Here is a 60948-nt window from a genome sequence, read left to right on the forward strand (position 1 = left end):
GGCTACACAGCATTGTGAATGTACTTAATGCTCAGGAAGCGTACAATTTAAAATGAAAAACATTAAACTGTTAAAAGATGAAAGTGAAATTTATTTTAAATAATCAAGATATAAACAATAAAAAAAAATCAATGAAAGAAACCAAGAAATAGAGAAACACAATTAGGAGGATGGGGAAGGAAATTTGTGGTAAGGGAGTAGGTGGAACAGGTGGGACTGGAGGTGCTAATGAGGGAGGTTCCCGAGCCAGCTCTCCCAGGCCGCAGAGATTGGCCTCAGCTGCCTCCCTGTCTCCTGCAGGCGCCTGTGCAAGGGATGGCTCTCCCTGCACAGAGGCAGGGGCCTCAGCTGCCTCCTGTTCTCCTGCTGGAGGCTGTGCAGGGGATGGCTCTCCCTGCACAGAGGCTGGGCCCTCAGCTGCCTCCTGTTCTCCTGCTGGAGGCTGTGCAGGGGATGGCTCTCCCTGCACAGAGGCTGGGCCCTCAGCTGCCTCCTGTTCTCCTGCTGGAGGCTGTGCAGTGGATGGCTCTCCCTGCACAGAGGCTGGGGCCTCAGCTGCCTCCCTGTCTCCTGCAGGAGACTGTGCAGGGGATGGCTCTCCCTGCACAGAGGCTGGGGCCTCAGCTGCCTCCTTGTCTCCTGCCAGAGACAGTGCAGGGGATGGCTCTCCCTGCACGGAGGTTGGGGCCTCAGCTGCCTCCTGTTCTCCTGCAGGAGACTGTGCAAGGGATGGCTCTCCCTGCACGGAGGTTGGGGCCTCAGCTGCCTCCTGTTCTCCTACAGGAGCCTGTGCAGGGGATGGCTCTCCCTGCACAGAGGCTGGGGCCTCAGCTGCCTCCTGTTCTCCTGCAGGAGCCTGTGCAGGGGATGGCTCTCCCTGCACAGAGGCTGGGGCCTCAGCTGCCTCCTGGTCTCCTGCCGGAGACAGTGCAGGGGATGGCTCTCCCTGCACAGAGGCTGGGCCCTCAGCTGCCTCCTGTTCTCCTGCCAGAGAGAGTGCAGGGGATGGCTCTCCCTGCAAGGAGGCTGGGCCCTCAGCTGCCTCCTGTTCTCCTGCAGGAGCCTGTGCAGGGGCTGGCTCTCCCTGCACAGAGGCTGGGCCCTCAGCTGCCTCCTGTTCTCCTGCCAGAGAGAGTGCAGGGGATGGCTCTCCCTGCACAGAGGCTGGGCCCTCAGCTGCCTCCTGTTCTCCTGCAGGAGCCTGTGCAGGGGATGGCTCTCCCTGCACAGAGGCTGGGCCCTCAGCTGCCTCCTGTTCTCCTGCAGGAGCCTGTGCAGGGGATGGCTCTCCCTGCACAGAGGCTGGGGCCTCAGCTGCCTCCTGTTCTCCTGCTGGAGGCTGTGCAGGGGATGGCTCTCCCTGCACAGAGGCTGGGGCCTCAGCTGCCTCCTGGTCTCCTGCCGGAGACAGTGCAGGGGATGGCTCTCCCTGCACAGAGGCTGGGCCCTCAGCTGCCTCCTGTTCTCCTGCAGGAGCCTGTGCAGGGGATGGCTCTCCCTGCACAGAGGCTGGGGCCTCAGCTTCCTCCTGTTCTCCTGCAAGAGACTGTGCAGGGGATGGCTCTCCCTGCACGGAGGCTGGGGCCTCAGCTGCCTCCTGTTCTCCTGCAGGAGCCTGTGCAGGGGATGGCTCTCCCTGCACGGAGGCTGAGGCCTCAGCTGCCTCTTGGAGTCCTGCAGGAGTCTGTGCAGGAGATGTCTGTCCCTGCACGGAGGCAGGGATCTCAGCTGCCTCCTCGTCTCCTGCAGGAGGCTGTGCAGGGGATGGCCCTCCCTGCACAGAGGTTTGGGCCTCTTCTGCCTCCTGGTCTCCTACAGGAGACTGTGCAGGGGATGGCGCTCCCTGCACGGAGGCTGGGGCCTCAGCTGCCTCCTGCGCTGCTGCAGGACATGGTGGGTATGATGGTTCTCCCGGGATTGAAGCTGGGTCTTCGGGTGGCTCTGAGGGTTTTATCACTGTCACTGCAGTCCCTCTCCCGGTAGCTGCTGGTCCAGGCCTGTGGGACACCAGCGCCTCCATCGGGGAGATGGATGGAATATCCCCTTCCGCCAGCTCCACACTGATCTTCTTCGTGGAGCTCTGCAAAGACAGTGACTGGCTCCGTCCCAGAGGCCTGCCCAGCTGTCCTTGCTGCTGCTTCTTCAGAGCCCTGCCCAGCTGTCCTTGCTGCTGCTTCTGCCCTCTGGTCCTAATTCTCCCAGATCAGGCACACACCTGTCTCTGCACATTATTCCACCCCTGAGGAAAGACCTACACCTCAGGGGCTTGGGATAAACCTCAGGCAGAAGGGCACCACCCCGCACTCCACATCTCACCCAGCCGGCCTTGACCTGGGCTTTGAACCTGACCGACCCCCCAAGGCTTCTAACACCTCACCGACTGCTCCTGCTCACGGTGGTCTACCCACATGAACCCGCCCTTCCAGGCACACATGAGGAGGGGATGTAGGGCTGCCCAGATGGGACCACAGTGGTAGCCTGGTTTGGAATGGCCTTCCCTGGGCCTCCCGGTGTTACCTTTCCGTCCCTCCGGGTAAACGACCAGAGCCGTCGGCCGTGAGAGGGGCACCAGCATCTGCATCGGTCTTTGGGGGCTTTCCTGGGTCTCCGGCCCCTGGTCATTGGGAAGCAGCAACTAAACATGTTGCTCCTTCTAGACAAGTGCTAGAGAAGTGAGCTCGCTTGGGGGCTGTGTTTAGGATGTGGGTGCCTAGTTACCAGGGTTCCAAGTTCTATTGGGCTCTGTGAGGTCACTTCCTGGGATCTCCTTACCTAAGCTTCCTCCTCACACAAGACCTTCCTAAGGGCCCCCCGGGCTGCTGACTGCTCACTCTCCATCTCCATACCCTGTCCAGACACAGTCACACCGACACAGTCCACCCCACAGCCTCTGGGGAGGTCTGGATGCAACCAGGGCCCCAGCTTTGAGGACACAGAGTTGAATTCAGTCCCGCTCCTGCTTCTCGCCAGTGATGTCACCCTGGACAACCCTGTGCCTCTCAGGGCCTCCCCTCTCAGGGTCTCTCCTGTGTTCATGTCCCTCTCTGTGTAGTGGGGGTCATTCTAGCATCTACTTCCTAGGGATGTCATCAAGTGTATAGACCTAGAGATCCCTTCAGAGGCTGTGAATCCCGTGGGCTGCTCCCACACGTAGCTCCTGCACAGACTTGGCAGTGCAAGGATTACAGAAAGGGCTGGCTGTGGCAGAGAATACAACGCAAAGAGGCTTGGGTCTGCTGGGCGTCTGGGAGAGGCACTTCCCCTCTTGCCTGTGTCCCAGTGTTCCTATGGAGGGTTGAAATGAAATGACGTTCAGACATCATCTCCTTCTGGCTCGCAACCCTCCAGGGCCTCCTGTTATGTTTAGACTCAGGTCCAAGTGCCTGAGTGGTGGTCATCTCAGCCTATGTGGTGGGCAGCCCCCACAACGGCTCCCAGCGTTCCCACTTCCTAGGCACACATCCTATGTAATCCCCGCTCCTCTATGAGAATGGACTTTGCGGCTGGCTTCTAACCAATAGAATAGGGCCGAGTGATGGGATGTCACTTCCACGGTCAGCTTAATGAAAAGTCTGTGACTTCTGTGTGGTTCTGTCTCTCCTGTGTTCATTCTATCTCTCTGTCTCTCTCTCTCTCTCTTTGTCTCTCTCTGTCTCTGTGTCTCTGGCTGTCTGTATCTCTCTTGGTCTCTCCCTGTCTCTCTGTCTCTCTGTCTCCCTGTCTCTCTCTGTGTCTACTCTCTTTGTCTCTCCTCCCCATCTTTCTATCTCTGTGTGTCACTGTCTCTCTTTCTCTCCCTCTTTCTGTCTCTCTGATCCACTATTCAGGAGAAGCCATATCAGATATTATGAGCTTCCTTCCCTATGACACCCCCTAATGCAAAGAACTGGCAGAGGGTCCCTGCCCACAGACAGAAAAGGCCTGAAACCCCCCATCCAAACTGAATCCTACCACTGCCCCGATACTTGTGAATGATCTCCAAGATGGCTCCTGCCTCTATCGAGCTTCAGTTGAGAACACAGCCCCAGCCTCCTGCTAGACCTTGACGGGGAGCCTCCTAGCTGACCTGAGCCTGGACCCTGGTAGAGACACTGTCAGATGCTCAATGATAGGTCTCGTAAGTGCTAAGTGAGGCTAATGCTGTCACCCAGCATAGACAGCTAGTACCTCCTTCCAGGCCTGGGTCTGGCCCTGCCATCCTCTCTCCCTCACTTCTCTCCTCCCCAGCTCACTCTAGCCACACTGGCTCTTTTCTCACCTCCTCTCTCGTCAAATCCTCTTCTGCCTCCAAGTCTCTGTGCCTTTGAGCTTCCCCCCAGCACGCTGTTTGCAGACAGATGCAGGGCTGGCTCCTCTTGTCCTTCTGCTCAGGGCACAAATGTCCCCAGGGAGGCCCTTTACACCCACCTAGGGGCTCCAGGCCCTCCCTCCTCCAGCACCCTGCTTCATTGCTCTGTAGCACCTTCTCTTCTTTTTCACATGGATTTGTTCATGATTTTGTCCTTTCCACCTCCAGGCTGTGAGCTCCTGGAGGACAGAGACCATGTGGGTGCTTTCTGCACTGCCCTCAGGACTAACATGGGCCCTGCTCAGGGTGAGTGCTGGGGCCACAGTAGCTGAAAGAATCATGAAAGGATCTCAGGGTCCCCTCCCGCCTCTGAGCAGCTCCCATTGTGGACGTGGATACCAGTAATCAAAGGTGCCTGTTGCTTTGGACAGGGGAACACCCAGAACGAGCCCTGGGCATCCCTTCCCTGCTCCACTTGCTGCATTGAGCATGAGTGGACACAGGACACCCCTGGTGGTCAGCCCCAGCCTTGCAGCCCCAGGCAGGAAAGCAGAAAGCAAAACACACACCTTTCTTTGTTTGGGGTCTTCAAGGCAGTGGTTCCACCAGGGCCGAGGACGCAAAGGCGCAGGACTTGTGGGCTCCAGGAGGGACGTGAGGGACCTCAGAAGCCTCTCTTGCTCCCCGCTTTCCCTCCACTGGCCCTGGCGTGTCCCGTTGACTCACAAGGCCTCCTCGCCCCAGCCAGGGCAATGACTCCACCTCACTTCCAAAGGAGGCCCCCGAGGCTCCGACAAGGATGACCTTGTCCCTGGTCCCCAGACAAGTTGACCAGTGCTCTGCCATGTTCTGCACTGCCCGGGGCCCCAGTCCCCAAGCTCTCAGGCTGCCTTCTGCTCAGCAAGACCTCGAGGGAATGGAATGCATTTTACAAGGACTCAGAGAACAGTGGGTCATGGATGGAGAACGAAGGTCAATAGACTCTTCTACAAGCCTGTGGGACCCTTAGAGTCACCCCATCTATGCACCCCAATTTACAGAGGCGTAAGGTCTGGCCTTCTCTGCTGTATCCCCTCCCCCCTAGGGGGTCACATCCTAGTTCCCGGTGCCCAGAGTGGTGGCCACAGGACGCCAGACCTGGTTCTCTACAGGCTGCTCTAGGGATGGCCCCAACCCCTGCATCCCCCTGTGTACCTTGGGGACCCCCTGCCCACCAGTCTGGCATCTCTCCCCTTCATGCTATGGGCCTGGGCATGTTGTTAGGGGACTGGATGGCCATGCCCCATGGCAGAGCTGCCTCCAACCTCTTTCTTCCTCCTGTCACCTCCCCAGTGAGCACTTCCCTTCTGAGACCGGGCTGGGCATTCAGAGTGTGTGTGTATGCTTGTGTGTGTGAGTGTGTCCACGTGGGGATGCGTATAGCAAAGGGCCCTACATGGGAGGGCGTTGGCAGGGGTCCCCCAGGGTATTAGGGGCTCTCATTCCCAAAGCAAACCCCTTGGAAGTGCTGAGGCTGGCCTAAGAGCTTGGAATGCTCTCTTCCCCTCTGGACTCTGCCCACCTTGTGGCCCCAAGGCCTGTCCCTGCTTCTCCTGGCCTCAGTTTCCCAACTGTCCTGTGAGGGTTGGACACGGAGCAACATCAGCCCCGATGAGCATGGACATGGCCCGGGATCTCTGCCCACATGAGTGTGGCGGGGATACCCTCACGGTCTCACAGGCCTCTCTCCTGTGCGGCAACCAGGCCTCCTGTCCATGGTCAGGCACACAGAGGGGCCCTGCAGGCAGCACTTCTGGGTGACACAGCTCGCAGCACACACGTGTACCACAACGGTCCCTTGACATGGCTGCTTTCGTCTGTCCCCTCCCCAGCCAACTGCTCGGTGACCCTCACATCCCCTACGTCACAGGAACACGCCACAGAAGCCAGGTGGGCCACACGGTGCACAGTTGGGTAGGTTGGACATCTGGGGACGTGAGGGTCACTGAATATACACCAACCTCACTGTCCTGGTCCACAGACTCCATCCCAGGGTCCAGCTCCATGCATGGCTGGTCCTGCAGACATGAAGACAGTGGTGGACACAGACCCTGGGCAGGGAGAAGGCCAGGCTGCCCTTTTCCCTCCTCCTCTACACCCCCTCCCTTCCACATGAGGTCCAACCAGTCCCTGCCTGCAGCCCTGGCAGGTGTAGGAGGAGCTGAAGGGAGCCCAGCTGGGCAACTATTGGAGGGAGTTACTGTTATTAGGGAGCTCACTGGGTGCTGAGTGATTGCACCCCATTTTACAGATGACCAGTGGTCCCAGCATTCAAGGTCACTCTGCTCTAAGTGACCAAGTCCAGACGTGAACAGGGGACTAGAAATCCTTGATTTTCACCAGCATTGAGTCCAGCATTGACCATCGAGGCCTTGTCCTGCATTGGGGCTCCCCCAGCCAGGCAACCTCCTGAGTCCAAGCACTTTGTGCAGCTTCGTCTCCCTGCTTGAATCCCAACACACCCTCCTGAGGTCAGAGTCACTGACCCCATTTTTCATGGAGGAAACTGAGGCTCCGAGAAGACACCACATGACCTTGCCTGTCACAGGGCTGTGAGGTGACCCAGCTGTGGGTTTGACCCCAGGTCAATCTGACCCTAAAGGCTCTGCTAGCACAGGAGCCTGATGAGGTGGCCTGTGAGCCCAGCACAGAGGTGAGTCCATCCTGGATGGGGGCTCCGGGGAGGGGCACTGCAGGCTAGGAGCTCTGAAGGGGGCAGGGGCTTGGCAGGGTTCTTGGGGAGGAAGGCTTTAGGGAGGGTGGGGTGCGGTGAGGGGTGCACTCTGGGGACGGTGTCTGGACCAGATCACACAGGGCCGTGACTCAGGCAAGGAGTCGGGCTTCACTACAGGTTGGTTGGACTTGAACGAGCAGTCTCATCAGAGCCTCAGGCGGTTAGATCCTAGATTTGGAGGGAGCTCGGTGGGCACCTTATCCACCTCCACTCAAGCCCAGATCCCCAAGAACCAACAGGATGAGAAGGCTGCCTCCATTTCCTCCCATGTACAGTGGGCACTGTGGCGGTCGCCTACCTCCTGCTTGGGCTGGGCATGCTGCCTGGAGGGCCCAGAGAGGGCTTCTTGTCAAAGTAGCCATTCAGGACAGGTCTGTGCTCAGAGAGCTCTGAGTGATGGGACCAAGGGCACGTCCCACCAGTGGGCTAAACAAGACGCTCCTGTCCACGTTGCTGTTGTTTACTCCAGGTGGACAGGGATGATGCAGCATCGCCCACCGTGTGGATGGAGAGGGCCAGCGAGGAGCTATGGTTGAAGAGCCTGAGACATGACGCTTGTGTGTGACCAAAGCTGCCATGGGTGTGGTGGAGGCTGAGGAGGAAGAAGTGCTGCTGGAGGCCAAGATGAAACCAGAGACCATCGGGGACCAGGGGGCGGTTGATTTCCATAACTGTGGGGGGGTGGCATGATCAGCAGAGTCTCTGGACCCGGCAGGACACCCCAGGCCGGCATCCAGCTCCTGGGGTTCTTGGCCCCTTTGTAGGTGTCGCTGGGGAACACTGGTCCCGGGCAAGAAGGGACTGGGAGTGGGCTGTCAGGGAGAATGGGTAGGGCAGCCACCTTCTTTTCCTTGCCATCAGGGGACTCTGGGTCAAAACTCATGTTGCTCTCCTCCACCTTGGAGCTGGAGGAACCAGCCAAGTGCTCGCTGAGCATTGGACAATGTCCCTGCCACTGAGGTCCTGGCCCCACCTGAGGTGTCCCAGCACTTGGAGTGGGAGCTGTGCCTGGTCCTGAAGCCTGTGTTGGGGCCTGTTGGCTTGGAGGCTGGATGGAAGGGCTGCATTTGCAGAGGTCACGCCCCCTGGGTGAGTGGGGACTCTGGGACACCTGAAGTCACAGATGCAAGTGACCCGCACTTGGGAAGGTGTGAGGGAGGTGCACAGAGGGCAGTGCCTCAGTGGCAGGCAGGGCTTCATGCCCATGGGCAGCACTCCTTGGCAAAGGTCAGCTAGTCCTTTGGACCCTAGAGGGCAGAAGGCACCTAAGGCTGCCAGTGGTCCACGGGAGGCCAGGACAGCCTGCTGTCTGGCAGGCATCAGGCCTGCAGCACGAGAGGTTCAGGGTGAAACTGCTCCTGGGTAGCCTGGGCCAGCTGGTTGGACAGAAAAGATGGCCACCTGGTTTTTGTCACTCTAGTCTGTACGTGCTCATCTCCCCAGCTAGCCAGACCCTGGGGAGGGTGGCCCTGTGGCTAAACAGCACTAGGGACTGAGGAGAAGGTGCCCGTGGCAATATGGAGTCCCTCTTCTTCATGTGAAGCAGGGTTGAGCTGGCTCCATGCCTGACCTCACCCCCTTGGTGACGGTGGGCTTCCTCAGGTCAAAGTCATACTAGGCATCGGGTTCATGGCACTGAACACATTGGCATCCTCAGGGGTCTTCAGCATGGGGGGGAGGGGCCAAAGGAGGGTTGGCTGTGCTCAGGACAGCCACACCAGGGCCAGGGAAATGCACAGAGACAGGAAGCAGATCAGTGCTTGTCAGGGGGTGGGGGAGTGGATATGGGGGCATGGCTGCTTCATGGGTACAGGGGTTCTGGTGGGGTGAAGCAATGATCTGGAACTAGATAACGGTGACGGTACACAGCATAGAGGATGTAGTTAATGGCCGGCCCTGAATTGTACAACTTTAAGTGATGAAAACATTAAACTTTATTGAATCTAAATTGAAACACATAAAACATAAGAAATCATAAAACATAGAAAAGGGAAAGACATCTCTGGGTGGGGGCTGGAGCCGGCCGGGCCTTAGTTGCTGGCGATGTGGGTGGTGCTGCAGCTGCCCTAGTGCCGGAGCCACTGCTGTGGCTGATGCTGGAGATCCCACCAGCTCTGGCTGTGCAACTGGCTCAGGAGCTGGACCTGAGCTGGGGCTAGAGCTGGGTCTGTCTCAGGCGGTGGTGCCTGACCTGCTTCTAGAATTGGCTCCGGTCCTGAGACTGACTCTAGCTCTGCCTTATTGACAGATGTGGTGCGGGAGCTAGTGATGGGAATGGCTGCGGCTCTGGAGCTGGTCGAGTGTGGGAGCTGGAGGAGCTCTAGTTCTGGAGCTGGCTGCAACTGAGCTCTGGAGCTGCTGCCAGAGCTCTCACTAGTCCACAGCTGGAGCAGGATCTGCTTCTATGTGGCTCTAACTTTGTAGGTTGAGGTAACTCTGGCTCTGCTGCTGGTGACCGAGCCTTCTCTAGCTCCACAGCTGGTAAACAACGTGTCCTGACCTTTAGATGGTGTCAGCGACATCACCAACCCATCATGAGCTGTCCATCAGATGGTGGGAGCACTCCAGCAAATAGCATCTATTACATTAGTGTTATTTCATCTCAGTTCCAGTTACATATTTATTTATTTATTTTATTTATTTTTTTTTTTGTGAGGAGATCAGCCCTGTGCTAACATCCGCCAATCCTCCTCTTTTTTTTGCCGAGGAAGACGGCCCTGGGCTAACATCTGTGCCCATCCTCCTCCACTTTATATGGGACGCCGCCACAGCATGGCTTGCCAAAGCAGTGCGTCGGTGCATGCCCGGGATCCAAACCAGCGAACCCCGGGCCGCCGCAGCGGAGCGCATGCACCCAACCGCTTGCGCCACCGGGCGGGCCCCCAGTTACATATTTATTTTAAATATACTTAGAAGGAGAATAGGATAACAGAAACCATTTACTCTTTGCTGAGATTTAACAGAGCACACCTTATTGATGTCGTTTTTTAAGAACTATTACACAGTGGAAGACACCATTCTCCTTCCTCTCTCTTTCCTCCCCAAAGGTAACTACTGTCTTGAAGTTAATATATGTATTCTATACACATTTTCTCTTGCAGAAAACAGTTGTCCCCAATTTGCTGAGATTTTTTTATGTGTCTATCAAAGATATGCTTCTGAGCAGATGCTGTTAAAAACTCTGTCCTTTCAAAGTAAAGATGACAAGTCAACCATTAGTTGAGAAACTACCTGCTTTTTAGACATCATTTTTAAAAGAGAGGTTTGAAAATATCTCCATCTTGTTACCATTGATCCTCCCTATTTGGAAGAGTTACATTCTATTAATTTTTAGCAAACACTGCATGAGCCAGACTGAACCAGTGCTCCTAGGGGAAGGACAAGGTTAGGTTTCTGCAGTCTTTGGTCGTGACATGTTTGGGAACCTGTCAACGCATAGCCTTGTTTTATGTTTGTCTCTTTTGAAAAGACCTTATTTAGTATAGACTGTAGACACATTATTTGAACTCCCAGCCAATATCACTATCCATAACCCATGCCTGGAGGAAGCTCATCTAACACAAGTGTTTTCTACATATGGCCCCTCACAGGCTTCCTGTGCTTAGGAACACTACACAGCACTTCAGCACTATGTTTGCGGATCATTACAAAGAGGAAAAACAGCAGCAAGAAGCAAAAAAGGTGAAAAACGTACCATTTAATAGACCAGGAAAAGGACACTTGTTGGCCTGAGAGCTGAAACAAGAGTGTCACCTTGTTCTACCTCAGCTGGGAACGTGCGCCTCAGGCAACTCCCACTTTCTGCCACTCTGCACCCGTCCAGGAATTCCCAGGGAAAACACAGTGTGTGTTGGGTTTGGATTCACCTGTAAATGTTAGTGACTAGGTGAATTCACGAATATCAAATTACTGAATAAGGAGGATTGACTCTGTTCTGTTGCCAAAAACAATGAGTGTGTGAAACTCATACTTCAGAACTTCAACATGGAAGGCTTTCTCATCTGCTTTAAAATCTACATGAAGAGTGTCATGGTTTTGAGCCATTTGTTAAAAATGTCAAAAACATCTTCTGATTGGTTTAAAAGAACAACTGATTGACCTCAGGAATGGCTGTGTGTACTCACCATCTCTGATTTCTCTCATTCTCTCTTGAACCCATTCCAATGAACCCCCACCACCCCACTACAACTCTTTTTTCCACGGTCACAAGTGATCACCACATTGCTAAATCCTACAGTCATTTGTCAGTCTGTGATTTACTTGATCTACCAGCACTTGACATAACTAATCACTATGTATGTTAATAAAGTCTGGTAATAGCCAATACATTATTTTGGGACAATCAGATATTCATTTGACAAAATATTAATAAATATTCTATTTGGTCTCACACCACTCCTTAAAAATCAACTCCAAATCTGAATATAATAAACAATAAAAGTTGAATGAATATTAAAAGTATTAGATTGTTTTAAAAAGATTATAGAACATCTTTATATCTTGGATAATAGACAGTCTTACTAAACGAGACTCAGAAAGCAGAACTCTAGTCGACAAGATTCATAAAACTAACTACAGCAAAATACAACTTTGTAAGACCAAAGGCACCGTAAATTAAGTAAAAAAACAGAAGAAAACACTCCAACATGTAATCAAGGGTTTCTCTGCAGACTATATGAAGAACTCCTGTAAACTAATGAGAGACAAACCATCCAGTGGAAGTGTGGCAAAGGACACGAACAGCCAAACAATTCTCAGAGGAGGAAATATGAAATGCCAGTAACCAAGAAGTGTTCAACCTTCCCAGAGATGACAGAAATACAAAATAAATCAACAAAGAGACATGCCTTAGATATCAGATTGACAAACATTTACAAAGTTTGTTTCAGGTGTTGGTTACATGGAAAAATGAATCCACTCATACAGTACTGAAGCACAACTTTTGGAGAACAAATTGAAAATACCTGTTGAATTTCTCAAATGAGCATTTTCTATGACTCAGCAGTTCTGTTTATTAGTATCTGCCCAGGAGAGACCTTCACACAGATGCAAAAAGAAACATGTATAAGAATATTCTTCATAATATTGTAATAGCAAAAAATGGGGACAACCCAAACGTGCACCAAAAGAAGAATGGTTCAACAAGACGTAGTTTATTCGTAGTAACATGTCAGAGTGACAAAGAATGGAGTAGATCCAAGCAAATTGTTACAGAAGTATCTCCCATATAGTTTTGGGTGAAAAGAGGAGGCTGCAGAATGAGGTGCATATTATACCATTTTCTTTAAACACACAAAACAAAAAGAAAAGAATATTTTTTCTACAGCGACAGATATATGTGGGGCTGTGGTTAAAGGAGCCTTTAGCTTGATCCATATATAACTTTTAATTAATTAATGTTTTACAAAGGTACTGCTTCATATATTATTTGTATAATGAAAAATTAAAATACATAAGACTAATTAAGTTCATTCTTTCCTACTAGAGAATTTCAGCTACCCCAAAGTAACTAAGAAATCAGAATGTCCACAGGAAAATGTCAGCATAGGTGGGGGACAATTGAGCTTGGCTAACATGAGCAGACATTTTTCATACATTAGGGGAGCTGATATTTTGCTGTAGGACCATCTTTGCCATGCAAACCTTGGCACAAAATTGCAAGTATTTGCCAGGATACAGCCAAGATATAAAACCAACCAGGTCTTGAAAATAAAACGGAAAAGCCCAGTTGTCACTCTAAATATACCTCTTCATTGGCCAAAACCAGCTTTGAAGCTGTTTTAGCCTGTTTCTCCACGAACAAGAGCCACAAAATTGACGGGCCAGCATCACCACCTCATGGCTCTGCTTCTCATCACAGGGTCCATCACCATACCCTTTGGCCCCCAAATCTCAAACCAAGAGTTCTGTCTTTTGGATATCCCTTCAAAGTTAAATGTTTTAGAAATACAAGAGACCCAAGTAGGGTTATGGATTTTTTAATTTTGACAAGTCAAGATTTTTTAAGAGACTACTATCTATCATCATTGCCAGTTTGTAAAAGAACAGCTATTTAAAACCAAGAAATCAGAAAGGCCATAAACTCATATCAGAAGACAGTCCTGCTTATCAAAGAACAGTTGAAAGTGGTATACACATTTCATAAATACGTAAATATCCCATAACTATATTAATAATTGTGATCATTAGTTAGACTGTTAAATAGGTCAACTTGACCAGGTCATGAGGTGCCCAGATCGCTGGCTAAACGTTATTTCTGAGGGTGTCTGTAAAAGTGTTTCTGGAAGAGATGAGCAGTTGAACTAGTGGGCTGAGTAAAGCAGATTGCCCTCCCTGTTGTGTGTGGGCCTCATCCAACCCAGTGAGGGCCTGAATAGAACAAAAATGCCGAGGAAAGTTGAATTCTCTGTCTCTCTCTCTCTCTCTCTCTGCCTGAAGGTTTGAGCTGGGACATCAGTCTTCTCCCGCCCTTGAACTGGAACTTATACCATTGTTGTTCCTGATTCTCAGGCCTGTGGACTCAGACTGGAACTACACCGCCAGCCTTCCTGAGTCTCCAGCTTGCAGACGGAAGATCATGGCACTCCTATGTCTCCTAATGGTTCTGTTTCTCTGGAGAACGCTGATTAACACAATCATATTTACATACTTCTCCTTTATCCATCTGTGTCTCAGCTTTATCAGTAAAGGCAGAGCTGGAGACAAGGTCTTGTACATAGATACTTAATTTGGGAGGTACCAGGAGTGAGAGAGCAGGGAGAGGTCATGAGTAATACTGTCCTTCTCATGGAGAGGCAGCCTTCCTTTGATCCTCATTGATCAGACTGGCCAGACGGCTCTGTCAGGTTCCAGGCACCCCCAGGAAACCACTGCTTGTCTGTCCTCACTCCTCCTTGTACATGGCCTGAAAATTGGCTCAGAGAACTTATGCAATTCACCAGAGATATATTCAAGTTGGCCTGGCAGAAGAGGCATTGAAAAACAGGCTGACACATGTTCTGGTTCCTTTCACATCAGATTTTATTCTTCCCTTTACTCACTTATTCTTTCAATAAAAAATGTATCAATATCTACCATGCCTTAATAATGATAGCAACATTTATTGAGCGCTTCCTATATGCCTGGTACTGTTACTGCTTTATAGGTATTATTTCATTTAATCCTCACAACAGTGTTATGAGGTAAGTGCTTTTAGTATCCCCCATTTTACAGATGAAGAACAAAACACAGAGAAGTTAAATAATGTGCTTGAGGCCACACAGTCAAGAAATGGTGGCGCTCAAATATGACTCGGGAGTTTGGGCTCCTTCCTAACCGCCAGATGTCAACTGTGTTTCAGCTGCTCTGCTTCCAGGTTTCAGGCTCGTGATGGGGCATAGAGAGAAAGAGAATGCACACCGGGAGACAGGTGGGTGCCATCCCAACCCAACACAGTAAGTCAGATGGAAGTGGGCACCCAGGTGCCATCAGAGCATGGAGGGGTACTCTCACCCCAGAAGTTGGGGCCACTGAGCTGACTCTTGAATGACAGAAAGTGGAGGTGGGGCGATGTAAGTTGGGGAGGAGTCCAGGCAGCAGAAATAACAGAAGAATACCACTGGGAACACCACAGAAGTGTAACGGTTTCAAATTTCAGTGCACACGCTCAGGTGGCAAACCATGCCATTGCCTTTTTTCTTTGGGACCTTAAAGTCCATTAGGATCCCCCATTCTCTAGGTGTCAGAAATAATCTCCTTCAATTCAGAGGCTGAGTCCACCCTGGCCCTGGGACCGTGTCCTCAACTGGGGGCTTCTGTGGAGCCATGGTATGTATCTGCATGGAGGACAAAGGTGGAGAAACCATCGTTACTCATCATCAGTCCACATGTTTCTGCTGACACTGCCCACAAGGGGTCCTTGACACAGAATACCGACTTGCTTAGTAAGCCTGTCTTATCTCCTGCTTCCTTGACCTTCTGGCTTCCTTCAGTGATGGCTCTCTCTCTGCTCTCCTTCACTGACAAGCTTCTCCAAAGACTCTCATCACCATGTCTACACTTCTTCCCCTCCCAGTCTTCATTCACTATTCAACACACAGTGATGTGTATTCTGTTCCTACAACACACCCAAAATCTTCTGCTAAGATCGCCACTGGGCTCCACGTTGCTAAATCCAATAGATGCTCTTCTCTTCATCTTAGCTGATTTCCTGGCTATATTCAACTTTCATGACCCGACACTTTCCTACTTTTCTTTCTACAACGTTGACCACCTCCAAAAGTCATCCCTGATTTTTCTCTCATCTCCTTGATTTTACCTCTCCCCAAACATTTAATCTATCAACAAGTTCTATCAATTGTATTGTCAAAAATTACACATCAAGTCTATCCACTTCTCTGCAGTTCCGCTGCTAACACAGTGGCATATGCTACAATTCTCTCTCCCCTGGATGAGTGAAACAGCCTCTTCACTCATCTCTCTGCTTCCACACTTGCCTCCAACAATCCAGTCTCTGCACAGTAGACGTGGCATCCTCAGTTCTGTGCAACATCTCATCATGTCTGGCTCCAGGAAAATTCAGTTCTGTTTTTCTTATGAAAATCTTTGGTTTTGTAAGATATCCTTGATGTTTTCTGGCATATAGTTTTATTTATCTTCATTTTTACTGTCAAAAGACACATATAATCACACACACACAGAAACTCTCATTAAGGGCCTATTACTTGTAAATCATTAGCTTGAGACAGTGAGACATAAAAAGTAACCTCATTCTTTTAAAAAGTAACTTGATAACAGGGACTCTGGCTTAAGGAGCTCATGAATTGGTTGGAGAAAAAAATAAAACAATGAAAATGTAAGCAAAGAGAAAAAGGTGTAAACAACAGCCACCATAAAATATCATCACAAGATGGCACAAGATTACTTGCCAAATTAGATATGAACAAATTATTTGCTACAGAAATTCACAGGAAGGAAAATACTGGAAGCTGGACTGGAAAGAAAAAACTTCAGGGAAGACAGAAAATAAATTTGAATTGGCCCCTGAAGAATGAGTAGGATTTATAAAAGCACAAAGAATTAAAAAGTCATAAAAGCTCAAGTAAACTAGTTTTGCTAAAGAAGAAAGTATGGTTTACTGAGTCATCAGAAAGAAGGCTCACAACAGAATGAGGTCAGCTCAGCGAGGACCACGAATGCCAGGGTGAGAAGTCTGACTGATTTTATAGGCAATGAGAGCCACTTAAGCATTCGATGTAGGGCTTCCCATGATCAATGTGGTACTTTAGGAAGATTATTCTGGCATGGTGTGAGACTGAAGGATGAGAGGAAGCTGTCACTCATCCACTCAGCCTCTCTATAGGGAGCTCTCATTTTTTTTTACATAAGCTTTGTGAACAGTTATCCTCCAACAACAGTTTCTGGATGAGCATCTCCAGGATGGTCATGGCTGCACATATCTTGTTTAATTGGAAGAGACCACAGATAACTAAATCACAGGCTGACACATTTATGATGAGACTGAAGAAGACAAGTCTTTACTCAGCCTGTGTCCACTGGGAAAGCAGGAGGTGCCCTCCACTCTGCTCGCTCCTCCCTTACATCCAGACAAAACACCAGCATCTCCAGGCCACCTCCCTTTGTTCCAGTCAGGTTCATCTGATGCTGTTCCTTACCTTCTCCTTATATCTGACGTCACCGCTCATGCTATTAGGTCCTAAGACTCTGGGACTTCAGCTCCTTTGGCCTTGCCTTTCTTTGGTTATGACAGCAATGGTCATCTCTTTACAGCTGAGACAAAGACCAATTATTTGCATCTTGGTCTCTCCTCTTTACCTTTTAGGGCTTCATCCTCTGGGGCAGATGCTACAGAAAGAAGAATGCCCAAATGCTTTTGCTGTGTGATGACAATAAGTTATTTCTACTCTTCAAAGCCCTGTAGATCTATGGGCAGGTCTGTGCATTCCGTAGAACAATATCTTGAGAATGAAGCTCAAAATGCACTCACTCCCATTCTGTGCCAGGCATAAAATATACCCGCCAGCAGAAAACTAGGGGATTGCAACTCCAACACTTCAGTCTCAGACTTACCTTTAGTTTATTAAACACTTTAAAGGATAGAACAGTTAATGATGTATCTTCCTGCTCAAATATTATCAATATCTCCTAATATTTCCAAATAAAATCCTTTGGGAGGAAAGAAACTAATACTTTGGGGGATGTCTTAAGTACCAGGCCCTCTTCTAAGCAGTTTTCATACATTATTTATTTCATCTTCTAAACAACACTTTTAGGTGGGTACTATCCCCGTTTTACTGAGGAGGAAACTAATGTTGAAGAAGGTTAAGTAATTTGGCCAAGGTAACACAGAATGTAAGGAGTGGATTCAACCTAGCCCCATCTTCACTGTACCACCCGGCCCACTCTGCCTTCACATGGCATTCAGGCTCCGAAGAGTGTGGCCCCAAACTGCCTCTCCAATCTAGTACACATTTTCCCATCTTTTATTTTGTTATATATAAATCACAGTTGTTTGTCCAATCTAATTTCATGATTTCAAAAACATAACGTCATAGAAAACCAACCAGCAGCAGTTGCTAAGCTGAAATACACATACTTTACAACCTAGCAATTCTACTCCTAGGTAAATACCAAGAGAAACATGCACATATGTTCATCAAAGACAGGTACAGTACTCAGAGCAGCACTACTCACACTAGTCAAAAACAAAAACAGGGGCATAACCCAAATATCTATCTACAACAGAAGGGACAGATATTTCTACAAGGAAAATACAAATAGCAATGAGAACAAACCGTAGCCATACACACGTATGAATCTCACAAACATAATGCTGTGTGAAAGAAGCCGGGCACGAAAAAGTATATGCTCTATGATTCCATTTATATTAAGTTCAGAAACAGGCAAAACTTATCTGTCCCACTGGAAGCTGGGACAGAGGTCATCTGCCCCCAGGTGGAGGGGAGCAGATATGACTGAAGAGAGATGACGCCTCAGCACAAATCAAGGTGGTTGCACCAAACTATATTAGCGTCATCATAGTCTTCACAGGCATGACCTCACGCTGGAAGAAAAAAAAAAAAAAGCCAGTTTTACTAAAGAACATTCTTTTTTTGTTGTGAGGAAGATCAGCCCCGGGCTAACATCCGTGCCCATCTTCCTCTGCTTTATATGGGATGCTGCCACAGCATGGCTCGACAAGCAGTGCGTCGGTGCGTGCCAGGATCCAAACTGGCGAACCCCGGGCCGCCGCAGCGGAGCGCGCTCACTTAACCGCTTGCGCCTGGGGCCGGCCCCTAAAGAATGTTCTTGATGGAGCAGTAATATTATTTTTTTTTAAATTTTATTTATTTTTCCCCCAAAGCCCCAGGAGATAGTTGTATGTCGTAGTTGCACATCCTTCTAGTTGCTGTATGTGGGACGCGGCCTCAGCATGGCCGGAGAAGCGGTGCCTCAGTGCGCGCCCGGGATCTGAACCCGGGCCGCCAGCAGCGGAGCGCGCGCACTTAACCGCTATGCTACGGGGCCGGCCTGTATGTTATTAACTTTATTAAATCTTGACCTTGAATATACCTCTTTTTAATATTTTGATATAATACGTAGTATGTGATGAAATGGGAAGTAGGCGGGAAGCACTTCTGTTACGCACTGAAGGACAATGGCTGTCTTGAGGAGAAGCACTTGTGTGACAATCTGAGCTGACCTAGCCACTCTTGATAGAACGTCATTTTTACTTAAAAGAACGACTGACAAACTGAGGTTATTCAGTTTTGGGTATTTGGCACACATTTTCTCAAAAATTACCTCCAAGAGCCTATCACTTCAAGGAAAACAACTGACAGTATTTGTTGACAATGACAAAATTCAAGCTCTCAGCCAAAATTATGGAAAACTTACACTTGATACAAAGAGCTTGACAGCTTTCCACTATGTAAGACTTTTCTGATAGGTCGGGGGTAGTGTTAAGCACTGTATGGTATTTTGTTTTGTTTTGTTTTCGTATAATGAAATGTGTCAACACTTGGAAGATCTGCAGAACTCAATGAGCAGAGGTCTAGAATAGTAAATCCTTAGAGACGGAACAGTGGTTGCTTGGGGCTGGGTCAAGTGATGGAGCAGGAATGGGGAGAGATGCTAATGTGCTTGGGGTTTCATTTTGCGGTGTTGAAAATGTTCTAAAATTAGACTGTAGTGATGGTTATAAACTGTAAATATACTGAAAACTACTGCACTGTGTACTTTAAGTGGGTGAATCGTATGGTATGTGACATATATCTCAAAAAAGTTATAAAATAAAAACTCTACCACCGTAATAACATTGTAACATCTGGAGTTTATTTTAAAAAAAACAGGTTGTCAACCCAAAGGCCATGGTTTGCTGACCCCTGTTTTATTGTACAATGTACCATCATCTTTGAGTTTATCATTCTAGAACATCTCTGGTGTCCAGTATTTCAAAGTCTATCTTTAATCTACTATTTTTTTATTCTCCCAACATGCCCTCCTTTTATCTGTGCATCAAAAAAATGTTCTTTAAAGTGAGAATTGCCTCTATTAGTAAAACAAGCTTACTTCTAACCAACACTCCACAATCAACACACACAACAACAACAATAAAAGATATCAGCTGAGGCTACAGTCATCTGAAGACTTGATTGAGGCTGAAGGATCTGCTTCTAAAATCACTCGTGTGGCTGTTGGCACGAGGCTTCGGTTCTTCACCTCAAGGATTTCTCCATCTGTTGCCTGAATTTCCTCATGACATGTCAGCTGACTTCCTCCTGAGCAAGAAATCCAAGAGAGAGCAAGGAAGACACCTCAGTGCCTTTTCTGACCCAGTTTCTGAAATGTACAACATCACTTGTACTTTCTTCTATTTGTTAGGAGTGAGTAGTCAAGTTTTGCCCACACTCAAGGAGAGGGGAATTAGGCTCCACCTTTTGAAGGGAAGAATATCAAAGAATTTGTGGACATATCTTCAAACCACCATAGCCACCTTGGCAGTATACAAACAGGCTCTCATCTCCTCTGGGGGAAGGCAGAGAAACTGGGGACCAGGCCCAAGACTCAATGGTCAGAACAGCCAAACTCCAAAGAAGGATAAATTCCCAACAAAGGTAGGTCTGCTGTACCAAGGTCAGGGCCAGGTTGGGAAAAAGATGGATGGAGTTATCTAGATTGATGTCCCTGAAGATCCTGAATCCCCAGATTCCCCTGAAGCCTCTGAGCCTCCAAAGGTAGCCCACTCATTTCCATTATGCACTAACCTCCTGTCTCCCACTTGCTTGGAGATGATGCAGAGGCTGCTTCTCCACAAGACAATGTTCACCCACCCACCTCCATCTCAGTGGGGTGTGGATATTCAGGATCTGCCCTTCCTGGCCACCAGGACTTTAATCCCTACAACTGTGATTTAATCTCAAAATTAGGATTAAGTCACAACATAACCAAGCTGCTGACACATTGAGGCTGACAAGGGAGCAAAGGGACTATGCACCAGGGAGCTACAAAACCTACCCAGCATGGACCAGCATAAGTCAGGAGAGCATGTGTGAGACTGGAGTCTAGGGTGCTTGATCAAGAGGACTGGAACATAAGTTGAATAAGGGAGAGTTGATCCATTTGCAAGCTCTTTCCTAGGATCCAAGATTCAACACTTACTCATCAAGAAAATGAATAGGCAAGCTACAGATTGGGGAAAATATTCTCAACACATGTATCTGACAAAAGACTTGTGTCATGAATATATAAAGAACTTCTACAACTCAATCATAAACAGACAATCCAACTTTTTTAAAAGGACAAAAAACTTGAGTAGACAGTGAACAAAGAAGAAATGACCAGTGAACACATGAAAAAGTTCTCAACATCATAAGTCATCAGTAAAATGCAAATTAACCCCATGAGATACTTCCACACACCCATTAGGATGGTTAAAATGAAAAAGACCGACAACACCAAGTGTTGGTGAAGATGAGAAACAACTGGAACTCTCATATTTTGGTGTGTAAAATGGTACAATCACTTTAAAAAACTGTTAGGCAGTTTCTTAACTGAAACCCAGCAATTCCACTCCTAAGTATACATCCAAGAGCAACAAAAATTTAGGTCCACAAAAAGCCTTGTACAAGAATGCTTGTAGGAGTTTCATTCACAATAGCGCCAAAATTGAAAACAGCTCAGGCGTCCATCAATAGAAGAGATAAACTGTGGTATGGTCATATAACAGAAAACTACTTTGCAATAAAATGGATTGAATTACTAATAATCATAATTTGCCTTTTTATTCATATATCACATAGTGATTAAATCTCAACCTCTTTGAATCCATTCCCTCATCCATAAAATGCATCACCTTCCTTGCTCACTCTACAGGACTGTCATGAGGACCAAATTGGTTAAAGTTGGTGAAAGCTCTTGAACTATGTACTTCACCTTGGAAATATGGTACAGTGGTATAGTCCTAGTTCTAGAATGCTTTAGACTTGCAGTCAAGGAGTTGTTATTTGTGCACTTATCTTACAGTCACATGTCATCATGCTTTGAGGGCAGTAACTTTTACAATTGGCTTTCTTTCACTGGTATTTTGCCTTATTTAAAAAAATATGTTCCCAACAATTTATCACAAATGGTCAAGCAGATTGCACACTAAACACCCAAATACCCACCACCCACATTCTACAATTGCTAACATTTTGCTATATTGCTTTCATCACTTATTTATGCAGATATCCTTCCATCAATCACTGCATAATGGGTCAGTTTATTTTTTATGGTATTTCCTTCTCTTCTCCCTTCTTGACCACATCCTTGATTCTTACCTCTTTGAAGCGTTTATTTGGCAACCCTGCCTGAAAGTAAGATTTCCAATCTCTGGGAAATATAGTCATTTTACACTGATTATGTCTGCCATGTATGGTTACTATTTCATGTACTTACATCTTATTTCTCCACATCAGTGGTTCTGAACCAGGGGTGATTTGTACCCGCCAGGGGACATTTGGTAATATCTGGTGATATTTTGGTTTGTCATGATGGCAGGGTGAGGTTCTGGCATCTGGATACCAGGTTTGCTGCTAATCATTTTATAATAGACAAGGCAGTCCCCACAACAAAGAATGAACCAGCCCCAAATATCAATATTGCCAAAGTCAAGAAACCATGCACTAGATAAGTTATAAGTCCTCCAGCTTAGCAACTGAAGGACAAGTGCCCATTGAAATACAAACCTGGAAAATACCCAAAAAGAATGTTAAATATGTGGTTAGACTGAGAGTGACCAGTCGCAATCTTTCCACCCATGATTTCATTATTCTAGGACACAAGTTACTTTATTCAATAACACTCTGTGGAAACTTCATGACTCCTGGCCTGTGTAGGTTCTGAAAGGGTCTTATTTTCATTGTGGTCCATGAATTTTTTTTGCAGAGACAACCCATTTTGAAACACATTCATCCAAGCAGATGCCTTGTGAGGAAGAGTGACCGGTGTGGGCTTACCCATAAACTGTGTCTCTACCCTCCGTTTCCGCTCTGTGGTTTCTTTCTGAGCTGCACCGTATGCTGCTGATTGAACACCCTGAAGACGCAGAGTTAGCACCACAGCCGTTTCTTCTTTGTCTCCAGCAGTTCCATAGGCAGTAACGTTTGCGAGGAGATCAAAAGAATTAGCTATCCCCTGCCATAAAATATAGAAAATGTCACTAAGGAAAATGGAAAGAGATGCCTGAAACTGAATATTCTGTGCCCAAGACCTTTCTCTAGAGATTTGGAACTAAAGAAACACCTTCCTTGGGGATGCTTGTCTTCCTACATATGGAGATGATGGGTGCATTGCAACAGAATGCTTGGAAAATCAACGCAATTGTTCAAACCTAGTAGGAAGTAACTGTTCTCCTGTTATCGGGTCGCTTCTCGAAAAACTATGGATGAATACAGCTCTGCCTTCCTGTCCCACATTCTGTCCTTTCGGTCATTATTTTTCATGTATGTGTTGCTTTTCTTGTTCACGGTCTCCCTGTTCTGCTGTCTGCTATTCTCTTACCGTAAATATTCATTGTTAACCAATTGAGTAAAACAACAACTATATTAAAAACTAGTAAAATGAATAGAGTTAATCAATATGGTAAAAGAATCTGGTGAACTATCAGAGACTTCATGTATTGGGCCAGAAAAGAACATCTGTTTTCACCTGTTTACCTACTGAATTAAGCCAAATACATATACGTCTGTGGGCTTCTAGACTGAGGAACTTTTAGGGGGTGGGTGGAAGGAGAGAGAAGCATAGTATCCTCAGTGCAGACTCACAGGCCCTCTTTTGGAAATAGTTTTAACTATTAAAATCTCTCCGAACCTCCCGTTCTCCTAGTGATTTGGATACTTATTCTGTATGTGCTCCCTTTTCCTTCGAAAATGAACTAGGATTCCAGTGATCTGGCCTGCCAGCCAGATGATTGAGAGGAAACCCTGGGAGCCATTTGTGATGGTTCTCAACCACCCTTGTATATTAGAATCATTTGACAAGTTAAACTATATAGACAATAGGGCTCTAACCTCAGAGATTCTGATTCATCAGAGACCCAGGTATAAGTACATTTTGTACAGCCTTCCACGTGTTTCTAATGTATGGTCAAGTTTGAGAATCACCAAGCATGAAAGGATATTAAAATATTAGAAAGGATTTCAAACCTTTAAAGAGAGTGTTGCATTCCCATTTCCACACCTATTTGAGAGCCTCACTAAGTCAGAGCAAATCCATTTATTGTTATTCTGATAATTTGTGAAAGTCAGCTAGTAAAACACACACTAGAATGGCAATTTGGACATTTTCTTTATACCACAGAGATCTGGGCTTCATAGAAATATGTGTATTTAACTTGGGCAGCCAAGACTTTGAGTGGCTGATAGTTCATGTGACCATGATGTTGACTTAAAGCTAATTATGCATTTATAGATGGTTAGTACAATTTGCCAGTAGTTTTCTCAGAACAAGTCAATATGTAAAAATCAAAATCAGTTATAAGAGATTTAGTATCTGAATTGACCACTTGAGGGATATTTTCTGGCATTCAACACATTTAGTATTAAAGAAAGGCATGCTCAACTGAGATTCAGAAAAAAAGGAAAATTTTTAATGCCATGACCTATGAGTTATTAAAAGATATAAAGCTGCATTAATTAAAAATGTTGTTCCTGTTAGGGAAATAAGAAAATAGGTGAAACGAAGAGAGCAGAGAGTGTAAGAACTAAATTCATGTGTGTGGGATGCCCAGCTCCAGGGCTGCAATAGGGCTAATGGTCACTTCCCCACCCAATTCACAAAAAAATTGCAAAACAGTACACAGAATTTCTATACACACCGCACCATGTTTTAGTTATCACATTGCATTTTGAAAAGTAGCATTTTAAATTAGCGGGTATCTAACGAATAAATAGAGCTGGTACATTTAGATTCGTATTTGGAAAAATATCTACCACACAACATATTGAAAAATGTTGCAAGAGTCTTAAGTATATTCTATGTCTGCCCCTTCTCATGCCCAGTTCACAAGATGATGACGGTATGAAACTCACCGGGACTTCACAGTCTCTGGAAAATTTATTTTTGCCAAGTTGAGAAGAATTAGGGTTGATTTCTAAGAATGAAAAATAGAAGAGAAGCTGGAGAGAGTTACTTCCTCAATGTCAGGAACTATTTGACCTTACAAGATGAAAAAACGTCTCCCCATTTTTCTTCTCACATTCCTGTAGCATCAAGTATCTAAACGTGAGACAGGATCAAGTTTTCTAAAAAAAAAAAAAAAATGTTTTGGAGACCCAGGGAAACAGAGTAACATTAATGAAGAATGTTTACCTTTAAATGTTCCTGAATATTTCTCTCAAACTCCTTATACCATCTCTATAGACTATTCCCTATACTAGCCACGGTCCCTGTTTTATTATATAAAACAGTGTAACCTATCACCAGCATTGGTGGGCAAGAATTCTTGACATGATTTTTATGGCGTGTCCCCTGCCACCTTTTTTGACTACTGTTGTAGGTTGGGCTAAGGCAGTGGTTCTCAAACTCTGGTGTGCATCAGCACTGCCTGGAGGGCTTGTTCAAACACGCTGCTGGGTCCCATCCCCACAGATTTCAATTCGGTAGGTCTGGGCTGGGGCCTGAAAATTTGCATTCCTGACAAATTCCCAAACATTCCACTCTCCTGGCTGACACGGATGCTTCTGCTTCTGAAGCAAAGACAACTCTTACCCAACTTCATTAGTCTCTTCTCCTACCTGAAAGTGAAAACATCCAGTTATCAACTTGCACTCATTTCCTGACAGGACCATTTACAGAAGAAACCCTTGCTTCCTTAGCTTTCCTCAAAGCCACGTGGCATAAGGCCAGACACTTCAATAAGCCCCTTCTAGCATCTTCTTACTGAGACACCGAAGCTTCCCAATGGGAGGTGCACTTTGCTGCAGCACATTAATAAACCTAACACTTTGTACATCATATGCATTCCTGGTGGTCTGCAGGCACTGGGATTTATCAATACTTACCCGTGCGTTCTTCCTCTTCATGTGTGAAGTTTGACTTTCTCTTACTTGGAGCCAAACCAGGTTGAGGGGTACGAAGGTAGCTTCCAATTGGATAGGTCCAATAATTTTGGGGTGGTCAGTCAGTGGCATTCATCCTCATCTGTGGAATGGAGCAAACAGTTCATAATCAAACCAGCTGAATGTATACGCTCCACCTATCCATTGGCAGTGCTGCCCAAGACGTTTCTGTGGACTGACAGCATCAGAAATATTTAGAGATAATTGTTGAAAATATAAATCCCAAAGTAAATCTCAGACCCAGTAAAACGAATTTCAGAGAAGTTGGGACTCAGAATCTGATGTTTTCAGAAAAACGCTGGGTGATTTCATTCAGCATACAGGTTTGGGAGCCACTGATAAGGACAGCTGGACTGAAGAGATAAGAGATTTTCCTAAGATATTAAGAGCTTAAAAATTATCTGAGTGTATGTTCTTTGGGAGAATTCTTAGCAGTAACAGCCTGCTGTGCACAGAGGCAATAATTCTCCAGTATCATAGAGAGAATCAAAATGGGAATAGAAGACTAACCTGTTCATACAATGTCCACATCTAGGACAGGGACTGGATAAATGGGAAAAGTCAACTGTTATGCTGTTACGATTCCCATTTGTTTCCTGGGTTTTAATTTGATAATGTGCACAGCCTTCTCTATCTGCTTAGTAACGTTTCCAACTACGGATGGCCTTGGGCTTTGATTGAAAACCCTGGTCTATTAGGCTGTTATTGCAGAATGAGTTAAGACTCTAAGGTGTGGACTACTTTCAACATTCACTCTTATTTTTTTAAAGCAACCAATAAAAGAGAAAAATCAATTGTAGTCCTGGTGTCACATTTCGGTTCTATGACCTGATTTCTTCCTGGCATCTTTGCTCACTTCAGTAGGTTTTCTCTAGAATTTCACGTCATATTCTAAGGAACTGGTTCAATTTTGCTGCAACTAACTCTGTTCTGATTTTTGAAGGCTGTTACTCTATTTGGACTTACCGTTGCAATCTTCTGTGCCATTTGTAAAATTCTCCCTTCCAGGACATGATATAAATCCTGTGTCAGTGGTAGATTCATAACCCTTTGTGATGTTATTGCACGTTGCATTTGGGGGACAAGTAGTGGAGACATTTTCACAGTCACAACAACCGTTAGAGTGGAGGAGAGGATAGGAACTCTGTTTAGACCCTGGGCTGCCTCAAGTCAACTTGAGTCTTGGTTACTTGAATCCTTTTATGTGCTGAGTGTGACACTCGGCAAGTGGTACTCACTTTGTAAACATTTGTTCAATGGATGATCAATGAACATGATTGGTGTTGCCAGCTTATGTTATTAGAAAAAAAAATTTTTCTTTCAGCAGGGACTCAAACTCTTTTGGAAAACATTGGAGCAATCCTCTTGAACTATCCTACTCAAGGTGTGGTCTCTGGACCAGCAGCATCAGCATCACCCGGGAGCTTGTTAAAAATGCAAATTTCCTGGCTCCACCCAAGCCCTACTGAATCTAAGTCTGGGTCCTGGGCTAGGAATCTGTTTGAACAAGTTCCCCAGGGGATGACGATGATGCTCAGGCTTGAGAACCTCTGCATCTCAGCTGCTTCTAGAATAAAAGAGTTCTCTCATGAAAACCCTAAGATTTTTTAATAAGACTTGATTTAGAATTTCTTGACCTTTATTTCATTCTTTTACATCAACTCAGTGAGGTGTCATGAGTCACCCTGTCACTATTTAAAGCCATGGTTTTCCATCAGCCAAAATTCCCAGGTTCATATTGGACTTCTTAAACCTCAGATTGTTTTCAATGCCAGTTCTATTTCTAGTTCTTCCTTCTTTATCACCTCACCAAACCTATGACTCATTTTCTCTCTCCTCATGAAGCTTTCTCTCTAATCCCCTCCATCTCCTCTCCTTTTCCCAAGATCCAAGTCCCTTTCATATCTTCTTATCCATTGTCCTATCTCACACCCTTTCTCCATCATCTCTGGAAGCAGATGGCTATGATTCAGGGGGTAGATTTATTTGTATAAGATTTAATTTTTAAATTACTTTTAATTTCATTAGTTGTGATATTGAAACTTTTGTATTTAATCCAAATGAGATAAAATTATAAAGAAAGAGATTCATCCTCTAACATATGATAAATAAAAATTTTTAAAAATGTGTGCCAAAACATGCATCTAAATTGTTCACCTGGGAGATTATGTATTCATTTAAATAAAATCACTCCATCTAATATCTTTTAATTCTTTTCTCTTCCTTTTATTTTCCTTTTTATTTTTCTGGTCTTCTTCCTTTTTTCCTCCCTCTTCACACCTATACAATTTGTCCTTGGACTTTATTACTGAGAAAGACAAGAAAATTCACCTCATTTTCACTTTTTCTTCCAAATAGTATTTTTGAAAAGACATAAAAGACATACCATCTTCAACTGAAGAAGAAACAACACTTTGAATACCATTTTGTATGATTTCTGACATTTCACTTTGACCAACCACCTGGGGAAAGGATGAAATGATCTGAATCCATTGAGCCCCTATGTAAGCCCTGAGTCCTGAACTCACTAATGCATTGCTTCTGCAGGCCTCTGAAGAAGTGTTCTTCATTGCTGGTGTGCAATAGAGAAGTCATCTTATTTCCAACATTATGATCAGTGTTTGAGTCGGAGGAAATAGAAACAACACTTATTGTGCACTTATTCTGGCGAGTACTGAAATAGGCAGTTTACTGGAGTTATCTTACTTAATCATTGAAGCAGGCCTCTTCATACAGTAACTCTTAAAGCCATTTTAGTGACCAGGAAAATGAGGTTCAAAGAAGTGAAGTCACTTGCCCCTGGTCTCCCAGCTGGTAGATTGCAGGACGGATAGAGTCTGGCATACTAGGGAAAAACCTTCATGGAGGCTATTACAGCACCATGTTTCAATGTGCACGCGCATGATTGTGGACACACAACAGCAGTTGTAATGGGGTCTCATTTTAGGTTTTCCCAGGAGAAACTACTGATGGATAATTCTGGTCTTTAGATTCCATGTAATTTTCAAATTATGTACAAATATTTTGCACCCTCATATCTTCCTTAACAGCTATAAATCCATATCCTTTCTGAATCTAAATCAGCTTCCATTTTAGCGAGTAATGGAATACTCAAATGCAAATACCGTAGATTTACTTTCCAATGAAAACCTATACATGCTCATTTGATTAAGGTGTTATTTTTAGGGAAAAAAAGAAGTATATTCAAGTAGACAAAAGAGCCATATATATTCTGCAAAATATTGCAAAAATTTTACCTATTGTAGCTGCCCCTCTATGGCCGCAGGAAGTGAGGAAACAGTGAGATTCCTCTCTTCTGGTTATAAAGAGTGAGTATCAGAAGCATTTGAAGGGTCATGATTTTTACATAATGGAAACAATGGACAAAATGCCATTTTGCATTATTTTGTAATAAAGTTATTTATTAATAAAGGAGTGAAGCAATGTGCCTTCTCTCATTTTGCCATTAAGAATTTAGTTAAATGAAGCTTTGATTAAAATAACGCCTATCACTACTAAGCATTTATCACACATAAGGCATCCCACAAAATGACATTCAGATGTTCTATTTATTTTATTGCATTTCCTCAAAATAGCCATAGCATGTAAATATTATCATTCCCATATCAAGTTGAGGAAGAAGCAACCTAGAGAGGTTCTATATTCTCCCCAGGTCATCTCTTGGTATCTATGGGAGCAGAGGTTCAAACTCACGATTGTCTACCTGTAGATCAAATAGCGTTGGCCTCCATTCTCTGTGTGATATTCCCTTCATTACTTAAGAAGCTCACTTACCATCTCTATGCCACACTTTCTCCATCGGAAACAGGTTGAGGACAATGTTTGTCTTTCTTACCTCCAAATGGTTGTAGGATAATATAAAATCACACACAGGGACTGTGTTGAAAACCCAGTGCTGTAGAACTGCAAGAGGTACTAACCACTTCCTTCACCATCAACAAACCTTGGGTTGAACACTTTTGAATCTCAATGAAAGCAAGAAAGCAGTAGAGTCCTGAGAGAGAACAAAGATAATTTAGGTTAATAGCTGGCATCCACAAATGCCTTCTGGGTCTTCGAGTCGGCCTGCACATTGCAGAGTTCAGTACTGTCTCTTAGTTTCGGCCAAACCAGGTGCAGAAGTTCAATTAGGGAAATACAGTGTGCCACTGGCATAACTCCAAGATTTCCACTCTAGCCAACGGCCTTTCACATTTTTGATCGTGGAGAGACCATTATAAGAGTGGATAATTGGCCCTTGGGAATCAGATTCGATGTTTATTAAGGGACTGTTTCCTAGGAGTTTCATTCTTTAGAAAATAAAGTATTGCCAAAAAAAAAGCAAAACACGAAAGTTGGACAGAAACTCAAGAGTGAAACAGAGTCAACAATTAGAGGTGTATTCTTATTTAGTTGGGATTGTCACCAATGTCACATTTTAATGACACAGGATTTTAAGGTGCATGTCAGATTAAGTCTGGTGGCTAGTACTTGTGAAGGCTCAATTTTATGATGCCATCTTTGCCATTATTATTTCCTTGACCTTTTCCCTCCCCTCACCTTTACCTCGACACAAACAAATACACACACACACAACCACCACCACCATCAACAACAGGGGCGCATGGATGACACAGGATGGATAAGGCGATGCTGCAGCTTAGCAGACTAAAAGAAGATGAGATGATAACAGTGATCTGAAGACAACTGTCTTTTAGGTTCAGCAGTTTATCTGCAGGCTTGAACTGCACGTTAGATCATTTTCTCCTTGGAGAGGGAATAAGCTGTTTAAGCCCTTACTCCAGAAAAGCAGCACTCCTCTTGTTGCCAGAGATTTGAGCGCTGTTTCCTGACAAAAGTCAGAGACACACCTGATCCCTTATTTCTCCCACCTGTTTCATAGAATCTTCAGCGATGATGGTCTAGTCATGTAAAACAATACACAATTTTCCTTATTACCAAAATTGCATGATCATTTTAACAGAAAATCAGGTAAGCAAAGAGAAAAAAAAATGAAAACTGAGTCAACTGTAAGTTCATCTTTCAAAGATATTCCCTATTAATATTTTGGTGCTTTGTCTTCCAGCCAATTTTCCTCTTATGTAGATAAACATAAAAATTTCATTTCACAACGTTGGTATCCTATAATAGCTAAACTTAGTTTTTGCTCAAAAAATAGACTCCGATTTGATTTTTAATGTCTAGAGTACTTAATTTGAATTTATTATAATAGCTTTAACCAGCATCCTATCAACAGACACTTAAGAGTTGGGAAAATTTTCAATATTATAAATCAGCTTACATGGAAGGTCTTCTTTGGTTCATCATGAATTGGACAAGGTCCCATTTTTCTCAGACATCAGTGGGGAAGGGCAAGTCGGACCTGATTCCAATAACCTTGTGACGGCCTTTTCCCCAGTTAAGGACTCTTGAATCACAAATATCTCCAAAATTTCCAGCATAATAGTTAGAGCTCCGCATACCACTATCTCTGTCTCCTCAAACAGCCCAACATCTTCACCAGCTCCTGTGGCCCCAGAAAAACCACAGTGACACCAGGGACCTCTGCTACAGCAACCAGTTTTTCTGGAAACCACTCCAACCTGGAAGGAAGAGAATAAATTCCCCTTTTTCTGCCTCTGTTTTATGTTTCCTGTGTCACATGAGCTCTGCCATTTATACTTGTATGACTTTCCAGGGCTGCTGTAACAAAATAGCACAAAGTGGGTGACTTAAAACAAAAGACATTCAATCTCTCCCAGTTCTGAGGCCTAGAAATCTGATATCAAAGTAGCAGCAGGCCCTTCCTTGACTCCCCCAGCTTGCGGTGGTGGCCGCTAATCATTGGTGTTCATTGGCTGCAGCTGCAACAGTCCAATCTCTGCCTCTGTCATGAAATGCTGTTTCCTCTCCAACCAGTCATATTGGATTAGAGTCCACACTAATGACCTCATCTTAACTTGATCACATCTGCAAAGACCCTCTTTCCAAATAAGGTCACATTCACAGCTTCCAGGGATTAGAACATCAACATATCTTTTGGGAGACACAATTCAACCCATAGCAATAGCCTTGTTCCAAGTCAGGAGAGGTGGGTTTGAGTGTGGGAGACCATAAGTTTATGAGGTGGTTGCAAAACCTAGAAGACTCTGCCTCAGCCAGAGTCTTGTGTGTGTGTGTAGTTGTGCATCTTGCAATTCCCAAGTCAGTAGCCATGTAAGCCTTTCATTTTTTTATCTTAATATATTTTATTTAACCCAACATCTCCAAAGAATTATCATCTCAACATGTAGTTAATATATAATTATCATTGAGGTATTATACATTCATATTTTTATATAAAAGCTTTGAAACCCATTGTGTATTTTACACTTACAGCACATCTCAATTTGGACTAGCCCCATTTTAAATGCTCAATGGTGACATGCAGCTAGAGTCTACCAGATAGGAAAATATGGTTTAAAAAAATAGATTTTATTTCTTATAACGTTTTACAGTTATAGGTTTATCGTTTTAGGTTTACAGAAAAATTAAGTGGAAATTATAGAGAGTTCCTATATATACCCTAATCCCCCCCAACATAGTTTCCCTATTATTAACATCTCATTAGTAATCTATATAACTTATATAACATTATTACTGTAACATTATTAACTACAAATTATTAACTTGAGTGTGGTACATTTGTTATCATTCCTGAACCAGTCCAGATAGCTTATAATTAATGAAAGTCCATAGTTGGAATTAGGGTCACTCTTTGTGTTGTACATTCTACGGGTTTTGACAAATGCATAGTAATATGTATCCGCCATTACAGAATCATATAGAACTATGGTTTCACTGCCCTAAAATCCCCTTTGCTCCAGGGCCATAGAGGTGTGTAAGTGTTACCTTTGTCTTAGTCATAGATGTTTGGGGTGATGGGGAATACAGGGGCTCCTTCCAGCTAGTATCCTCTGCTTTAGGGTGAGGAAAGGGAGGAATTTCTCACAACAGCATTAATAATGGAGGAAACCAATGTTGAGGGTGCAGAAGTGGATCATCACAACATATTGATCCCGGAATTAACATGGTTAAAAGAACTGAGGAAAAGGAAAGGAGGTCAATTTTTAGAAAATCAAAATGCAACTTTATTTCTGCATTGATCTTGAGTTACTGATTTGGAATCTTATAAATTCAGCATGACTATTGATTCCCCAGGCAGGGACTCATGGGTTTGTGGTGTTTCTACACTCATGATTGGTGTGCAGCCATGCATGGGTCACACACAGAATGTTCTGTGGCTGCCCTGGGCCCTGGGTGTGTGAGTCTGTCCCTCCCTATCTTGCACTTTGGAGGCATTGATGCTGGATTGTTCTTGTCTGAGCCCTGAGTGGCATGGGCCCTGTCTGTCACCTTCACCTTACACCTGACATCGCCTCCTCTGATGCAGTTCATTTGCATCACTGCAGAGGTTGTTCATGAAAATGGCTTGTTGACTCAGGCTTGGGACCCAATCTAGCCAAGAGCAGATGGTCCCTGGAACCTTGTTATCAATGGACATGGATGAAATCATAGAGTTTAGGGATACCAAATAAAGGAAATGTGCATACCTCACTAAGACTCTATACACTCGTCCTTGGAGATTACATCCTGTGAGAGATGCATAAACACAGTCTCCTCCTTTCTTCCTTTTCAGGCACCTGAGAATGGCATCAAAGTAGACATGATTTCATGTCTCCCCATCCCACACAGCCTTACCTGTGGAAATTTGTACAGTTCCAGCAGTGTTCCAATCTGGGCAGAAATTGCACATGTTGTTCCAGTAAGGGCTGCTAGAGACTTGCTCTCTCTCCTACAGGTGTAATTTGGGATGTCGTTGCCCAGCCCTGAGAGCCAAGTGAGTGAAGTCTCCAGTGTCCTCTGTTCATAGTGCAGGACATTATAGAGATCAACTCCCAAAGATATGTTGGGTAAAAAATGGTGGTTTCTGTTGATTTCCTCAATGGCAAAAACCAAGGCCACAACATACTTATAGTTCTTGTACTGAAACCTGCTGAGACGGATGGGGCTCCTTAGGGAAAAGACTCAAACCACAATTATCTTCAAATCCTATGTAATCACTTAATTAAGGAAGAATGCCAAGCCAACTCATTCCATCTGTGGCAACAGCTCTCCTGAAGCCTTAAAATTTATAGCTAAATCAAGTAACATCACCTGGGCTCTGGAACATCCTTACTGAATTCCACACACATGGAGAAAAGTGATGAAGTTTATGAGAAAAGTTTAATGAATGGAAAAGCAGATCACATTCAGAGTGAGTTTTGTAAATGCTACTTTGGTTCAGGATCCAAAATGCTTGTTCATTTGAACACATCATCAAATGCTTCAGAGAACAGCAATAATATCAACATGCGATTGGAGATAGTCCTGGGGAGGAAGAGTAATTACAACTGAAGGCTCTGGGTCAAGCAGAGAAGCACGGCATCTGTGGGTTGAGAATGGGGCAGCAGAAGGCTGGCAATCAAACTGCCTAAACTTCTGCCCCATGAAACTCGTGTATCTGCCACTGTCAACAACCAGGCAGCTAGGAAGAGCTTCAGAGCTCCCATGAAGAAGGAATCACCGTAAGGCAGGAACATCTGGGAGAAGTTTGAAGGAGTTAAAACTGAAAACACTTAGGAGTCTAAGAGACACAGCCTTGTACAGTTTAAAAATTGAAAATGTGATTACCAAAACTGACTCAAATAGAAAATAAAGAGAGAATATTATACAAATGTGACCATGTGGTTTCAAGAGAACATTTGAGAAAAAAATTCCAAATATCCACCAGGCCTGGAAGAATTTACATGGGGCATTGCCTGCACACCAACTTGGCCAGGAACAAGGTCTCCTGAGCTGGTGTGAATGGAGAGCAGAGGGCGAAAAGAAAAGCATTGAGCCTCTCGTCCTGCAATGTGGAACAAGCTCTCCCTCCAGCATCCAGGTGCCTGAAGCTGCGGGGACATATGAGTTGAGCTTGACTTCTGCCCCCAGGAGACTCACCCCAGACCTTCCCTGACAACACACGTGTCATTATAAATAACATGTCAATACATTTGAACATTTAGATGAAATTCACAAATTGCCAGGAAAATGAAAGTTACCAAAACTGTCTCAAGAAGAAATGAGAAATCTGAATAGTCCCATATCTAAAGAAGAAACTGAATCCATAGTTTAAAACATTCCCACATTTCATCGTGGCCAACACCGCTGGTGGCAAATTCCACCAAACATTCAGGAGAGAAATAATACACATTGACTCTAGCTCTTCCACAGAACAGGAAAAATGGGAAAACCTTTTTGATTCATTTTATGAGAATAGCTTAACTTTGCTACAAAAATCTTACAAGGTCATTACAGGAAAGGAAATTTACAAGCCTCTTTTTTTCTGGAACTAAACTCATGTATTCCTAAAAAAAATTAACCTTCCAAATCCAGCTACATATTTGAAGCAGGCCACAACATGACCAAATTTGCTTTAAGCATTGCCATTCAGTGTGCTACTTCCTGAAAAAGGAGAAATAATAATCTGGGTAACTGCGGTTATTATCTATTATATATATCATGTATAATCTACTATAAACAGAACTGGTCATGGTCTGTTTGTTGGCCTGGGTGGTGTTAACACATGTGTACACTTTTTGATAATTTATCAATCTTTACACTTGGGTTTGTGCTCTATTCTGATTGTATGTCATATTTCAACAAATATGTTTATTAAAAAGAGAAAATGAAAGCACAACAACGAATGAAAAACACAACAGTTATCCAATTGAGAAGTGCCCAGAGGACTAACCAGAAAGTTTGGGGAAAACAAACCGAAACAGACCTAACAAGTTAAAAAGCAGAGATATTTAGAGTCAATACAAACCGGAAATTTACCTTATTGAAGGTGAAATTGTAGAGATATACACATGTGCATGTGAGTATTCTATCATGTATACATACATGTATGTGATATACATAGGTACATGCATTATATATATGTATGAGTGTTTGTGGACACACACGCACATATGCTTCTCTCTATATATAGAACTTATGGGGGGTATATATGTGTGTGTGTGTGTGTATCTATACATATACATACGGCTGCTCTGGAGAGGGAGGGAGGGACAGATGTTTACTGACCACCTACAAGGTTTCTCAAACTTAATTTTTCCAACATTTGAAATGTCATTTTTTTAAACTTAATATATGTTTCAATAATACATTTGTATTTTAATGTGTTATACCAGTATAACCTTAGCATTTTTAATTTGTTCATTAATGGCAGAATTCTCCAGCTTGTATGCATTCTCTTGATGCTGTGATGTAATAGGCTGGGCGCTGACAGCCTCCCTTTGGTATTCCAGAGGTTGTGTGAAACCTCAAGTTTGTGGTCTCTCTCTGGCCTGCAGATTTGGACCAAGTTTCTGCACGTGCTCACTAGCTGTCCTCCAAAATTCACTCTAACCACCACTGTTGGGAGCATACACAAGGAACAAGCCCTAGGGTGGAGGTGTGTGTATGTGAGGCACGCAGAGCACTGGGGGTGCCTAAGGGCCAGCTGGGGAGATCCATGGGTGAGGCATACCCCACAAGTCGTGGGAGACTTCTTGATGGAGTGCTCAGTGCAGTTACAGGATCCACATCCTTTAAAGCCCTCTAAGAGTACCTATCTGCCAATGCCCCCAAACTCTTCAACCCATCCACACTCATATTTTTGTGGTCCAACAGAGGGCTGGAACTTCTCTTCTTGAAACCTGGACTTCCACAAAGGCCCTCTCCTCTGTGTGTCATGATCTAAGACAGTGTTTTCAGGGGTTTCCATGCAGCAGCTGAAAGGAGCTTGAGCTGGTTCACGGGCCACTGCAGGGTCCAGAGCTGGGACCGAGGTCTGTCTGCCTATTACCAGATGCATGGCTGGGTGAGACGCCCTCTGGGTCCCTTGCCATATGGTGCTGGATCCCACTTCTCCCACAAAGGCACTTTTGTCTATGGATGGATGCCAAAGCATTGTAAGTGCAGGAGTAGAAAAACAGGAGGTGTCTTATTCCACGATGATGCTGATGTCACTTTCCTTCTTCGAATTACAGAGATTCAAATTTGACTCAGTTTTTCAGGAGCCTGCTATTTGCCTACAATTCTCTACAACCTCAGACCCTCCCAGACCCACTCTATGAAGGACATAGAAAGAATGTTCTCAGATCTACTTACAAGGGCCAGGCAAATAAAAGCCAACAAATTGGTTTTGGTCACTCTGCTGGGAACAGAGGGCAGTGGACGTCTCATACATTCTGGTTTGGAAGCAAGACTTCTTGTTCTCTGTGGATGAATAAACAACAAGAAAAGAGAGCCTGTGGTAGATAAATACATGCTTGATTCATCTGAAAAGCTCATCTCCTCCCCTTCAACTTGAAGGTTAGTGTAGGGCGAGAGCACGGGTAGTTTCCACTGTTCACCTTCTCCCTTAATATTCAGAACAAATAATCAGTTTTATTTTGGGTGGCAATTCAACAAACTAAAAGATAAAATTCCTAACCGCTCTTGCAGATAAGAGTGACCAGACCAAATTCAGGCCAATGATGTGTGACAAGAAGTATGGAGTGGGGGTTTGTGGAGGCTGCACAGATGGAACTGACATAGATGGGAGGTTCAGCATTAGACACATGTGACACCAATCCACAGGTGTTGTAGGTATTATCTCATATACATCTGACGATGTTCCTAGAAAGCTGTTTTTAGCACCATCCCCATTGTGCAGGTTGGGAGACTGGGGAGATCTGGAGAGGCACAGTGGCTTTTCCAGGACACAGAACTGGTAGGATAAAAGAGGTGTGACTTCAGCTCTGTCTCCTCAAAGCTGGCCACTGGTTCCACTCCCAAGGAGCTGTGGGGAGGGTGGTGATGGATATTTGTGTACAGTGACGGAGATGACATGGGCAAGGAGGGAGAGTAGCCAACAGCCTAGCGGGGGCTTTGGGTGGGTCTGATTGAAGGAAGGGGCCAAGTAATAGAACCTTGAAGAAGTGACCTCACTTCCTTGGTGACAGCCCCCAACAGAACTTAGAACTCTGGTTACCAGGCACCCACACTGTAACCACAGCCTCCTGTCCAGTTCATTTGAGTGGAGACACTCGACACAGCAGGATGTTCTCGTGTTGTCCTGTGACTTTCCGAGGCTGTGGCCCCCGGAAAGCCAAGAATGAGAGCATGTTAAGTCGTTTTAGACATTGGCTCAGCCCTCACGTCGAATGTCTGTGGCCTTTTGGCAGGAGGAACCATCAGGTAACAGCGTAGCCCAGGGCAGGCCACTCTAGGTCAGGCCACAACTGTGATCCCAAATGGACAGCCCCACACCCCTTGACCCTCATTGTGTGTGTGTGTGTGTGTGTGTGTGTGTGTATGTATGTGGGAGGTGGAGTTAGAGAAGGTAGTATGAGGAGGAACCACCCTGAGCAGGAGCAGGTAGCTAAATGGTGGAGATCTGGTTGTGTGTCATGTTCATACTGAAGATTTGGCTGCAGGAGAGGATGGTGAGTGCTGGGGACCAAGCTCTTCTACCCACATGTGAATCCCAGGCCATCGAGGTGTCATCACATTCCTTCCCTGATGGAGACTATGCAGATGCCCCTCTGTGCCTGAACTGTGGTGGGGTTTCCCTCTGTGGCGAAGTCCAGGCAGGCCCCTGATGCCTCCTGGCCTGACTTCTGGGCACTGTCACTGCAGAGCTGCACCCAAGTGATGGTTGAGGAGCTGGTAGATGGTTTCCAGTTCACCATCTCCCTGGAGAGGACACAGGTGCACCAGTCCATCAATGAAGAGGGCTGGTCTGAGGTGAGTGTGGGTGCAGAGGGGTCTTCATACCCAGGACTCTGAGATAACCAAGGCACTACTAGAATGCAGACTCAAATCTGAGTCTCCCCTGGAACCCCCCAGGGTTTTCTCATTAGAGTGCTCCACAGTCCCACTCCCAAAGGAATCTGGACCTCCACTCCTTCCCACCAGCTACACAGGAGGGTAGAAATTCACCTCAATCCTCCCGCTGGTTCACCATGATGTCATTGAGTGTATGTACCTCCTCCTCTCCCTCAGTGTGAGGATGAGTCCACCGTGAATTTCAATGAGGCCTGCAGGATGCGGGCCCTCCAGACAGGCATGATGGAGAAGCTGACAGAGTCCATCGCACCAGCTTTCCTGAGGAGGAACATCTCTAGCTTCACCACCTTCATGGTCAACTACTCGGCCTTAGACACATCCCACCAGGTCCTGGACCAGCTGTTTACTAGGTGAGTGGCCACTCCCTCCTCAGCACAGTGGTGACTCTGCCCCCTGCCAGCTGTGTGTCCTGGGAGTGTCACCAAATCTCTCTGAGCCTCAGTTTGCTCCTCTGAAAAGTAGGGTGGGAGAGGATAAATTTCATGGGGATCTTGTAGGAACTAATGGGATCAGCCATGGCGGGTGCTTACCTGGTGCCTGGCTCTGCAGAGAGGGCTGTGGACGTGCTGTGGTTGTTCATGGTGTTTATTTCTCTCTTCCCCGTGAAAAGTAGTCTGCCTCACCCATCTCTGAGATGCGGCCTTTCTGAATTTGGAAAAGCACATGGAAACCACCCTGTCAAGGAGTTGGAGAGTCCATCCAGCTGGTCCTGGTCCTTTTCCTTGGGGTAGCCAGTCAAGGATCTCTGGGGCAGCAGAGAGGCCCTAGGCCCACTCAGGTGTCTGGGATGGTTCTGGGTGGACTACATTCATTGAACCATGTAGATCAAGCACCTACTGCATGCAGGACATTTGGAGACAGTAAACTCAGTGAATGAAGGAGACACAATGCGTGGCCTCAATTTACGTCTGAGAGTCAGACATTGACATTCGACATCATTCGCAGGTCTTGTCATCCACCGTCCATCCCAAGGGATGCCCTCATAGCCTCCTTTACATCTGGAGGCATCTCCCCTTATTCCAGCCAGGAGGGCAGAGCGCAGGACCACCTAAAAAAGTGAGTGGTCTTTGGGTCCAGAAGGATGGCCTCCTGTCTCTAAAGAACAAGCTGTGGGGGGAGAGATGGAGGCTGTGGCTCAGGGGAGCCTGTCAGAAGCCGCATCTCACGCATCTTTTGATTCCCATGGGAAGGCAGAGGCCCGGTGGCTTCCACTCCAGGAGGACAGGAGTCAAAGAGCTATGGATGGGTGCCAGGACCCCTGGGAACCAGAGGGGTGGCTGGGCTGAGTTCTCCCCTAGAAACCCATTCCCACCACAGACCCATTTGAATCTGCCTCCCCTTCTCCACATCTACCTCTTCTCACCACCGCCTCCAGGCCCAGAACAGGAGGTGTGTGAGCAACCTGGTCACAAATCTGTCTCAGTGCTCAGTCCAGTTGCACAAGTGCATGGAGGGCTGGGGTGGGCTGTGTCCCAGACCTTCAGGAGAAGAGTGTCAGTGGGAAGAGAGTCACAAGAGACTCTGTGTCAACCTGCTGGATAAGCAGGCCTGCCACTGCCAGGACAGCCTCACAGGGGTCAGGGCTGCCATGTGGCTCTCACCTGGATGGAGAGGGACAGGCATAGGGTTCAGTCCCAAGCCAGGGTGTCTTGGGTGAGAAGCGTGGAGGGAAAGGCCAGGCCTCTGACTCTGTTGCCCAATTGCCTCCCCCAGTGCCATCTCTTCTGTGGTGGGAACCTGCCTGGACCCAGGGCAGGATTTCTGGGAGCTCCTGCACCATCCCTGCTTCAGCATGAAGCTGGCCTCTCTGCATCTCAGCTTGCCTGGCTCGGGGCTGCAGGGCCACGCCTACCTTCTCCAGGTCCAGCTGGAGCATCCACGGCCCATTGAGGCAGAGCTGGAAGGTGAGGCAACTGCAGTCTGGGATGACAATTTGCAGAGTGTTCGGAGGCTTGGTTCACTTCAAGGCAGTGGGGTCTTTCCTGGCTTTGACAGGCACAGGGGAAGTCAGCTACTTGAGTGACACTGTTTCTTTCTCCTGCTGCAGTACCATCTCCAGAGGTCCCTCCAGCTCCAGCACCAGAGCAAGGGCCAGCTCCCTGGCTAGATCCAGCTCCAGCTCTAGTTCCACCACTTGTGCTAAAGCTGGAGCCAGTGTCACCTCCATCAGTCCCTCCAGGGCCAGAGCCACCACCAACATCAGCTCCAGCCCCAGTGCCAGCTCCTGAGCTGGAGCCAGCTGGACCATTGGCTCCAGGGAGAATCCTCCCTCCACCTGGAGAGATAACAGCAGAGCCAGATCCAGTCCCAGAGCCCACCTGCCCCTGGGACGTGACCACCAAGAACCTGCTGAGGGAGGAGAAGCCTGACTTCTTGGAGTTCCCTCCCCGGCTGGTGGCAGAGCAGTTGACACTGATGGATGTGGTGAGCAGCGGGGCTCTCAGGACAGTTGGGGCCGGCCTTCCCTGTGCCGTGAGCTGCCCCAGACCTGCCATTTCCTGATCCAGAATCCCATGATCTCGGTCCAACCTCTTGCTTCCCCACTTACCCTCATGTGACCTGAGCAGCCTTCTTCACTCCCAAGCCTTTGCTGTCCTCATGTGGACAGTAGGGATGGACTTTGAGAGCAGCTGCCATGCAGAGTGGCTGTGCAGATGGATGAGGTGGAGCAGAGAGGAAGTTGGGCAGAGTCTGCGCTTTGGTGGGGGAGGGGAGCACACTGAAGTGCTGTCTCGTCCTTGGGTAGTTCACTCATTTGCCCAGGAGGCCTCAACAGCCTCAACACTAATTAGGCACTTAATGTGTACATGACTACAAGGCAGACAAACAAAGCCCGTGGTTGTTGCTGCCTTGGGGGAATGTGCATCTGAAAGAGGAGTCAGACCCCAGGATGGTCAGAATGGGTGGAAGATGCCCCTAGAGATGGTCATGCAGGAGCTGAGTTCTGGTGCTTGGAGGAAGTGAGACTGGGCGACGAGCAAATGCCACTTCCCTGCGCCACAGTATGCGTTCCTGGGTCATCCTGTGCTGGGTGCCCTCAGGGGACACAAGCAACACCCAGGGACTCCCACAAGCCTCAGGTCGCATTCTCCGATTCCTGAGCTCCAGCTCTCACCACTGACCTGGCCTGGGACTGGGGGCTGCGGATGCTGAGCTGGGCTGTGGCAGGGCTGGGTGACAATCCCTGTCCTCCCCAGGAGCTCTTCAAGACAGTGAGGCCCCACGAATTCCTGGACTCCATCTGGTCCCAGTGTGACAACAGGGGCAATGAGCACCTGGCACCGACCATCCATGCCACCATGACCCACTTTAACAGAGTGGTCGAATGTATCGTCACCACCTGCATTGGGGACCCGAGCATGACGGCCCAGGTCAGGGCCAGGGTGGTGGAGCTCTGGATCCAGGTGGCCAAGGTAAGATGTGGGAGGCCCTGGGAGCCCCTCTCTGGAGTCGGGGGAACTGCCCCTTCTCCTTTCTCAGCTCTCATGTTTGAAGTCCGTGGTCTGAGCCTTTGCACAATCCTTAGGCCCCTCCTGCCAGGCCTCGATGACCTGACTCCTGGTCCCAGTGGTGGGAAGCTCACCCCTTCCTGGGCTCCTTTCTTGGCTTGAGCTGAAATCCTCCTACCTGGAAGTATTCCTCATCAGGTTCCAGCTGTGCCTTTCCCGGGTTCCCTGAGCTGCTGTCTCATCCAGGACAGGAGACGTCAATGAGGCGACAGAAGCCGGAGGAAGCAGGGCACCAGCTCCCCCTCACAGCTCATTCTCTTCCCTTCCCCAGGAAAGCCACGGCCTGAGGAACCTTTCCTCTCTCCATGCGATCCTCTGGGCTCTGGAGGGCCCCTCCATTCAACGTTTAAAAGAGACGTGGAGACAGGTGTCCAGGTGGGTAGGCCTCTCTCCATGCGAGCACCACCTGGGTGGACCAGACACCCCCCACAGGGCTGGCATTGCCCTTCAGTCAGTTGGGACCTCCTGGGAGACAGCAAAGCCTGGGGTTAGGGTCTGACCTGGTTGGCAGGCTTGAAGTCTTTCTGACAACTTAGGCCAGTGGTTCTGCTTCAGGGATCAGTTTCCCTAAGTGACAGATCATGGCTTGAACCAAATTGAAGATTTTCAAGTGTTTTCAGCAACAGAACTCTCTGTCCACGTGAAATTAAGACTGTTTAAAACACATCTGCTGAGAAAATAAGAGAATGGAGGCCCCAGGTGACAATAGGAGAGCCCCCTCCCCAGTCCCAGACACCTCAGGGCTCAGAGGACACAGTGAAAATGCTCATCCAGGCTGTCTGGATCTTCTGGGTTTTCAAACAAAAGGGATTTACCCTCAAACCACTCCACAGTGTTTCTTTCCTTTTTTCCCTCCTCAGGAAGAACTGGCAAATACTGAAAAACATCATCGAAACATGCCACCAGAAGAGCAGGAAGCTTCTCAAGGAGGTGAGTGGAGGCTGGAGAACTGGAAGGACGGGAGGTGAGGTGAGGAGGGACCAGGCAGGATGTGCTTTGGTAAGTTTTTCACTTAAGGTTCCCCGAGAAATAACTGTCTGTCTTGTCCAGCTGGACAGGAAGCGGGGGGTGTGAGCTGCAGGGGCAGGTGGGGACTGTTTGGGGCAGGAGGCCTTGGTCACTGGATACAGTGGTGTCGCCTGGACTGTTCCAAGAGGTGAGGAGCTGGCAGAATGAGCAGGTTTCTGGCTTCCATGTGGACCCATCAGCTGGCCCTCATCATCCTCCAGGCTGGCGGGTGGATGGAGTGGGTGGGGGTTCCTTTCTTCATAAAGCAGCCCAGTCTGTCCTCAGGAAGCCAGGCCTCTGCTGCTCCTTCTGTCTTCACTGCACCTCACAGGGGAGGACATTCTGCCTGTCCCAGGGATGGGCACTGTGAGGTCACACAGAGCTTGTGGACACAGGGGCTGCACAGCCTTGGGCCAAATGGTGGATCTGGGACAGAACTGTGTGCTCTCTGGGACTGTGCACTCTAGCCCGATAGTGGTCACTGCTGACAAACCAGTGAGTCTCCCCCGGTGCCTTGTCGACAAGGATATGCCCCAGATGGCAATGAGAATTATCGAGGAACCTACAGATTCTTAATGGACCTTCCTGACAGATACTTAATGGCCTCCATCGAGGCCCTGGCAGGAGGGGCCTAAGGATTGTGCAAAGGCTCAGACCACAGACTTCAAACATGAGACCTGAGAAAAGAGAAGGGACATTAGAAGTTTCCAAGTGAAAAAGGATGCAAATGTCACCATTACACAGTGCCGTGGTCAACTCCTACACTGTCACTCAGATGTGGCACACGGGGGTTCCCTTCCTGAGTGAGTGAAGGAGGAGTTCTGTACAGGGACAATCCTGAGGGGATCCTAGGGAGCTGAGGACTTTGGCATGGCCTCAGGTCCAGCCTGGTATCAGAGAATCCCAGGGGGCTAGAAAACACAGCAGCCACTTGCCTGGGACCCCAAGACACCTTGTGCGTCTCCATCCATGGCTCAGGTTGACCGAGGGCCTCAACACACCCCGAGAGTCCAGAGGACAGGACATTGGTCCGAGGTGTGTCTGGAGGAGGAGTGAAGGCCGGGGGCCAGGGCCTCTGGCTGGGAGGGGGAGCGGTCTCCTCTGTGGGCTCCTGAGCAAGTCACTGCCCCTCTGTGGGCCTCGGTCTCCTCATCTGGGAAATGGAGGGAGATGATCTGTGGTGCAGGCCTCACAGGGGTGATGAGGTACAAGGGGGAGAGGAATGTGCAGGAGCTTTGTGCTCCTCCTCCTTGAGGGGGGAGGGGACAGCACTGGTGACAGTCAGATGATACTGAGTCCTCAGGGGACCCTGGGATGCATGGGGAGTCCTCCTCACACTTTCCTGATGAGGAGAGAGGCTTAGGGGCCTGGGCAGGCCTGAGGGCACGGAGAAGGGAGTGTTGGAGCTGGGAGCGATCTAGAATCAGGGCACCCTGGAATGGGAGCAGCCATAGACACCAGATGTCCAGGGTCCAAGATCAGGGGCCTGGGAGACATGGGGAAGGGAACATGCCTCCCTGAGCCTGTCCTTGACCCTGCAGGAGGTGTCATCTGTGAGGGCCACCCCGCAGATGGACCCCCAGGGAGCCCAGGAGAGACAGCAGCAGGTGAGGTGGCCTGAGGGGGAGGGTCTAGGTGTCAGAGGAGGGGTCACTCACCTCACGGCTGGAGGCCTCCCTAAGAGAGGGGTCCCTCCTCCTCCAGCCCAGCTCCAGGAGCCCAAGAGCCTGAAAGGCCTGCCCTGGAAGTGACCAGGAGGAGGCCTGGAAGGGCTGGGCCCAGGATGGGTTAGGGAGGGGAGGGGCAGGGACCACATACCCTGGGATTTGCCAAAAGCCACCCCTGGGAGGTGACTGGGGAAGTTGGGTGGTCCTGGAGGGGGCAACTGGGGGGAGGCCGCTGAGGGTCCTAGGCTGTTCTCTGTGGGAGTCTGTGGTGGGCAGGAGGCTGGGGTGAAGGGATTTGGGGGAGGGTCCATGGGGGCACCTGAGAGGTGAGACTCATCTCACCACTCCCACCCTGAGTTCACAGGGTGTTGTCCCCTTCCTGGACATGTTCCTCTATCACCTGAAGCTGCTGGACATTGGGATGGAGGATGATCTGGAAGTGAGTGAGCCCGGACGTGGGGCCAGAGAGCAGGATCCTGAGGTTTGGGAGGCGAGAGCCCTGCCCTGGGACCTGAGCTCTCAGTACCTGGCAAACCTCCTCTCATGAGAGCCCCATGGCCACCCCTGGGAGTTGGGGAGTCAGGCCCATCTTAGCAATGCGTGAATAGATGCTCCTCATAAGCCCCCCACCAGTCTACCTGGGCTGGTGAAGCTCATAGCTGCCTGCCTGCAGAGCTGCAGGAGGCTGTGTCTGAGATGGATTCAGCCTCCCCCTCGGGCCCTGCCCCTGGGGGAGTGCCATCAGCCCCTGCAAGTGAGGAAGCACTTCTGTGTTCCAGCTGTCCCTTCCTCCCTGAGGCCTCAGTCTCCCCGTCTGTCATCAGAGAGGGTGTGCTACATAAGGTCTCTGGCCTCAGCTCCCCTGTCCCTCCAGCCCTGGAGCCCAGAGCCTGGCCCAGTGTCAAGTTCTCTTTGTGGAAGGTCTGCCCTCTGCTGGGCCCTGACATTCCTGCAGCCTGAGAAGGGGTGGGATGGGGCTTGGTTATGGGCTTAGGGGGCTGTTTCTGATGGACATTGGCTGTCTCCCTTCCAGGGAAATCGGGTCAACTTTCAGAAATGGTGTGACGTGAGCAGCTATGGGGAGGGTGGGCATGTGGAAATCAGAGACCTCGCCTGGCAAGACTTTCTCTGTCCTCATCCCTTGGGTCTTACATTTATTGGGAGAGTCAGATCCACAAAGCTGGGCATCCCATCACGTTGGCGGGTACGGGAGGGGCTGGCATCAAGGACACCTTCCTGGATGAGGAACTAATTCAAGCCAACTGTGAGGACAGGCAAGTCCTGAATGGAGAGGGAAGGAAGGAGGGGTCCCGAGTGAGCACAGACCCCAGACCAGATCCTCACTCCGCACAAGTCCCTGACAGCGTTGCCCACCCAAGCCCTGTCTGCATCCTGTCCTTCCTCCCAGAAATTCAAACTCATCAGGAGGATCCAGCTGCTCCAGCAGGCTGCAAATGCCTATGACCTGGAGCCTGATGAGCGATTTGGGGCCTGGTTCCAGGCCATGGAGCCCATCAGTATCCATGAGAGGTGAGGGGGACAGGAGTTGGGTGAGGGCAGGCCAGACTCTCTCTGATGGCCAGCTCCAGAGCCTGTGGCCTGGCTCCCTGATCAGCCACAGAACTCGTAGCGTGGTGACCCATGGGGCACCAGGACTCAGCTGCTGGCAGGCTCTGGGAGGGGCACCTGAGGTGTGGCTCCTGGTAGCTCACAGGCCACTCTGTCCTGTAGCTACTGGGTCTCCTGCCGGCTGGAGCCCGCACACCAGAAGGCAAGCAAAATGCGGCTCTTCAGGAGAAAGAGGAACCAGACATTCTCCAGTTCAGGGCCGAGTGAGTGTTGGGACCAGGAGTGACTGAATCCAGGGGCTCAGTACAGCTTCGGGCTAAGCATGGGACTGGATCACAGCTCCAATGCTAAGCAGGCCTGGGACAGGCCGCTCCCCTCTCCTCTCTGGGATTCAGTTGCATCCTCTGAAGTGGGTGATGCTAAATGATGCCTCCTGCATCAGGGAAAAACGGGGTGTTGTTGATGGACTGAGCACTCAGTACAGGGTTTGGATCAGAGTGCAGGGGAGCAGGGAGGTGTGCCATGAATCTCAGGGAGGTTCCCCAAAATAGTCTGTTTCTTCTCTTCAGCCGCCATGCCCTTGGCGATGAGCCGTCACACTCTGGAGACCACAAGTGCAGCTCCTCCTGACCAGCAGGGACACTGGCGCCCTCGGGGTGCACTGGGCCAGGTCTTCCCACCCTGAGTGAACGAGGACATCCTAAGACTTTCCCTGGTGTCCCCTAAAGCCCCAGAGGGAGGGCACCACCCCCTCCAACTCCCTGACATCTCCACGCCAGCCACTGTTAACCCACTGGGGAGGAGTGATATTATTTCTTTAATAGTAAATGGTAGATTTGACTCTTACGTTATATCCTGTTTCTGTCACAGCCTGGGTGTTGTGGTGTGGTTCTTTCACTTCTTATGCTCATGTAAACGAGACACAGAATCTCACGTTCCTCCTAAATTAAGAACTTGTGTATGGTCACAGCTTATTGTATGTGGGAGAAGGGAGGAGGGCCAGCCTCCTCCCTGGCTACTGAATGAAACCCTCAAGTCCCTGTTCCTCAGAGGACGGGTGGATTTCAGTGTGGTTCACCTGGGCCAGGAGCAGAGACAGCCCCTCAGATCTCCCTGGATGTAGAGGTTGGAGGGACTTTCCCAGGCAGAGCAATAACCACTGAATTGTGGGTGTCTTTCAAATAGCACTTACCAGGACCATGTCCTTCCCCAGGACGGTGCTGTCTTTCTAGAGCTTTCCAGGAAGAAGGAATGTTTTTTGCTTCTCTTGTTGAGGTTTCTTTGATCAGACATTGGAACTTGCCGTTTTCTAATCAGTGTCTGGATTTGCATCAACACTAAATGAGGAAAAAATGTAAAAAGATAAAAGTTTGCATGTGGAACGGACAAGGACAGAGGAAGACCATGTGCAGATGGACTAAGGGCCGACAGGACATCCCCATCAGGCCGCCTCTAGGGCTCCCTGTTCACCCTTCGCCTAGACTGGAATCCTCCTGGGATCCTGGCCCATGCCCGTGGAAGTCCTTTTCCCGCTTGGTTCATGTCTAGAGGGAAAGATTCATGATGCAGCTTTTAAACCTACAACAGGACTTTGTTCTATGAACCTCACTGCTCCCTGTGAACTAGGATTTCCAGCATCCCTGCACTTCACTGTAGGATTCTTTTAGGGTAAAAATTCCCTAGAAGGCCCCCAGCCTCTCTGTCAGGCACATCTTGGCCATTCCTCCCCGGCTGGGCCTGAGGGATCAGGGGTAAGCTCTGGTTTGCCAGGACAATAGACCTTAATCCTGTCCACGGAATGACCCACACCAGCCCTTGCTGCCCTGGGTGACATCTGGGCCCATCAGGTTCTCAGGTCCATGGTCTCAGACAATCACTAGTTTACACACTCAGTCGTGTTGTTACTGACTTGTCCCAAAGGGGCAGCTTGGCCTGAGGGCATAGAGCACGTAGCCCCTGGGACTGCTGTGTTCTTTTCCCCAGTCTGTGCTGTGGTTATATGGATTTGTGTTACAGGGATGTGAAACTTTCCTGTTGGGAGTTTTGAAAGATGAGGCAGGAGAGGGGCAGGTATAGAAGTGGGTCCAGCAGGGGAATTCCACCAATCTTAGACACCACAGACACCACAGACATAACCTTACCAATTAAAATACTGAAATGCTCCCCACGTGGGTGGTGAACAGACACTGCTCAGAGCTCATGCCGAGAACCCACCCGACGACCTGCACCTAAAGGGTTAGCACCCGGCATTTTGAACATCATGCCCTGGAAACACCCTGTAAGACAAGGGCCATTGTCTTGAACTCCTTGGTACTTCTTCCCCCTCCTTTCTGAAGCCTGCAAGTGTCACCCAGGGAGGCCTTTTCAGTTCAGCCAGAAGCAGAGTAGAAATCCTTGTTCCCACAGCCCAGGTCCTTCCTTTCAGGGCACTCCCATCCAGGAAAGAAAGAATTCACACATCGGTGTAGACACACAAACACACACACTCATATTCCACCCAAATCCCAAGATGCATGAACCAACAAGAGATTAAAAGTGACTTCAGAAACAGATCAACCAATTGCAAAAGAAGGGTTTCATTAAGATCCTGACTCAAAGAAAATGTAAAACCAGGAAATAACCTTGAGAAAACTGGGAGACTTTGGATACTGACTAGATAGTTGATTATCCGAATGACATTTTTATTTTTGTGTGTGATCATGTTATTTTGTTTGTGTTCCAAAATTCCCTCATCTGTACCAGAAACGGAAATATTTACAGCTGAAATGATGCGCTCTCAGCCATCTCAGCTGGTTAATTCTTGGGGTCTTGGTGTGAGGATAAACAAAGCCAGATGGTATACGAGTTGACAATCTTTGAAGCAAGTAACAGAGTCACAGAGATTGATTTTTCTCTACTCTGAGATTTAGAGATTTTTGAAAACCTTCAGAACACAATTTTGATAAAAATAGTATACTTGCTGTTCACATTACAATGTTACAAATTAAAACCTCACAAATATAAAGGAATGCTTCTCCTTCCTGACCTGAGGAAGCTCTCTCTCAGTCTGGCTTCTGTGAATGACCTGATGATGCCACCAATTATTCACTTATCACATGTTTGTGGAGTAATTCCTATGTGCTCTGTGTTGTGTGCAAGGCGAACCCATTTCCACGACTCTGGATCTCGTGTGGGAAGGAAGGCAATGAGTCTGCTGCCAAGGTTCTCTACGGGGAAAATAATGCCCCCAGGGGGTATGCTCATTCTGGAGATTCCAAAATCAAAGCTACACAAGTTTGCCAGGTAACAGATAAGAGATACTTAATTCATGATATAGAAATCACCTATGTCTGAATTACCATGTGACAGTGAAGAGAAAGATTGATGGATTTTATGTTATAATTAGATGCAAATTCATAGTGCTGGCCCCTGGCCGAGTGGTTAGTTTTGGCATGTTCTGCTTTGGTGGCCCAGGTTCAGTTACCAGGCACGGACCTACAGTACTCATTAGCAGCCATGCCGTGACGGTGACCCACACACAAAGTAGAGGAAGATTGGCAACAAATGTTAGCTCACGGTGAATCTTTCTCAGCAAAAAAAAAAAAACAAAAAAAAACTAATTAGATGCAAAATCATAATAAACATTTATGGCGTCGGGTTTAGTATACATTAAAAGACAAATCTCATTCAAGTAGGTATCATCTCTTCATTGAGTGTCGGTTCTAGAAAAAACAAATCTAAGTTCAAAACACTAATTCCTCAGCTACAATTATCCTATCAATTTTAATATAAAAAGGAGAAAACTCATGGTAAATAAAAATTGAGGTTTAACATGAAACGTCAAGTTCACGATGGATGTTACAAAGAGATGCTGTGAGAGTCAAGCCTGTCTCATGGGGAATTTCTCAACGCCACCACTCTCCTTTTCTTCAGCACCGATGTTGCCTTCCTCACTGTGTTTGCAGGATGCCTTTCTTGGCTCCTTGCTCTCTCTGGCTCCCCGGCAATCTCTTCTGTCCTCGAGGCCACAGTCAGTCTCTCCCATGCTTTTCTTCACTTTCTGTGTCTGTCTCCTGATATCTCTAGAAGATGCCCATTGCCTGCAGAGGGGCTGTGAGTGGCCCAGACCCATTCCTGGACTCATCTCTGCCCGATATGGACAGTGGCCCGGGTGGGCTCAGGGCTGGTGTGCAGATCCCTCGGCCCCAGCATGGTCCAGAGATTCACATGGACCAGCCTGTGCCACTGTTTCAAAGGTATTTGCGACTCCAAAGAACTTAAGAGTTCTCCTTCACTGCTGCAGGCCTGGAGTCCCTGCAGTCGACTGTATCCACAGACTTGCTGGGGCTTCTCCAAGGTCTCCTCCCACTGACTGCATCTGACCTCACTGCCAGGATGGGAAGTTAGTCCAGTAACTGGCCTCTGGAATATGCAGCTACTTAGGATTCAGGGTGCGTAGAACTTTAGTTTTCTGATTGGGTTTATTTTCTTGGTCTTACTGTTTCCACTATGAAGTCTGGGCATATTTTTTGAGCTTTCTCTTTCAGAACAAAATAAAATGTGAAATTTGAACAAAATGGAGGATGAAGACTACCATCCACGGAGAACGTTCTCAGCTCACGTGGATATTCCACCCTCCTTCTCTCCCTGGACACATGTGTCTCAAATCGCACTGTGCATCACAATCATTGGGGGGTTTTTAAAACTCAGAGTGCTGGACTTCAACCCAAGTAGGACTGGGGAAGAAATGGAGAATTGTCATTTCTAAGAGGTGATGTTGATGCTGCTGGTACAGGGACCACACGTGGAGAACAGGCTTCAGTGACACCATCAAGCTGATGTGAGACAAGGACAGAAAGCTCAAGGTCACTACCCAGTGTCAAATCCAGACCAACTTCCCTCCGCCATCTTGCTTCAGCACGTTCCTCTCCTCCTCTCTCTGTCATGGTCAAATACACACATGCCGGTGCCCCACAGCCCACTGTTATTGGGACACAGAGTTCCAAGGACTCCACAGCTCCTTTACGGCCTCATCTCTAATGAAATTATTCACTATTCCATCCTTAGTCATTCACTTCCACACCCTGATCCTATCTTCACCCAAAATTCTCCTGCTCCCAAATCAGTAACTCAGAAACACCATATTCCCACCACAAATTTCCACATTTCCACTTTTGACACAAAGAACTCCCCTCTAAGTAACCATTCTTCGAGAAAGTATATTACTCCAGTAAGCATATCTTCACAACCCTCTTGCTTCTCTTCTCCTACTCCTCTCTATTAATCCTGCATTCCACAGTCCATCATTTCAATCATCCACTGACCATACTCGCAGATTCCTTATTGCCATTATATCTGCATTGCAAGCCGCCCACTTCAGATGATTCCAAATACCTGCCATGCCATGTTGACACTTGCACTGAAGAGAGAATGCACCAGGAGCCTGTGGATCCCAACAGACCAATGGACCTATATGCATTTCTCTAATGCTTCCTGAATGCTCTGTCAATTTCTTTCCATTTCTCAAGTTCCATAAATCTCTATTTTCTCCTGACCTACTCTATATTTCACACATAACTTGTTAACCATCAAACAAGAACTATTTCACTCTCTAGTCATCAGATCTACAAATATTCCTCATAAGGAATTGATTTATCACACGTTTTCTGTTGCTATATCCAAAGAAATTTCTTTCTTGCGGAAACCACTCTGATTTTTATCTCATTCTTCAATTTCAGTGACATTATGCCCTCCACATTTGTTGCACTTTCCATCACTTCCCTACTGCAATCATCCCTCAGGTTTCAAATATGCACAAATCTCTACCATCTACAAACCAATCCCTCATCCAGCATTCCTAACAGTCCTCACCCCCCATGCCCCTCCTCTTGTCCTCCTGCCAGGGATCCGCTGTGAAAAGTTCACATATATCCAAATGCCTCTGTTTGCACAGTGCACACTCAAGCCCATCCTCATTCTGTGGATTTTTCTCTTGCTAACCTCACAAGCCATGTCTCTTACCAATCCACTGGGGACTTTTCATGATTTGTCTGACATGCTCTGCAGTAGCATGTGACCTTGTGGACTTCAATGTCATTTTAAAAGCCTATTTGTCCTTGGGATCCACCACCCTACAGTGTCCTGCTCTTGCCTGTCTGAACTTCCTGAGGCACTTTTTGGCTTCTCTTTATGACCACCCCACAATGACTGATCCTTCCCGGAAGTCAGCCCTGCTCAGACACCTGTTGCCCATCTGCACCCTCCTGGGGCAACACCATACATTTCCCTTGCTTCAAATACCACTAATGAGCCAAATATGTCCAAAGAATCAGCAGAGACCTAACTCTGACCCCCAGACCCATTTATCTACCTGCACACTCACGGCATCAGTGATGACTCAACTCACAATGACCAGGTCCCAAGTTGAGCAAACCACTTCCCCAAAATAATTTGCTTCTCTCTCAGTGTTCCCAAACTCACTTGTTTGTGCTAATAATGCGTCTAGCCCTGGGTGTCACTCTGGACACCCTGGTACCCCACACTCAGATATCAATAAACCACCCATCCACCCTCCTGAATCTACCTACAGGTTTTCCACTTTTGAATTATTTCTAATCATCTTTCAGATCTCATACAAAATATCATTTCCACACAGTGAACTCTCCTACTCTAGTAAGCCAATTTATAAAACTCCATTTTCCCTCTTTGTTGATTTTTTTTTTCTATTTTAGTTATATGTGCATTATTATCTATTTCTTTCAAGATTTAGTTCTTTCTCACTAAACTGGATACTCCATGAAGACAAGACCAATATGGATTTTCCAAATTTTCCCACAATAGTGTTCACATATGGCTTTGCACACATAAAGGGCTCACATATATTATGTGTACAATATATATTTTATATTTATATACATATAAAATTGAAACATTAAAAATTCACTTCCTGAAATATTTTAAATCCATCCACTTAACTACTCTTATGCAAAGACACCACCTTTAGAGTGGTACACTGCAGTAAATTAGCAAGAATAGTTTAAGATTCCAAATCCTTTCTCCTCGTAATAAAATCATGAGATTCTAGTCACAGTGATCTGTTTAAAATGCAAAAGTGATCAGTTCATCTTAACTTTTTTTTTTTTTTTTTTTTTTGTGAGGAGATCAGCCCTGAGCTAACATCCGCCAATCCTCCTCCTTTTTTGCTGAGGAAGACGGCCCTGGGCTAACATCGGTGCCCATCTTCCTCCACTTCATATGGGACGCCGCCACAGCACGGCTTACCAAGCAGTGCGTCGGTGCGCGCCCGGGATCCGAACCAGCGAACCCCGGGCCGCCGCAGCGGAGCGCGCGCACTTAACCGCTTGCGCCACCGGGCCGGCCCCCATCTTAACTTTTAAATCCCCCGTTTCTGTCTTCAGCACATATTTCTCCTGTTGTCTTATCATAATTATTAATACTACCCTTTTCATTCCCTGATATGTTTCAGTTTGGAGGGAAAACTATTTGGTCATTCTATTTTTAGAGCACTTACTACATGCAAAGCTCTGGTATGAAACCTGTGATCTACAAAATAACTAAACAGACAGACTGCCCCTGTTTGATTTAGTCTTAGTGGGAGGAAAGAGATAATAAATGGCAAAGGATGTATAGCATGCCATGTAGAAATCACTGCTGTGATGAACAATAAGGCAGAGAGTGAAAGTTTGAGCTTGAGCACATTTTCAAATTACTTGTGTTTGTGTGTGTGTGTGTGTGAGCGCTCATGTGTGTTGCCTGGATGGGAAGAGTTGCTTCCTCCCGCGGGGTTGGAGGAGCCTCCTATGCCTTGGGAAATGTCCTCCATGTGCACTTAATATGCACTTTGTTATCCATGTGTATTAGTCAGGATTCTCTAGAGAAATAGAACCATAGAATATATATAAACATATAGAAGTGGAGATTTATTGTAGGAATTGGCTCACAAGGTTATGGAGTTGAGAAGTCCCACAATCTGCCATCTGCAAGCTGGAGAACAAGAAAAACCAGTGATATAATTCAGTCAAAGTCTGAAGGCCTGACAACCAGGACCTCTGATGTCCAAGTGCAGGAAAAGATGGCTATCCCAGGTCAGGAAGAGACAGTGGACTCAGCCTTTCTTTGCTTTTTGTTCTCTTGAGCCCTCAACAGATTAGATGATGCCCACCCACACTAGTGAGGGTGGGTTTGTTTATGTAGACCATGGAATCAAATGCTAATCTCTTCCAGAAACCTCCTCACAGACACACCCAGAAATAATGCTTCACAGTCTATATGGGCACCCCTGCAGCCAGTCAAGCTGACACCTAAAATTAACCATCACATCATGGCTTTATCCAACCAAGACCAACAGAGATATCACAATGTGACCTATGTCATTTCAATTTTCCAGAACACATGTTAAAGAAAGTAAATACAAACAGATGAAACTGGATTTTATAACATTTTTATTTAACGCAAGAAATCTAAATATTATCATTTCAAAAGCTAGTCCACATCAGTACAAAGAACAAGATACTCAGGTTTTATGCTCCCTCTGTCTTACTGTTGAATTTCAATGAATACTGGCTCCTCATATAACTTAATATGATCCAATTTATAATTTTCTCCTACCTATATTAGCTTTATTGTATCAAAAGGAAATCATTTTCTCCTTATTGTCAAACTGCTCTGCTATCTCTTTTTTAAAAAATTAAAGCTGTATATTGTGTTTATGTTAGAAATGAAATTAAAAAATTAAGTAATTAAGAAGGATTTGATTCCAGCAAAAGACTGGTTTACTAAAACGGAAGACTGTTTAAGAGCAAATCTTCCAAGAAAACCACAGGGTCAATGACATTGGAAAATTCAGGGTAAAATTAGAATACACATGGGATGTGATTAAAAGGGGAGTAGTGAGAATGTGGAGAGGAATTGATATCAGAAGTGAAAATACACAAGCATGTTCCAAGTTGATGAAAGACATCAATCTACAGATTCAATTAATTCAACATTCCCTAAGCAGAGTGCATACACAGAAAATATTAATGAACTGAACTATGGTCTAAAAACCAAAGTTAACGTAAAGGATTTTAGGGACTATAGATGCCAAATAAGCAAGAAAAAGGCCAACTGGTGATTTCTAACCATAAATAAAATAAGATAGACATCAACAGAGCAGTATTTTTTAAATGCTAAAAGAAATCTCATGTCAAACCAGAATTCTACACCCAGCAGCAACAGTGCCCCAAATAAAGATGTCCTAGAAAAACTTAAAGTGAAACTTTTGATTGTCAGCAGCCTTGAATTAGACAAAATACTGGAGTGAGTTATCACACCCAAAGGAACATAATCTCAGGTAGAAAACCAGGAACGGAGGAAGGACTGAAGAGGAAAGGAAAGGATAATTTATAGATAAATATAAATGAATTTTATTTTGTGAAGTAATTCTAGAAATCTCTCATGGAGATTAAAATATATGTAGAATAAAATGCATGAAAACAGTAATACAAATGTCAGGAAGGTTAAAAATAGAATTGAAAGTGTTTAAGTTATTAGCATTTGGGGGAGGGGGTAAAAGTAATTATTCATATTAGACTGTATTAAGGATTCAGGATTTAGCCATTAGTGCAATTAAACAAAGATTTCTATATGATTTCAACTAATAAGTTTATAGACAAAATAACAGAATAATAAAAGAGTTAAGTCAACATCAGTGAAGTAAAGAGAGTAAAGGAACGTTAATTATTCAGGTCAAAGGGAAGGGAAAGAGTAAGACGGTTGAAATAATTACAAGTTTACTGGTAATTACCTGAGGTGTAAATGCACAAAGTACTAATTTATTTTTAATGGCTGTGTGATCTATTCCAGAGACTTATTAATAAATATTTTGGACATTATTTTATTGATAAATGTTTACACATTCTCTATTTTTCCCTATTAAAACATATGTTGTATGGACATTTTTGTACATATAAACTTCCATTCCTATTTTTACAGAAAATATCAATAGTGGAAGACAAAGGAAATATTAAAATGTTGATAGAAACTGCAAATACCACCTCCCCACACAACTGTATTAAATTTTTTCATCTACCAACAGTATCTGACAGTGTCAATAACCCCACATTTCTCTGTTTATGTATAAAGCTTTAGGAATCGCTCAAATCCCATTGATAAGAGACAGGAAGTCTCCTCTGGATTATCCACTGATTGGATTATCCATTCCCTACATAAAAGGGGAATCAGAGGCAGAACTCACTGCATTTTCCAGCAATCCACAGGCTGTCTGCACATCAGGAGTGGGGTCAGCAGGACAACTCTGCAGCCATGGAGGAACCTGCATCAGCCTATTTTACAAGCCAGCCTATTCTGGTGAGTGTGGAATCCATACGGACAGCAAGAGTGTCCATTTGTACACTTGGTCCTTCTGTGAAACCTCTTTAAGTGAGCAGGCAGTAGCTGCTACTACAAGAAGATACCTTATTGAAAGTTGTTTCCCAGGTGTCAATGTTTGTTAAGTAATGTTCAAGGTATTGTACTTATTTGTATAGAGAGCTTTCTTGGGATAATAGGCCAGACCTTTGTTTTGTTTTGTTTTTACCCAACAACATCACTGGGAAGTGGAAGTAGTATTCGGCTCTGCACTGTTTACATTGTTCCCTTCTCTGGAAAAATTTTTACCCACAATGTGATTGGTCTTTTTTAAAAAATATTCAGTTCTGTGCTCAAATATCACCTCATCAGTTAGTCCTTCCCTAACCTCTTCATCATCAATAATTGTAGGTGGGCCGGGCCCGCGGTGTAGGGGTTAAGTTCGCGCACTCTGCTGCTGGTGGCATGGGTTTGGATCCCGGGCGCGCACCAAGGCCCCACTTGCCAGGCCATGCTGTGGCGGCGTCCCATATAAAGTTGAGGAAGATGGGCACAGATGACGGCACAGGGCTAGTCTTCCTCAGCAAAAAAAAAAAAAAAAAAGAGAGAGAGAGAAGGATTGGCATGGATGTTAGCCCAGGGCTGATCTTCCTCACAAAAAAATAAATTAATAAAATAATTGTAGATAATTTCCTTCCCCTTTATCCCTCCTTACCGTTCTTCCTCCATCTCTCCCTCTGTCTCTCTATCTCTGCGTAGCCCTTACTGTTTATCACAGGATCTAATTATACCTAACACTCTATTAGACATTCATTAGTCTCTTTATTAACTCATTCCTCTCACCAAGATTAAAATAAACAGAGGCAGTCATGTTTTTAAGTTAAATTCTGGATCATGGGTTTTAGTACATAACTTGGCTTATAATAGGTGCTCTATAAATGGGAGGATCAAATAATTTTCCCTCCAAACTGGGACATGTTGGAGAATGAAAGGGATCGTATTAATAATTATGGCAGGACAATAGGAATGAAGTGAGATTTATGACTTCACTTTTAAAAAGGATCTGAAGACAGAAATGAGTGATTGTAAAGGAAAGGTGCACTGATTAGGTTTACATTTCAAATAGATTATTGTGACTAGAGTTTTATAATGGATTACAGAGAGAAAGGATTTGCAATCGTAGTGATAATTTATTGCAGTATATCACAAAAGAGATTATATGCTTGTATAATTGTAGTTGAGGGAATTTGTTTGAAAACTTTAGAAAGTATCTTTTGGAGTTTGAATAATTTCTTTCGATAAATATATTGAGCGTCTTCTAAGGGCAAAGCAATGAGTGAATACGGCAGTGTAACACATTACAGTCCACATTAGTCTTCAGTTCATGGAGTATCCAATTTAGTGAGAAAAACACTATGAGAGAAATAGATGATAATACACATACAATTAAAAAATTTAAAAATTAACACAGAGAAAATGTGACATTAATTTTGATGGCTGGATCAGGAAAGGTCACTCTGTGAAAATGTATTTTGTAGGAATCTGAAAGGTGCTCAGGAATTATTCAAAAGGGGAGAATATTTAGCTGGATTTAGGAGGGTGGATGGATGGTTCATTGATGTACGAGTGTTGGGTGGCAGGGTGTCCAGAATGACGCTCAGGTGTAGACAGGATATTAGCACCAACAAGTGAGATTAGGGGACCCTGAGATATGGGTGATTATTTGGAGTACTGGTTGGATCAACTTGGTACCTGCTCATTGCAAGCTGGTCATCGAGTTATCACTGATGTGGTGAGTGGGCAGATGGGTATTTGGGTCTCAGGGTTCAAGCCAGATCTGTCTGATTCTATGGGCATTTCGAGTTCATTAATGGTATGTGAAGCCAGGGAAATTGATGGGCTGGCCTAGAAGAGGGTGTGGATGTGTAACAAATGTGAGAGCAGGATTGACTTCTAAGAAGCATCAATTGTGTTAAGTCAGATGGTGGAGCCCAGATTAACAGGGAGGAGTAGGAGGAGAGAGGAAGAGTCAGGGGAGGAAAAATGGTTACTTACAGTGGATAGAACTATGTGATGGGAATATGGCGTGTGTGAGCTATTTACGTATGTACAGGAGAATATTTGAGTGAAGATGGGACATGGGTGTGCAAGTGAAGTGAGCATCAAATTGTTGAGAGGAACGTGATTTCATTAGAGATGAGGCACTAAATTACTATGCTCTGGGCACACAAGCATCTAAAAATAGTCCTTTCTGTCCGTGACTCATATCAGTTTGCCGTCCCAGAATCTAGTTCTCAGTGTGTGGTGCCTGTGCCAGCAGCATCAGCATCATGCGGGAACACTTAGAAGTGCAAATTCTTGGCCATCCGCAGGCCTACTTGGGTTGAGGTCCAGCAATCTGTGTTTTAACAATCCTCCAGATGATTGTGATGCACAGGGCAGTTTGAGAGATATTTCTCCAGGATACAGGAGGGTGGAAGATCCAAATGAGGTGCGAAAATTCTCCATGACTGGCAGTCTGCATCCCACATTTTATTCAAATTTCACATTTCATTTTGTTTTCAAAGGGAAAGCACAAAAGAAATATGATTCCCCAGACTGCAGAGAAGAAAAGACAGGTCCATTTAGCCAAGACCAAGTGGAGACATCGGGAAAGGTCTACACTTCCTATAAGACTCACCAGCTGCATTTTCAAGAGGCCAGTTACAAGGATAACTTCCCACCCTGGCAATGAGGTCAGGTACAGTCAACGGGAGCAGACCTTGCAGAAGCCCCAGCAAGTCTGGGCATACAGGAGACTGCAGGGACTCCAGGCCTGCAGCAGTGAAGGAAAACTTTTAAGTACTTTTGATATCACAAATACCTTAAATATAATTGCACCAGGTGGTCCAGGTGAATCCCTGGGCTGTGCTGGTGCTGGGTCTCTAAACCCCAGCCTCAAGCCAACGTCCACACAGTCTTCAGACTGGGCAGAGGCGATCCCAGGAGTGGGTCTCGGTCTCCCCCACCCACTCTACAGACAGCCCGTAACTTATGGAGACATCCGCAGACAGAGTCAGAAAGTGAAAAAAGCAAGGGAGAGACTGGCTGAGGCCCTGAGGGCAGACAGTTTTGCCAGGGAGGTAGAGAGAGCAAGGAGCCAAGAATGATGTTCTGAGACCTGATGGAAAATAGGAGAAGGTCATGCTGAAGAAGCCAAGAAGTGTGGCCCTGGGGAAGTGGTTCCCCATGAACAGCCCCCAGTTTCACTCACCTCGTTTAATGTCACTCTCTCTTCTTGCTCTGGACTGTGATGCTTTGTCATTTTATAATTGTACTTTATTAAACTCTTTTGAGAGACATAAATGTGAAGAGTAGACTGTTGTGTGGGTGAGAGATCGTGTTTCATGTGACAGGAAAGAAGATCTTTACTTGTCCTGGTTTACTGCAATTTCTGCTTACCATGATTTTTATTCACTTCTATATTAAAGGTAATTTGGCCTAAGGGATCATTTAGTGTTTTTAGTTATATTTGTTTAGAATACTTGTACTCAGGAAAAGATGATACCTATTGTAAAGAGCTTATTTTTTAACGTTAAATTAATTTGATTCCATAAAAGTCTTACTTTACTAAGCTTGATTTTATATCTCATTCTAACATAAGTTCTATCCTTTTTTTTCCCAAATGCTAACCCAAATATAAGACATTTTTATATAATTTAAGTAGTCCTTAGACTACCTGTTACAGCCTTATCTGTTACCTAAAATTACCTCGGTGATTTTTTAAAATAGAGTTCACCTTAGATTCCTAACAAGGACAATGCTGTCTGGGAGCATTTAGCGCTGAGAGATTCTTGGCAGCAGGCTTGCTGCCTTCGCCTTGACACTAGGTCCTGAGTCAACGAAGCTTGTCCACCTGCCCACAGAGTCGGGCACATCGTAATTATTCAACAAATATGTGATGAACAATATTTGGTGGAAAAAAGGGTCAAGTTACAGAAGTGAGATGGTAGGACTCTTACTGGGTCAGGAGGGAAAAGGACTGATGTGGTTTTGGAAGGATCTGGGATTTTCTGGACTTTCTTGAAGACCTTTGATAGAGCAGTCTTAGCAGTCATGGGCAAGGAAGCCTATTTCAGAGGGTCAAAGAGTGACTGAGAAACAGAAGGGCAGAGAGGGAGTGGAGGTGCACAGCTGTGCCTTGTGCCTCCTGACAATGGCCTCTGGATTTAGCACAGTGATGTCTCCCTTCCAGAGCCCACAGCTT

At 46.3% G+C, this 60948-nt stretch overlaps 1 protein-coding gene across 1 annotated transcript; it reads left to right on the forward strand.

The window, feature by feature from the left end:
* The first annotated feature begins 40993 nt into the window (after positions 1–40993).
* LOC131401823 (ral-GDS-related protein-like) lies at positions 40994–42219 on the forward strand. Its single transcript, XM_058536945.1, has 2 exons — positions 40994–41026; positions 41800–42219. The coding sequence occupies exons 1-2, from the start codon at positions 41018–41020 to the stop codon at positions 42211–42213; spliced, it is 423 nt and encodes a 140-aa protein (XP_058392928.1). The 5' UTR covers positions 40994–41017; the 3' UTR covers positions 42214–42219.
* The last annotated feature ends 18729 nt before the right edge of the window (positions 42220–60948 follow it).

This window comes from Diceros bicornis (assembly GCF_020826845.1).
Source record: "Diceros bicornis minor isolate mBicDic1 chromosome 2 unlocalized genomic scaffold, mDicBic1.mat.cur SUPER_2_unloc_8, whole genome shotgun sequence".
In the NCBI taxonomy this organism is placed as follows: Eukaryota; Metazoa; Chordata; class Mammalia; order Perissodactyla; family Rhinocerotidae; genus Diceros; species Diceros bicornis.